Source organism: Capra hircus, chromosome 1, assembly GCF_001704415.2.
Source record: "Capra hircus breed San Clemente chromosome 1, ASM170441v1, whole genome shotgun sequence".
Lineage (NCBI taxonomy): Eukaryota > Metazoa > Chordata > Mammalia > Artiodactyla > Bovidae > Capra > Capra hircus.
In genome coordinates, this window is record NC_030808.1 from 116825624 (window position 1) to 116897712 (window position 72089).

At 43.1% G+C, this 72089-nt stretch overlaps 1 protein-coding gene across 1 annotated transcript; it reads left to right on the plus strand.

The window, feature by feature from the left end:
* Positions 7218–35359, plus strand: FAM188B2 (family with sequence similarity 188 member B2). The gene is made up of 9 exons (XM_005675574.2): positions 7218–7310; positions 9435–9554; positions 10277–10368; positions 12839–13004; positions 14051–14116; positions 14808–14920; positions 22455–22527; positions 23110–23271; positions 35159–35359. The coding sequence occupies exons 1-9, from the start codon at positions 7218–7220 to the stop codon at positions 35357–35359; spliced, it is 1086 nt and encodes a 361-aa protein (XP_005675631.2).

The window sequence follows — 72089 nt, forward strand, 5'->3', positions numbered from 1 at the left end:
AACCCATAACTGTTCCTCAGACTCCCAGATGGGACATCATCACACACAGACTATAGCCCCCATGTTCTTCATCTTCACGCACATCCTCACAGGCTTCATGGAGCAACTCTCTCCACTGCCGGAATTGTGGTACAAACCTGCTGGGAGGCACGCATGCTCTTTCCCATCATCACAGACCTTTCTGCCTCAACCCGCCTTCCCCCTTATGCTCGAATGCCGGATGCCCCAGGCGGACAGGCTGGCAGGGCCCTCAGAGATGCGGTACTCGGCTCATTGGTGGCCCAGCCCCTGGATGGTGCTTTAACTTGTATCTCAGGCATCTAGCTCATCACTCTCCTTTTGAAAAATTAAGACAGGTAGTGTCATCCTGTTAGAGTCTCCAGCCTCCACGGTTATTCTGCCTACGATGTGCTTTAAGAACAGTAGTTAGGGCAACTGAAGTCATCCCTCAGTATCCTGGGGATGGGTTTCAGGCACCCCCAGAGGAAACCAACCTCCACCACACTCAAGTCCCCTATATAAAATTGCCTAGTACCATTGGTCCCCCAGTATCCTCAGAGACAGAGGGCTGAGTGTATCTGTATTTTACTGTACAAGGTCTTTAATGAACAGTCTTTGTTGTTGTTCAATCACTCAGTCATGTCCAACTCTGTGACCCCATGAACTGCAGCACGCCAGGCTTCCCTGTCCTTCACCTTCACCTTGCTCAAACTCATGTCCATTGAGTCAGTGATGCTATCCAATCATCTTGTTGTCTGTCATCCCCTTCTCCTCCTGCCTTCAATCTTTCCCAGCATCAAGGTCTTTTCCAATGAGGCAGTTCTTCACATCAGGTGGCCAAAGTATTGGAGCTTCTGCATTAGTCCTTCCAATGAATATTCAGGGTTGATTTCCTTTAGGACTGACTGATTTGATCTTGCTGTTCAAGGGACTCTCAAGAGTCTTCTCCAACATCACAGTTCAAAAGCATCAATTCTTTGGCGCTCAGCCTCCTTCTGTATGGATGGTCCAACTCTCACAAGGATACATGACTACTGGAAAAACCATAGCTTTGACTAGATGGACCTTTGTTAGCAAAGTAACATCTCTGCCTTTTTTTTTTTTTTTTCTGTCTAGGTTTGTCATAGCTTTTCTTCCAAGGAGCAAGCATCTTTTAATTTCAATCTTTAATAAACAAGTATTACTAGCCACCAATGAATTTCTATGGAGAAGGTCATTTTAGAATTTACACATATCAGGAAACAGGAAATAGACTACCTTTTATATGCAAAACAGAGAAAACTATGATTCTATACTAGTACTGTATTTGCCTGCAAATGCACACAGAATTTTCCAGAAGATTTCCTAAAATGTGACAGTAGTGGCGGGGGGAGGGGGGGAGGCGTGGCAGGGAGGGACAAAAGACTTAGGGCAGGGAGAAGTCTCAGCATAGCTTTTTGTGCTCTCTGGATTTTGAATCATGTGCATGGACAATCTATTTTTTAAAACACCATTATAGGACTTATCTGGAGGCCCAGTGGTAAGGACTCTGCGCTTCCAAGGTGGGGCATGTGTGTTCTATCCCTGGTCAGGGAACTGAGATCCCACATGCTGTATGGCACAGTACACTGTCCCTCCCACCCAAAAAACAAAAACTGCATTTTTAAAAATGCCTTTATGCATTTTAAAAACAGGAAGAAAAAAAAAAAAAAAGAGGCAGTCACCAATGTTTCCAAAGTCTTCTAGTTTCTCCCTATACTGTGGAGGCCAGTGAGCCTGGGTCTGAATTCTCCCACTTGTCTACAAACACAGACATGATGCAATTGGAGACCTCCTCAGTGACTTTTCCAAGATAATTCTCTCCCTTTGGAAGAGGCTTGGAGACAAAAGAATCAGACTAGATGGAGTGTTAAGGAAGTCCTAGAAGAAGAGAGAATTGATTTTTCTTCAAAAAAGCTGAATTTGCACGAATTCCAATTATCAGGACCAAATGATAGTGTGTCCTTTAAACAGCAGCAGCATTAATTAAACACACCCTGGGATTTCAAGATGATGAGCCTTGGGACTCTGAATATGCATGCCCAGGAGTCAGTGTAGAAGCTTGATCAGACCAGTTGTAAAGGACGTTTCGGCAGTGTAGCCGCCTGGCAAATTTTCAGAGTGATTGGATCCTCATTCTCACATGAGAGCGCCTTTTGTCAGCATCCTGCTACTCTCGCTGTCCCCTCCACTTCGAATTGGGATGCATGGGACTTCCTGACATTGGCACACGCTTTTTGCTGGGAATTTGCTGAGAAAGTAAGGAGTAGGCAATGCACACAAGGCCCCTTCGCTGTCTCTAATTCTCCTGTTTCTTGCTTTTTGCTGCCCTATATCCAGTTCCACAGCCTTCTCCCTTCCCCATCCTCACATCTTACAGTGTGTGTGGTGTAATGAATGGCTGGCCAGGCTGCCGACCCAGGTGCGATCCTCGGAGAAGGTGAGAGTCCTCCTCAGGGCTCATCCCCTCCCCCCATCTCAACCCTCCCTCCCTCCTCCCCCCTACTGCTGCTGATCTTCCCACCAGCAGCAGCTTCCATCCTCCTCCAGAGCCAATCCTTCTGCAGAACCCAGCCTGGAACACATTATTCTTGCCTCTTTTATCAGCAGCCAATAAACAAAACTAGGGGTTTGCCTAGTGGTTATTTGGAATGCCACCCAGCAGGATCATCTAAAAAATGTAATATGGGAGATCAAAATATTCTGGGGGAGACCCAGAAGAATGAAGCTCTAACAGAGGATAACAGGCAATGGGTTGGCTTTGGGTTACCAGAGCCTGGTGACTCCAGCATGTTTTTATTGTTCAGTCACCCAGTAATGTCAGACTCTTTGTGACCCCATGGATCGCAGTACACCAGGCCTCCCTGTTCCTCACTATCTCCCAAAGTTTGCCCAAGGTCACGTCCATTGCATTGGTGATGCCATCCAGCCATCTCATCCTCTGACGCCCTCTTCTTCTACCCTCAATCCTTTCCAGCATCAGGGACTTTTCCAATGCGTCTGTTCACATCAGATGACCAAAATACTGGAGCTTCAGCTTCAGCATCAATCCTTCCAATGAGTATTCAGGGCTGACTTCCCTTAAGATTGACTGGTTTGATCTCTTTTCTGTCCAGGTGACTTTCAAGAGTCTTCTCCAGCACCACAGTTCGAGGGCATCAATTCTTCATTGCTCTGCCTTCTTCATGGTCCAGCTCTCACAACTGTATGTGGCCACTGGAAAGACCATAGCCTTGACTATACGGACCTTTATCGACAGCGGTCTGGCTGACCTTTGTCAGCACAGGTCTAATAGATGGTCTAGAGTAGATGTTTACTTAATTAATTAATTCACTGCCTCTGGGCAATCTCCAAGAGAAGCATCTCAGTACAGGAGAGTGGATATCATCTGTGTGCCCTTCAGACACTTGTTCTAACCCCTTGCCACTCTGTTTACTGCCCTGGAGACTGAGCTGTACTCACTTCATCAATAGGGCTCCCTCCTCTGACTTCCTGTTGAGTTTGAACAATAGGAGCCCTGGAGGGAGGGATGGGAATGAAGTCATGTTGAGCAAGCTGGCAGAATCCCTCTCCTTTGGAGGCAGTGCTCCCTCGGGACTCTTCCTTCCCCACCTCCAGGTCTAGGAGACATACAACTTCTCATTCTTGGTAGCTCTGGCACTCTACATTAGCCCTTGTGGTTTCCCCACATGCAGCCATCATCTTTGTAAACAGTCCCTGAATTAAACTTTCCTCAAGTCGATTATCCTGACTTGAGTGCCATCTGTTTCCTGCTAGGACCCTGAGTGGTGCCAGCTGAAAGGTTTGCATTTGAGACCTGGCAGTACCATTTACTAGCTATGTGACCTTGGGCATGCCACTTCACTGTTCTGGGCCCCAAGTTCTTTAACTGTAAAATGAAAGGCCCAAATTAGATTTTTATTCAACAAATACTTCTTGCAAGCCTACTGTGTACCTGGTACTGCACCACATGTTGAGAAATGGACAGTGAACATGACCAGGTCTAGAGATTACCACTCTACTTGGGGGGCTGATTTAGAAATGTCTTAGGACTCACTAGTTCTACATTCCCTGATTCTACAATGGGCCAGCAATTTCTAAAGCAGGAAAGGATTCAGGGAAGGAGCTTCAGAGAGAATTATTCTACTTCAAGTTGTGAAGGATGGTGATGTGGCTGAGCAATGGATAGAGACAGGTGGTCACAGGGAAACTCTAAGCCCAGGGAGAAAGGACAAGGCAATCAGGGTAAGGAAATGAATCTGTTGGCAAGAATGATCTGTGGGTGTGTACATGTGTGTGTGTGTGTGTGAGAGAGAGAGAGAGAGAGAGAAAGAGAAATAATGATCATTATCCTTATTATCATCACAGCAATCAGGAAAGAGAGGTAAGTATTCCTGGAAAACTAACAAAGTAAAGAGAAAAACTACAAACCCCACTTGACTGTGTTAAACAGTAACACTCATTACAGTCATTTATTAGGACAATTTACCATTTGTGTCTAGTTACAAGGCAGCATAAAATATATGTATTGTTTACTGTGTGTCAGGTTAATCTTGTTATAAATTATATTGATATGAAAGTCAGTGTTGGGGGGATAAACTGGGAGAATGACATATACATACTACTATATATAAAATATATATAATATAAAGATACTCTGGGTCAGGAAGATCCCCTGGAGAAGGAAATGGTCTTTCCTTCTCCAGTATTTTTGGAGAAATATTTCCAGTATTTTTGCCTGGAGAATTCCACAGATAGAGGATCCTGGCAGTCCCCAGTCCATGGGGTTGAAAAGACTCGGACACAACTGAGCGACTATCACTCATATATAAAATAGATGTCTAATAAGGGTCTATTGTGGGTTGCCCTGGTAGCTCAAATGGTAAAACAATTTGTCTGCAATGCAAGAGACCCGGCTTCGATCCCTGGGTTGGGAGGATCCCCTGGAGAAGGGAATGGCAACCCCTTCCAGTATTCTTGCCTGGGAACTCCCAAGGACAGAGAAGCCTGGTGGGCTACAGTCCACAGTGTCGCAGAGAGTCAGACATGACTGAATGACTAACACACACACATAGACACACACACAGGGCCTATTGTATAGCACAGGGAACTCTTCTCAATACTCTGTAATGACATATGGAAAAAGAATCTAAAAAAAGAGTAGATATATGCATATGGATAACTGATTCACTTTCTTGTACACCCGAAACACAACATTGTAAATCAACTATGCCCCAATACAAAAAATTTTTAAAGTCAGTGTTACATAAGTAAGGTGGGTCATCTTCATTGCCATGCTGGCCAGTGGGGGCTGCCCTGAGGGGCCTGTAGCCCCTCTGCTCTAGGCCTCCCCAAGATGCATCTGGATGGCAATGCTCCCTAAGTTGGAAGGGGCAGCTGGCAACATAAACAGGAGTTGGATTTGGCTTACTGAATTTTTCAGTTGAATTTGAATTCTAAGCTTTCCTAGTTCTGACGGTCTCAGTCTGTCACATTACCCACGGTTTCTCCTCCCTTACTCCTGCCAGTCTCTGGTCTTTTTCCATCTGGGCTGAAACTTTCTTCCATGCAGCATAAGACGTTCCAGCATAGACAGACTGTGTTTTCACAGAGGTAATAACAGCACTTATGGTTCCCAGAGTCCTTTCCATACATCTTCTCTTGTAGTGGGATAGCTTTCCATTTTAGGGATAGAGGCTGAGCCAGGGGTTATCCCCATTTCAGAAGAAGCAAAGAAAGTCTTAGGTTTGGCAAGTCAGCAAGGAGCAGAGCAGGGGCTTCTCAATCCTGGAGTCAGGAGTGAGCCATTTTCCTTCTGTGCTATGCAGTCTTGATGTCAGAGAAACACTTTCCATCCATATGCAGTCCTCTGCCCAGGAGTTGGTGGCCCTTTTTGGTTAGAGTGCACACCAATTCTGTCTTCCAAGAGCAGTCTTTGTGTCTTCTGCTCCCTCCCCTTGACAGACATGGGAAACACATTTTCCCTCAAGGGCAGTTTTGGGCTCTTACTCACTCTGAAACGTATCTGCCTCTTTTTCTCTGTTGTCCAGTCACTAAGTCGTGTCTGATCCTTTGCGACACCATAGACTGCAGCATGCCAGGCTTCCTTATCTGTCACCATCTCCTGGAGTTTGCCCAAGTTCATGCCCATTTATTGGTGACGCCATCCAACCATCTCATTCTCTGTGGTCCCCTTCTTCTCCTGCCTTCAATCTTTCCCAGCATCAGGGTCTTTTCCAATGAGTTAGCTCTTCATATCAGGTGGCCAAAGTATTGGAGCTTCAGCTTCAGCATCAGTCCTTTAAATGAACATTCAGGGTTGATTTCCTTTAGGATTGACTGGTTTGATCTCCTTTCTGTCCAAGGGACTCTCTTGGTACATACAGCCTTTGATGGCCTTGCTGTACTCCTTTTTCTCTGTCGAGACAATCTTTACTTGCAAAGGTAGGAGCGGGGTGGCCAGGAAATAAACTCTAGTCACAGGTGGCACTAGTGGTAAAGAATCTGCCTGCCAATGCAGGAGATGCAAGAGACATGGGTTCGATCCTTGCATCTGGAAGATCCCCTGGAGAAGGAAATGGCAATCCACTCCAGTATTCCTGCCTGGAGAATCCCTTGGACAGAGGAATCTGGTGGGCTACAGTCCATGGGATCACAAAGAGTCGGACACAAATGAAGTGACTTAACATGCACGGACGCATGGAAGCAGACCCTGGTCGGACATTGAGAAGACTGTTCCAGATGCACGCTTCTCCTGCAGGTGTCCTTGGAAACCATCAGGGTTTGCTCTGCGCACTGCTGAGAAGAGGTACTCTGGCTCTGGATCAGTTGTGCTCCATGTTCCATTTGTCCACACTCTTCAGCTAGCTCCAAATGCCTGAGTGTGCTGCTCAAAACACTCCAGAATCAGATTCAAGGTACTTTCCAGTCTGAGCTTCCACTGACTTTCTGCCCCATGACCCTGGAACACACACACACACACACAATGTTCTAGTCTCACTGAACTGCTCGCTGTCCCCAGATGCCTTGGTACCAGGTATGTGCATTTGTAGGTCTTCCTCTCTGCCCCGCCTCCCCTCCTTTACAAGTGACAGGCCATTGTGTGGTCTGTTGCAGAGTGTGGGACGTGTCCCTGAGCTGGAGTATGGGGTGTTTGGGGCTGTGGCATTAAGTGACTTTGAATAACATGTGGTTGCGTCATGGAGATTCAGGCCCCTCTTCACTCTGGCAGGCCAGGGAGAAGACCAGTTAAGGGGCAGGACATGTTCATGTCTTCCTTTGTGGCTCAATCGGTAAAGAATCTACCTGCAGTGGAGGAGACTGGGTTTGACTCCTGGGTCAGGAAGTGGCAACACACTCCAGTATTCTTGCCTGGTAAATTCCATGGACAGAAGAGCCTGCTGGGCTATAGTCCATGAGGTCACAAGAGTCAGGCATGACTTAGCTATTAAACCACCACCACCATCTCCCTTTTTAATTAAAAAGACTGCAGGGTTCAGTCAGAGACTTCACAGAGAATGGTTTCTAGCATGATTCAATAAGATCATTTTATTTCTATTATATATTTATGTATTTACTTTAGGTCACTATTTTGTACAGGTTTTTAAATTTTTAATTGGATTATAATTGCTTTATAATGTTGTATTAGTTTCTGCTGTACAACAACATAAGTCAGCTATATGTGTATATATATCCCTCTTCCTTGAGCCTTCCTCCCAGCCTCCCCCCATCCTACTCCTCTAGGTCATCGTGGAACACTGGGCCGAGTTCCCTGTGCTATATAGCAGCTTCCCTTTAGCTATTTCACACATGGTAGTATACATATATGGAGAAGGAAATGGCAACCCACTCCAGTGTTCTTGCCTGGAGAATCCCAGGGACGGGGGAGCCTGGTGGGCTGTTGTCTCTGGGGTCGCGCAGAGTGGGACACGACTGAAGCGACTTAGCAGCAGCAGCAGCAGCAGCAGCACATATATGTCAGTGCCAGTCTCCCAATTCGTCCCTCCCTCTCCTTCCGCTACTGTGTTCCCAAGTCCATTTTCTATGTCTGCGCTTCTACCCTGCCCTGCAAATAGGTTCATCAGTACCATTTTTCTAGGTTTTGTATATATATGCATTAACATATGGTGTTTGCTTTTCTCTATTTTTTATTATGGCAAGTGACTTTGATTCCCCATTAAGGACATGGTGTAAAGGGTCCTTTTAAATATTTAAATAAACATTTTAAATGTTTTCTAAATTACCAGAGTGGCCCAAGCTAATGAGTGACATTAATTCAACAGTGATCAGTACCTAACAATCACAGCAGTCATAAGGAAGGCGCATACAGGATTGAAGCTGGGAGGCGGCTCAGTCCTATTAGACCGGGTGTGCATCCCAGCTCGGCGGCTTCTGGCTGGGTAATCTTCTGCAAATACCTTCCTGTAAAAGGAGGATAATTATAAAATGGTCATTTTATAATGGTCAATTTAAATGGTTAATTATAAAATGGGACCTTTCTCAAAGAATTAAATTAACATAATGAACGCAAAGCCCTTAGCCCAGTCCTGGCGCACAGAAAATGCTCAATAAATACTGGATGCCGTTTGCCAGCCTCGTTCAAATGCCACCTCTTCCACGAAGCTTTCACTGACTGCTTCAGTCAGAAGTCTTCTTCACTCCTGGCACTTTGTCTACTGGAATGTCACACATTCTTTATTGGACATGGTTGCAAAGTTAGACTCTTTACACATCTATACCCCACATAGGACCTAACACATACTAAAAGATTCTTGCATCTCTGGTTATAAAGGCATTCCCTTTTTGTCATGTGTTTGGTTTACAAAGGCTTGTATCAAGCTTTCTGGGATTTTCTAAAAGGCCCTCTCCAATCTCAACATGCTGCAGAGTACCCAGAAAAGAATATAAAGATTCTAGGGCAAGAACAAAGGCTGCTTGGTGAATACCATTTACACCACTATCACACTCAGGTTACAATCATAGAGGCCTGCCTATTCCCTTTTTCCGGAGCAAGAGAGAAAGACCCAAAGGCAGGAGAGGTAGAGGTTCCAGAGTCATGGCTGGAGGGACAAGAGGCATGAAAACAGAACAGCAGTCTTATCATGGATGGTAAGAGCGAACAGGGAAGATGGCTGGCAATGGAAGGTGAGACAGACACAGGGACAAAACTCAGATGGGGACAACAGGTGCAGAGTTGACACTCTGGGCCTTCAGGATAAAGTGTCCTAAGCGAACCTGATGCAAACCTTCTGCAAAGGGCTGGACAATCACGCTCAGAGGCACAGAGTAATATGCTAACCTGACTTTAGGAAAGGGACAGGCCCACCTCCGTGATTTCACCACCTGGCTTAGGGCTGTTTGCTAAAGGCTGTGTCTAGGAAGAATACCCTTTGAACCATTTGTTCCCCTTTTTTCAGAAACTGCGCCAGACTCTCTTTGGAAATACCATCCAGGTCTTCAGCCCTGACTGGACAAAGGCTTATTTCCAGTTTCATGAGCCTTTTTCTGACCTGGCTTTCACATTGCAAGTGGGAAAGGTAAGCACAGGTGATCTCTTTTTTAATCCTATGCTCTCTGTGTTTCCTTCCATCCTCTTCCATATAAAAGCATGTTTTCATTATAATCAAATGTAGAAACATGTTTATAATTTAAAATGTAAATTTAAATGATAACAGACTTGGTGTGTTGAAAATTCTAAGACGCTATCAAGGATGTACTAAAGTCTCAAACTCCTTCCTACCCTCTTGCAAATTCTGCTTTTCCTAGCTCTTCTTTCAAAGTCCTAAGCATCACTAAGGAATTAGAGGTAGAGAGAGATCTAGGAATTTCTGACTTGTTTTAAAACCTCAATAATTCATATCATTGATCGTTAGCCACACAGAATTTCAAGAGCTAGCTGACTAGTTCCTTACTTCCTGCAAATCTCAAAGCTGAATGTGAGACAGGAGCACAGTGAAGGTGGGACAGAGGAAGACAGACAGCCTGGGGTGCTGGCTATAATGCTCCACAGAGAAGCAAGTCACTGCAGGTTCTAGTCTGGCTACGGCACCCAGCCATACTCCATGGAGAGGTGTGGCATTGTAGAGTGCAATGTCCTTTTGCTAAGCCTAGGGATGCTGTGCATCAAGAGGGAAAAGGCTGCCAAGAAGAATAAATGATGACATCCGTTTCCAAGAGTTCATTTTTATAATGTGGTCCCTAAGTGTTCCAATACCACTGTAAAGCCCTGCTCCTCACTGTTCATCCACTCCCATTTCAGGGAGGTGTCCGAAGCATTCAGATGGCTGTACAAGGATCCATCATTAAATACCTGCTGTTTACAAGGAAGGGAAAAGACGGTAACTTCCTCAGGTAAGAGGCCTATAATAAGGACTCGAAAAGAATTAACCATTTTATGAAAAACTTTATGGGCTAAACAATCACCAGGGAAAATCCCCTAGGTTGCCTCAGGAAGGAGACTTGACTCAGAATGCAAAAAGTGGGGACTTACCTGGCAGTCCAGTGGTTAAGACTTTGCCTTCCAATGCAGGGGATACGGGTTTGATCCCTGGAGAGAGAGCTAAGATCCCACATGCCTCACAGTCAGAAAACCAGAACATAAAACAGAGGCAATATTGTAACAAATTCAATAAAGTCTTTTTAAAAACAGTCCATATTAAAAAGAATCTTAAAAAATAAGAAAGACAGAAATGGCCTTGGTTCTCCCAGAGGGGCTGGATTTCACAACTGGGGAGGGCTCTCCCAGAGTCCCCCTCAATGTTCAGCTGCAGGAATAATGCTGACAGTTTTTATGCTCCACCGCAGACCACCCTGACAGGTAAAATGAAGCACCAGGTCTCCAGGTGGGCTCAACTGACAACATTTGATGGGAAGCCCCAGCCTAACAATTCCAGAGAGAGAACAAAAGGGGCGATGAAAAGCCTCATAAATAGAGAATTCACCCTCCCATTTAATCAGGCTGACAATGCACAGTGTTTGGTGGCTGCCTATTTTTTTTAAAGTCAGTTCAAATTATTTTGTTCTTAGATGCTAACAAGCCCCTATCAGGTGCAAGGCTATATAACTGCTATTAGGAGAAACAGAAATAATTAAAAGGCACCTACCTACCCTCGAGCAGGATAAGTTATCACCCAAAACAGGAACTGAATATCTCATCTATCCTAAGAACATGAATTGCCAGGTTCCTTAGAAGTAGAGCCAAAGATGGAAATTCTTTATGCAGATGATTTATTAAGGGAATGAATGTCCTCAGAAGAAACCTGTAAGAGAGCAGAGTAAAACAGGCTCAGGAAGGAAGAGAAGTGGAGGAAGCAGGTGGTTGCCAGTGATGGCTAGGCTCCGCCTGAGCCATCAGAGCTCTCAGCGGTGGGGGTCAGAGTGGGGAACTGCTCCATCTTCAGATAAGGAAGTGGGGCCTTTTCACCTCTCACCCCCGCTTAGGCATCTACTATGTACCCTCCTATGGGAAGGTGGCACAACTCCTAGTCACTACCAGGGAAGATGGCTCCAGGTCTTCAGAAAGTTCAGAACTATAAGTCACTAGCAGGAATACCCAAAGCAATGGCAGGATGTATCCACCAACTGAGTAAGAGAGATCCCAAGCAGTCTAGATGAAACACATACATTTGCTATACGAATAGAAAGCATTTAGCACAGTAGCTGGTATTAAGTCAATGGTAATGGATAACTGCTAGTATCCACCATCTCCACGAAGCCTTCTTGAATGTTCCCAGGCACAAGTTCTCTCTCCTTCCTCTGTAGTTTCCCAGCACTCTGTTTTATTCTCATTCTACCTTGCACTGGGGTTTTGGAGTATGAGGCTCTTGTTACTCATTTCGGTATCATCATAGAGCTAGGTGGATTTTATAAATCATGGCTGAGTTCATTCACTAACCTCTATCATGTGTTTCTTCATTAGGACCACAGCTGTCAATGTTAAATATTTAGAAAATGAGCATAGCACAGGTCTCTGATGTAAAGATTGGCTCTCATTTCCAGGGAAATCGGACCCATTGGGATTATTTGACAGGGCTAATGGTTGAAGATAATCTAGTGGTTAAGTCAGGAGGCACACTGCCTGCATTCAAGTCACTGCCCTACTGCTGTAAAGGCCGAAGACTAGGGGCAGACTCCTCAACCTCCCTGTCTTCCCTTCCTCACCTCTAAGATAGGAGAAATAATAGTGTCCACCTCACAGCTTGTTGAAAGGATTGAATGAGGTGATATGCGTTAGGTGCTTAGGACAATGCTGGACCCAGTGAGTCGCCAGATGAGAGTAAATTACAAGTCACTAAGGGCAACCTGAAGGTGGCCTCAAATGACATGTAGGATGTGATCAGGCAGAAAGCACAGACAGGACATGCATTTTAAAGGCAGTGCATGAGAAAAAGCATAGCGGTGTAACACAGAAACAACATCCAGGGGACCGGTCCATCTGGGGCAGAGGGTTTGCAAAATGGAAGTCTGGGAGATAAACCTGGGAGGACTGTTCGGGGTTGCACTGTGGAAGGGCCTGTGTTATGAGGTTAGAGGGTCTGGATGGAGCCTGACTAGAGTTCAGGAGAGAGGACAGTGTGGGGATTCGGTGGGGACCGTAATGCACAGGGTGGAGAACCAAGAGGAATAGTGTGCTGGGATGAGGATGCCCGCTCCGTGGGGGCGGAGAAGAGGAGACCCCCCCTCAACATTCTCAGAGTGCAGGCTGATGAAGGAATCAGACAGAGCCATCCTGTACTCAGAAGCGTTCCTGAAAGTGGAGGCCCAGGCCCTCGGCTAGGTGGTGTTCTTTGCCACATGTTCCTCCCCTCCTTCTGCGTTGAAGCTTGTACAGGATAAGCAAGCTCGATCAGGACCACACGCTGGCGGCGGTACTCGCAGGCATCCTGTGGGCTGCAGGAGCAGCTCAGAAGGCCACCATCTGCCTCATTACTGAGGACACTTATGTTGCCCCAACTCCTGGCTACTCTGGGGACGGTTTCTCTGAACGGGTGAGTGTGCTCCTGCCCGTCCTGCCAGGTAAAGGTGATGGAGCCTAAGTGAGTACTAGACTTACTGTGGCAGTGGAGTTGGAAGCCCACTGCTGCTCTGGGGTGGACCTCTACAGTGTAAGCATCTGATGTGACCAAAGAGGCAAGGATCAAGGCCGTGAGGAACCCAAGCAGCCAAGACAGAGGTGCTTGCTGTGAATTTCTCCTTCCAAAATTTACCATGATCAAGAATATTCCAGGGTCCTCCCTGGTGGTCCGGTGGTTAAGACTTCACCTTCCAATGCAGGAGGTGTGGGTTCAATCCCTACTCCGGGAGCTAAGATTCCCACATGCCTCAAAGAACCAAAACATAATAGTATCACAACAAATTCAATAAAGACTTTAAAAACAGTCCACATCAAAAGAAACAAAAAAGTATATTCCATACCTAACAGAAAAGAAGCAGATTCACAGAACACAAAGAACAAAGCAGTGATTATCAGTGGAAAGGGAAGGACGGAGAGGCAACATAGGGTTTGGGAGTTAAGAGGTGAAGACTATTATGTATAAAATAAGCTACAGAATATATTATACAATATGAGGAATATAGTCAATATTTTATAATAACTATAAATGAAATATTGCCATTAGAAATTGTGAATTGCTAGACAGTACATTTGTAATTTATATAATACCATGTATTAACTATAACAAAAACATTTTTAAAAAGAAAATCTCATGCCTGAAATTATCATAAACTGCACTTTCATAACTAATCTTTTAAACTTGGCTAAATTCTACCTATTAGGGAAAAGATGTGTTTATGATTTTCCTTCTCAAGATACCATATTGGTTTAAAACTGAGGAATGCAAACTTGAGACCGGCGGCCACCCAATTTTACCATGTATGTTTTACATGACCTTGGATAAGATAACATGTCAGTTTTTAGCACTGTGATTTTGCAATGAAACAAAGAACTCCCTTGAGGTAATAACAGTGAGCTGACATCTTCTAGATGTGACTTTCATCTTCCTTTTCATTTTTATCTTCTATTTCTGACTTATAGCTCCAGCTGTTTGAACTTTCAGACAAAGAAGCCACTGAGAAATTCATCTATGATCATTTACAATGTGTAAGTGTTTAAGTATTGAGGTAATTCCTTTATGTTGAACTGATCTTACAGGAATTTTCTTCCTTTTATAAAGTATATTTCTAATGATGCTTGTTAAGAAAACCAGGTCATTTTGAGGACTAAGAAAGGGCGGAATGAGAGAAAGAGAAGCCTGTCTCTCCCTCCCCACAATCTAGAGAGAGGCCAGATCACACACAGGCCTGCTCACAAATGCCTCTTTCTCCTTGGCTAATCAAACCCAAAGAATAATACTACAGAGGGCATATACAGCAAGATGGCTTTTATGGGAAGAGAAAATTTTACAGGAGTCTTGCCTCCTCTGAGGGATAAAACATAAAAATGGTAGTCTAAATTGCCAAAATGACCATTCACATTGGCTCAGAAAAATGACTTTCCATCTGAAAAAAGTGCCCCCCCCCACCTCTTCTAGCAGCCCCTTCTACACAGTGCTCTCCCCTGCAATGAGTCTTCTCCACCCCCTGGGTAGGCATGACACAAAGTAGGAGACAGCGATGGCTGAAAATGGAAGGTGCTTTTGTAAGATTCCTCTGCGGAGAAAGAAAGGATAGTTGGTTTTCCAAAGAATCAGAACCTTACAATGTAGCAGGGTAACTATAAATCCATGTGTATGTGGCTTGTATGGAAAGGGGAAATGTGATTCATGAAACTCAGAGCTCCATGCCTTTCAAAGGTCACAGCGATGGAAAACTTGAGCATGAGTTCTCAAACACACACTAGCAATAGATTCTTGGGTAAACCAGTTACCCCAGACCTACCTCCTCCATCAGCTCTTGGGTCCATGCGGTAGGCAGAAGAACAGTCTCCTGAAAGATGTCTATACTCGACCACCTGGAACCCATGACTGCTTCATTACATGGTAAAGGGGAATTAAGGTTGCTAATCAGCTAACTTTAAAATAGGGAGATTATCCTGGATTGCATGGGTGGGTCCAGTGTAATCACAAGGGACCTTATATGTGGATGAGGAAGGCAGAAGAGAGGGGAAGAGTGGTGTCATATGAAAAGAGTATCACCCCTGTTGCTGCTTTGAAACTGGAGGCCATGAACCAAGGAATGTGGACAGGCTGCTGCAAGATGGAAAGGGCAAGGAAACAGATTCTCCTCTAGAGCCTCCAGAAGGAATGCAGGGCTGATGATGATTTTTTTTTTTTTTTTCCTTCGCTTGGGTACAGTTGTTTGGGGCTTCCCACGTGGTACAGTAGTAAAGTACCCTCCTGCCAATGCAGGAGATATGGGTGCTATCCTTGGGTCAGAAGATTCACCGGAGGAGGAAATGGCAACCCACTCCAGTATTCTTCTCTGGAAAATCCCATGGGCATGGGATCCTGCAGGCTACATGTCCGTGGGGTCACAAAGAGTCGGACATGACTGAGCACACACACGCACACACATAGTTGCTTTACACTGTTGTGTTAGTTTCTACTACAGCTGCTGCTATATCAATTTTAGACCAGTAAATCCCCTTCCAGACTTCTGACCTCCAGAACTATAAGATAATAAAATAAATCTGTGTTATTTAAGCTACAAATTTATGGTAATTTGTTCCAATAGCAATATGAAAGCAATCAAAGCTGTGTGATAGATTTTAAATTATCTGATGTGAAATGTTAGGCTAGAAGCCTACTTAGGGACTCTCTGTTGCAGAGGGAGATGTCTAAGGGGCCACACAGAGAGGAACAATGTAAGAAATTACTTTCCTAGCCAAGAGAGGGAAACCCTTCCCTCTCTACCTTCCACCTCCTCAACTCAGCCCTGGGAGAGTCTGATTCAATAAGAAGGACTTTCACATCTGCAATGGTTTCTTAAGTGTAGCCAGAGCTGACAATTAGAAAATCAGAGCTAGAGCTATATATAGGATTTCCCCTCAAAGGCTAAGGGTTGAGCTGGAATAAGTAATAAACAGAAGTGGAATCAGACTGCACAGCGCAGGTGGGTTGTGCACAAGACCTACCTGTGTCAAGCAGACTCAAGCTGATCATTACTGTAGCTATGCTGGGGAAGGGCCAGCGCGATTTCCTGAGTGAGGAGGGATCTTGCTGCATAGATACCCCTCTCAAGGGCACTCCCAGACCAGGGGCTGCCTGTGTGATCAGCCTCCATCCAGACCTTCATCCAATGTCATTACTATCAAAAAACAACAGTTCTGGAGGTGGGCCGAGGCGTGGGAGATTGGGACTGACGCGTATACACCACTGATACTATGTACAAAATGGACAATGAATGAGGACATACTGTATAGGCCAGGGAATTCTACTCAATGCTCTTTGGTGACCTGAATGGCAAGGAAATCCAAAAGGGAGGGGATATATGTATATATATGGCTGATTCCTCTTGCTGTACACTAGAAACTTAATACAACCTTGTAAAGCAACTATACACCAAATAAAAATTAATTTAAAAAAACATTAAAAAAATATCTCTGTGCCTATCTTGAGGCAGGGATCACAACTGAAGAACTGAGGGCTACATGTGCGAACAGGCCTACTATTATTATGGGTTGAGTTGCATCACCCCCCTAAAACAATGTGTGTGCCCCAGCAGATGCGAATGTATTCTTACTTGGCTAGAGGGTCTTTGGAGATGTCATCAAGTTACCATCAGGTCATGCTGGATGAGGGTGGGCCTCAATCCAATGCTTCTGTCTTTATAAGAAAAGAGAAATTTGGTCATAAACACTGACACATGCAGGGAAAACACCATGCAATAATGGAGACTAGAGTGATATATCTCCCAAACCAAGGATGCTGAGGACTGCCAGCAGCCACAAGAAGCTAGGAAGATACCAGGAAGGTTCCTTCTCTCGGGCCTTCAGAGAGAGCATGGCCCTCCTCTGACACCTTGATTTCAGACTTCTAGCTTCCAGACATGACAGAATTAACTTCGGTTGTTTCAAGCCTTTCAAAGAATAAACTTCTGTTGAATTTCTGGCCACTTGTAGGGCAGTTGAAGGAAACTCATACATCTACCACATAGGATGGGCAGTGTCAGTTCACCTGGTGTATTTTTAAAAATTTGAGTCAGTGAACTTCAAAAAGAATCAGAAAATTCCATATCAGAACCTAAAGGTTTAGCTCCTTCTGGCCAAATCAGAAAATCTGGCTGCGCTAGACCTATATTCTATCTAGTATGCCCTCCATTAGTTGATATGGGGAGCAGTGACTCCCATTAAACAAGTCGTGATAGACTCAATGATGTTACCTAACTGGTCAAAAGGAACTGCAGATGAGATAAAACTCATAGTCTCAGATGGAAGATTATTCTGAATTTCTCTGGTGGGTCTGATTAATCATAATGGTTTTAAAACAGAAAGAGGATGGCAGGAGAGTCAGAAAAAAAGGATGTAATGAGAGAAGCAGAAGAGAAGCTATGCAATGTGGGGTCACGAGCCAAGGAATTAAGACCACTACTAGAAGCTGGACAACACTAGGAGACACCATTTCCCATAAAGACTCCAGAAGGAACAGGGACTGACCAGCAGTTAGGATCAAGTCCAGAGATACCAAGGCTGGACAGCTAGCCTCTAGAACCCTGAGATGATGGATTCCCGTTATTTTAAGCCAAGGAGTCTGTGGTCATCTGCTAAGACAGCAACAGGAAACTGACCGAACAGTGCTCGCCTCTGCCTCAGGCTCCACCTCTCCCCTTTTCTCTCACGCCCTGCAGTACAGCCATTTGGGTTCCCATCTGGCTCTGGTGGCACTGAAATTTGTTCTCCTGCATGAGATTCCAGCCCTTGTTAGCACACGGATAGTGAAGCACAGATTAACTCACAAAAGGGAAAGCATATGCATTTTCACAGAAACCTTCTTGAAACTATGCCTTTAAAGAAAAGGCTTTAACCCTGGGCACTTTGAAAGCCAGCCAAGGAGCTTCTTCTCCTCAGCAGGTAGAGTACTGACACAAAGCCAAGATAAGGCCAACCAGTGTGAGGCCCTGAATGTGGGTGGATTATATCCTGGAGCTCACAGGGCACCTTCAGAAAGTTCAGAGCAGAAAAGTAACCTGGCCAAGAAAAGAGACAGGGAGAAGTCCCTTAGAGAGGGACAGAGCATAATTTTTCTGTGGTTCTATTAATAGCATGTTCTAAGAACCAAGGTGAGCAATGCCAAAAAAAAAAAAAATAGAGGGAAACAACAGAATGGGAAAGACTAGAGATCTCTTCAAGAAAATTAGAGATACCAAGGGAATATTTCATGCAAGGATGGGCACAACAAAGGACAGAAACGGTATGGAATTAACAGAAGCAGAAGATATTAAGAAGAGGTGGCAAGAATACACAGAACTGTACAACAAAGATCTTAATGACCCAGATAATCACGATGGTGTGACCACTCACTTAGAGTCGGATATCCTTGAGTGCAAAGTCAACTGGGCCTTAGGAAGCATCACTACAAACAAAGCTAGTGGTGACTGAATTCCAGCTGAGCTATTTCAAATCCTAAAAGATGATGCTGTGAAAGTGCTGCACTCAATATGCCAGCAAATTTGGCAAACTTGGCAGTGACCAAAGGATTGGGAAAGGTCAGTTTTCATTCTAATTCCAAAGAAGGACAATGACAAAGAATGTTCAAACTGCTGCACAATTGCACTCATCTCACACGCTAGCAAGGTAATGCTCAACATCCTCCAAGCTAGCCTTCAACAATACATGAACTGGGAACTTCCAGATGTTCAAGCTGGACTTAGAAAAGGCAGAGGAATCAGAGATCAAACTGCCAACATCTGTTGGATGATAGAAAAACCATGAGGACTCTAGAAAAACATCTACTTCTGCTTCATTGACTATGCTAAAGCCTTTGACTGTGTAGATTGCAACAAGCTGTGGAAAATTCTTAGGGAGATGGGAATACCAGGCCACCTTACCTGCCTCCTGAGAAATCTGTATGCAGGTCAAGAAAACAGTTAGAACTGGACATGGAACAGTGGACTTTCAAAACTGAGAAAGGAGTATGTCAAGGCTGTATATTGTCACCCTGCTAATTTAACTTATACACAGAGTACATCATGTGAAAAGCCAGGCTGGATGAAGCACAAGCTGGAATCAAGATTATTGGGAGAAATATCAATAACCTCAGATATGCAGATGACACTACCCTTATGGCAGAAAGCAACGAAGAACTAAAGAGACTCTTGATGAAGGTGAAAGAGGAGAGTTAAAAAGCTGGCTTTAAGCTCAAAATTCAAAACACAAATATCATGGCATCCAGTCCTATAACTTCATGGCAAATAGATGGGGAAACAATGGAAACAGTGAGAGGCTTTATTTTCCTGGGCTCCAAAATCACTGCAGGTGGTGACTGCAGCCATGAAATCAAAAGACACTTGCTCCGGGGAAGAAAAGCTATGATCTACCTAGACAGCATATTAAAAAGCAGAGACATTACTTTGTCAACAAAGGTCTGTCTAGTCAAGGCTACGGTTTTTCCTGTGGTCATGTATGGATGTGAGAGTTGGACAATAAAGAAGGCTGAGCACTGAAGAATTGATGCTTTTGAACTGTGGTGTTGGAGAAGACTCTTGAGAGTTCCTTGGAGTGCAAGGAGATCCAACCAGTCAATTGTAAAGGAAATCAGTCCTGAATATTCATTGGGAGGACTGATGCTGAAGGTGAAGCTCCAAAGTTTGGCTACCTGATGCGAAGAACTGATTCATTGGAAAAGACTCTAATGCTGGGCAAAACTGAAGGCAGGAGAAGGGGATGACAGAGGATGAGATGGTTAGATAGTATCACTGAGTCACTGGACATGAGTTTGAGCAAACTCCGGGAAATAGTGAAGGATAGGGAATCCTGGCATACTGCAGTCCATGGGGTCACAAAGAGCAGGACATGATTGAGTGACTAAACAATGACAAAAAACAAAAACAAAACAAAACCAAGGTAGACACTGTACATTATTTCCTTCAACTTTTGCAATAATCCTAAGGAAAAGGTATTTTTATCTGCAATTACAGATGAGACTGAAACTCAGAGAAGCAAGTTGGAGTTAGTATAATAGAACTGGTTTTGAATTCAGGTTTCTGTAACTCCAAAGCTATTTCTAGAAAACTTCTCTGCTCCCCCTGAGTTTAACAGGGTAATGAGGCGGAATGCAGTGACTGAGGGAGGCTAGATAAAGGCCATCCAGAGCAACTCCGAAGGGCTGGGCTAGGATGGATGCTGGAAAAACGGAGAGGGAAAATACACTAAGTCTTAGCCATGAGTCAAAGAGTCACATGGTGTAAGTGGAGGAAGGAAAGAAAGGTTGAAAACCAAGAGCGTGATGGTACCACTGGCAGGCCTGAAGCAAGGCAAGAGGATGCATTTGAGGGTGGAGATGACCTAGGGAGGCAGAGAGAGCGTCCACTGTCCTTCCGTCAGCTAGAAAAGATCCCTCAGGCTGTAAATCCTTGAATTCGTGCCCACAGGTACACAGAGATGCACTGCATTTAGACAAATGTGTTTTTCCTTTGTTTTCCAAATAGTTCAAAGGAGAAGGATGCCATGGTGTCATCTTATTTCTTTACAGTCTGATCTTCTCCAGAACATTTGAAAGGTAAATACTACAAATATTTGCACAGATATTTCCTATAGCTCTGGGGTCACATGAACTACGTTCTCCTGTGTTGGAAAGTATTTTCAGGCCTTATTGGAAACATGAGAACTATTTTTTTTTTTCTAATAGACACTCTTCTGTTGATGCATCCTTTTCTGTAGTTGGTTTGGCCATATTCATGGGAGAGTGGATGTCATCAGAAAAGCGTCAATCAACTTTTCTCGCACTGTGGGAGGTTCCTTCTTGTGGTTATAAATATTGGCAGATATCATTCAGGCTTATTTGTACAACTTTCATAAATGAAAACAATTCATGATTTCTATATACAATAAAATATATACCCACAAATATTTATTTTGTCCCCATGAAATGCAAAGCACTGTTCTTGGCACTGTGGGATATGCAAATAAAACAGGATATGGCCCTGATCGCCTCTCAGGTTCTAGTTTGGCAAAACCCAGGTATACACATCCAGAGACTGGGCAAGTCCCAGATGGTACTTGGTATGTCAGATGGTGTGCAAAGACAATGACTCTTAAGGGATGCCAGAGGAGGAAGGGCCCCCAACAGATAGGGTAGTCAAGGAAGGCTTCTTGGAAGAAGGAGACCTTCTTCTGGACCCTAAAAAAGGATAAGCTTTTGCAAGTCAGAGAGAGAGAGAAATACAAGACTTCCAGAGAGGAAAAATTTCAAACCTTGAAGCAGTGTTCCTGAAACTTATCATTTGCATATCATACTTTTATAATACATTATTATTTGCATAACAATTTCCTTAAATCAACACACATTTGGGATTTCCCTGGCAGTCCAGTGGTTAAGACTGTGATTCCACTACAGGGAGCAAGTTTTCTATCTCTGATGAGAGAACTAAGATCCCACATGCTCCACGGTGCAGCCAAAAAAGAAAAGAAGAAAAATTCAAAATCAGTACACATTTAAATATCCTCGTCTTAAATTTAATATCCTTCAAATATTAATATGTTAATATATATGATCTAAATCATTTATTTGCTGTGCTAAAGAAAAAAATGTATTAACACATAAATGTGGAACTTTTTAAATGCTCATATCTATATCAACTAACATCAAGCCATACTTTAGGAAACACTGCCCTGAATTATATCTGATGCTTCACCCATGTCTTTAGGTTTGATTCACAGAAGAGTCTGACCTTCCAACCCTGTGACTAGGTTCATCCAAGAACACATACAACTCACACTCTCAGCATCTCCCTCTGGGTTACAGCTGAAGCCACTTTCCACCTTAATATTACATTGCCCTGGGTAGAACCCTGATCCCTGGTGCCCGATGAAACAGTGGAAACTGCAACCAAGAAATGGGCTTAATGCCAAGCTGGTGTTTTCCCCTTAAACAGTCTGTTCGGCTCTGCCTTGGGCCAGCACTCTCTGGAGTGGTCACAAGTCACTACCCTAAGCCAAGCATCCCCTGGGATTCAGAGCAAACAGTTTCTCTGCTGAGTCCAGCATCTCCACAGAGCCCATACCGAAAGATTGTCACATGTGAGGTCTGTCACTTCTTCCTTCTCCCTCATCACTTCTCACTGGCTTCCCTCAATGGCATCAGAATTTCCCCAATCATCTCTATGGCCCCAGTCCTAGAAGCTTTCCAGGGGACAGATGGAAACACACCAGGCACGTGGGAAGGACAGTGACCAGACGAGCTCATGTTAGTGCTGCTCTGTGTTGTGGGGTGAAGGCAGAAAAGGCTGTGGGTCCCTGAAGCAGTCATGGTCTCTGAGTGCTGATGGTTCCTCCAATTCTGCAGGCTTCAGAAGGAGCTGGACGTCTCCACCACTCACCTACTACAACCAAATGCTGGAGGTTTCCTGTGCAGGCAGGTAGGTTGTAAGACTACCTTTTTATTGTAGAATCTGTTATTTATTTTATTTTAAAATAAGGCTTTTATTTTTTTTTCAGTTAAGTATATTCTCTCCTTAAGTGAAGGATGATCAAATTATCTTTGAAATACTAAGATGCCCCCCCTTTTTTTTTTCACTTTTCCACTTTCCATTACTGTTCTTTCTAGCTTACCTCTGAGAGTCTGCCATCCCTGAGAGTCTAGAAATGTTAGAAAATATCTTGACAAGAGCCTCTTCCCCACCAGGAACCCCTCATAACTGAAAGGAAAGCACTATAAAAATATCTTAGTTTCATGCATCTTAAATCACAATTATAGAAACCAAAGTTTAAGAAAATATTAAGGGCCCATGGGGAGTTATGGGGCATGGCTCAAGAAAAAAATTAACAAACTCCTATTTTGACTCTACCAAACATTTATAACATATGTTTTTCCAGAATTATATACTGTGGGATTTCATTCTTTTCACTAAAAATGGTAATCTTTGTGATTATGAAAATAAAAAAATTAAGTCCTTGTGTCAAGGTTATCTTTACACATATTTGTAAAATATGTCATCTAGGCAGTTTTGAACCTGATTTTAACCGGAAGAGCAAGTCCACACATTTTTAATGGCTGTCAGAAAGGAAAGTCTCAAGAAATATTACATGGGGTCCTGACCCGCAGCGACATCGGCTATTTGCAGTGGGGTAAAGACACTTTAGAGGATGACAGGCTTTCACAGGTAAGTGTGTTCCAATTCTCAACCACACAATAGTGTCTCTATTTGGGCATTTTGTTAAGTCTCTAGATTGCATGTGTCCGTACTCAGCTGTGTCCAATTCTTTGAAACCCCATGGGCTGTTACCCGTCAACCTCCTCTGTCCATGGGATTCTCCAGGCAAGAATACTGGAGTGGGTTGCCATTTTCTCCTCCAGGGGATCTTCCTGACCCAAGGATCAAACCCACGTCTCCTGCACCAGCAGGTGGACTCTTTACCACCAGCTCCATCTGGGAAGCCCTCATTCAAATCTGAGCTTACTTTTTCCTTTACTGCTTTACTGCATGCCTCTCACAAGCACATACAGACACACACAGATATTTTTCTGGGTCTAAATGGAAATACATGAGCCCCTTGCTTTATATTTTGCTTTATCAATTTTTATGTACATAGAGTACAGGTGATACAAGTAATATGCAAATCATTTTTTAAAACAATACTTGAAGAATACAAATAAAGTCCCCTAGCATCCCCACACATCAGAAATCGATGTCAGCTGACAATGAGTATCTTCCCAACCCTTTATTTAGGCAAATACAAATGCATGTATTGTATCTATTACTCAGAGCTTTAAAAATCACTGAAAAAAAAGGGAACCTCACTTATGAATGCCTCTCAAAACACTTTCCAGCCTGAGGATTTATAACCTCTGACAACCAGAATGTAGACTGTGCTGTTGAAAAGCACAACCAGAGAATTGAGTAAGATGTGATTCTGCAAAAACAACCAGTAAAGAGAGTGAGGAAGCAAGTACACCCACCCGAACCACAAATCAAAGATGCTTCTGTGATATTTTCACAAAAAGTTCATCCTAAAACCTAGGGAAGGCAAGGAGGTTCTGTGAGAAGCAATGCTTCTCTGGAGCAACCCTGAAACTAGCTGGGATGGAATTCAATATGATGGTGATAAATGCTCCCAGGTTCACGGTCTATCAGCGCCAAAGAGCACCACTGCTCAGAGCCTGTCCTGTCCTTCACTCTGCTGGTTCAGGCTCAAAGTCTCTTTCACATGTACGGGACTTTACACTTAAAAGGTCTTTTTACATCTATCGCTTCATCTGGCTTTCCTCCTACTGTTGGGTCCAGCTACAACGTGTTATTCATGAAATCAGCACATCACAACACACACAAATCATGTCTGATGGTGTTGGGAACGTGGCATCTGACTGTCACAGAATGACTGTATCTTTCGTACAAGTATGTCTTCAAAGTTTACTAAGTATTCCTTGAGTTCGAAATCTAGTCCATCATAGAAAAATGACAACAGAAACTAACATAACACTGTAAATCAATCACACTTCAGTTTGAGAAAAGAAAAAATGAGAAGTGACAGATGAACTAAAAGTAAAACAAATGAACCCAATCCATCACCCAGGGTCAGTTCTCTCAGAAATGCTTCCTTCTCTTTCTCATATAAATACGTCCTATTTTACATCTTCTGAACCCTGTCTTTCTCATGTAATACAAATGTCCTTATATGTCAATGAATATGTGTCCTTCATCATATTTAATGGATGCAAACATTCCACTATATGAAACTGAAAAACTGTACTTTGAATACATCCTAAACAGAGAATGGATCTGTTATTACTATAAAATTCCTAATTGCTTGTCCCTGATAATTTGGGAATTCATCTTAGAATTTGATGTATATAATAACAAGGAAAACTAAGCCAAAAATAGGGGACTTATAGATTTCATTATACACAGTTTTCTTTCAACTGCACAAGGTCACTTAATGTCCTTGGTTAAGCACTCTGTATCTATTAGAACCCAGGAGTAGGACAAGACTCAGTCTGGTAGGATACACTGGGAGCAAGTTTCAAGGAGTGAGGTACAAATTATTATAAAGTTCTTTCACAATATTATTTCACCATATCCTCACTACAAACGACAAAGATTTAAAAGTGTTTCTCATAGTTCTGTCATCTGAGTAGGTAATTCACAAGCTTTGTCATATCTTCACACCACCTCTGTTGTTATTTGCTTAATATTTTCCTTTAAATGAACTCACTTTTGAAATTTGAATCTAACCTTTGCTATAGTGTGCTTCCCTGGTAGCTCAGCTGGTAAAGAATCTTCCTGCAATGAGGGAGACCTGGGTTCGATTCCTGGGGTGGAAAGATCCCCTGGAGAAGGGAAAGGCTACCCACTCCAGTATTCTGGCCTGGAATCCATGGGGCTGCAAAGAGTGGGACACAACTGAGCAACTTTCACATACATATATACATTTTCTATAGCAGTAACATAAGCAATGGACTTGATACACTATTTCTTTCTAACACCTATTAAATAAATAGGTAACCAGTTTTAGGTCAGTTAAAGCAGTTGTTGGAGAAGACTCTTGAGAGTCCCTTAAACTGCAAGGAGATCCAACCAGTCCATCCTAAAGTAAATCAGTCCTGAATATGCATTGGAAGGACTGATGGTGAAGCTGAAGCTCCAATACTTTGACCACCTGATGGGAAGAGCTGACTCATTTGAAAAGACCCTGATGCTGGGAAAGACTGAGGTGGGAGGAGACGCCTGATTGAAGGGGACAACAGAGGATGAGATGGCTGGATGGCATCACCGATTCGATGGACGTGAGTTTGCGTGAACTCCAGGAGTTGGTGATGGACAGGGAGGCCTGGCGTGCTGCAGTCCATGGGGTCGCAAAAAGTTGGACACGACTGAGCGACTGAACTGAGATGAAAGCAGTTTTAGGTTTATAGCAAAATTCTGTGGAAAGCACAGAGGTTTTCACATATTCCCTGTCCTTACACACGCATGGCTTCCACATTATCCTCCACCCGAGTGGTACATTTGTTACAGTTGATGAACCCACACTGACATGAACTAAGTTCATATTTTATGCTATGGTTCACTCTTGGTGTTTACACTCTGTGGGTCTGGACAAATGTATAATGACATATATTCACCATTATAGCATCATACAGAGTAGTTTCACTGCCCTAAAAACCCTCTGTGCTCTGCCAAGTCAACCCTCCATCTCCCTCAATGATGGGTCTTTTTACCATCTCCATAGTTCTGCCTTTTCCAGAGTGTTATTAATACATAGTCGGAATCATAGTATGTAGCCTTTATGGATTGGCTTCTTTCACTTAATATTAATAATATGCCTTTATATTTTTCCATATATTTTCATAGCTTGATACCTCATCTCTTTACAGCACTGGATAATATTCCATTGGAATATTGTGAATAATATTTCTGTGAACAAATATTATTCCACTGATATATCATGGTTGATTTAGCCATTAACTTATAAAAGTACCTTGGTTGCTTCCCATTTTGGCAATCGTGAATAATGTTGCTATAAACATCCATGAGCAGGTTTCTGTGTGGACATAAGTTTTCAGCTCCTTTGGGTAAATATCAAGGGGGGGGGGCAATTGCTGGATCACATGGTAAGAGTATGTTTAGTTTTATAAGAAGCTGCCAAACTGCCTTCCAAGGTGGCTGTACCATTTGACGTTCCCACCAGCAGTGGATGAGGGTTCTGCAGCTTGCCAGCATTTAGTGTTGTCAGTGTTGTGGATTTCAGCCACTCTAGTAGGTATCACATTGTTTGCTTATTTGCATTGCCCTGATAATAAGCATATTCGTATTTGCCATCTGTCTATTGTCTTTGGTGAGATGTCTGTTACTCTTAGGTGCTCAGGTCATCCTCCAGAACAGTGTCAGCTATATGTGTGTAGGACCTGTGTGAACACACAGCCCCACACTTAAGGCTCTGCTGTCACTGCCTTAAAATTCTTAACATTTTTTGAGCAAAGGCCTCCAGTTTTTCATTTTGTACTAGACCCCACAAATTGTACAGCTGGTCCTATCCAATGACTCTGGTTTATCTGACCTGGAGACCATCTGGTAATCAAGGTTTTTTAACCCCTCAGGTGCATCCAGAGTTAGAAATCTCTGTTCTAGAGAAAGACTGCTTAACCTCAGCACTACTAATACTTTGGAATGGATAATTCTTTGTGGTGGGGGCTGGCTTGTGCATTATGGGATATTCAACAGCATCCTGGCTTTTACCCACTAAATCCCAGTAGTACTGCCCCACCCCATGTGACAACCAAAAATGTCTCCAGATATTGCCAAATGTCCCCCATTGGACAAAACTGTCCCAACTGAACCGCTGCTCTAAAAAAGGTGTGTGTGGGGAGAATCTCATTAGACTTAACTGATTAAATCCATGGTATACAGAATTAGAAAACTATCATTTCAAGTGAAATTACAACAAAGAGTATCTTCTTTCAATACTGATATTTCCTTCAAGTATGAGAAATGTTGACAGCTTTCCATTCCTTTTTACCAAGGTGTCAGGGGCAAGTTTCAAACCTTAAAATTAAACAGGCATTTGCTAAACAGTGACTAAGCTGCCCTGAGAAAAGGGACTATATCAAAGGCTATGCACCACAGCCCCAAAGAAAGTGAGACTGAGAGAAAAAGAGAGCTTCAGAGAATCAAGAATTCATAGCAGTCCAGTGCCACCATTTTCCCTGGATCGCATATCTTTCAATACAAGTTAGCTCTGACCAACAGTGCTGCTAAGTCATGCTCTAAAGAAAATTACCTGCAGAGCCTAAAATATCTTCCAGTAATATAATGGATGTTTGTTGGGACCTTAAATTCTGTCAAGAAGCCAAGGTCTAAGGTTTAAAAAAAAAAAGCAAAAGCTTTCTTGCTGGGAAGAGGGCAAAATGTAGCCAACCTCAGGACCACCATCCAAATGCCTGCTCACAAACTGGAAGTAGGGCAAAGGATGGTGAGACGCTGGGTTAGCTTTAAAATCTACATAAAAATCACATCTACAAAGCTTCCATCTTTTCAAAAAGTGACTAATGTGGCTTTTCATCTTTCCTTCTTAGAGTCAGTGTTCTCTCCCCAGGGAGATGCCTATGAATCCTGCCCTCAGTGAAAATTGCCTGAAATTGTACACTAATGGCTTAAAACCCAGAGGATGTTTATTATGTTGTCTCTGACGTGCACTTGAAGTTTGGTTTCAGAACAAATGTATTAAAGAGCAAATATAGGCTGGCAGGTAGTTTTACTTGAACTGCTGAGATATATGACTCTGTTAGGCATCTACATATGTACATATAAAGTTTATTTAACCTGAAGGTGCTTTTTTATTCTTTCTAAGGCAGCTCATTATATTCTGGGAAAAAAGCAATCTATAACTCACCAAATATTATCAAAATAATTTCTGTATATAATGATTTTATATCTATAAGAATTTTATATTTTCCCATCACTCCCAAAGCTGGCAATTAAAGTATTTTTTAAAGCTCAATCACTCCTGAAGACGGTATCTTTTAAAGCTCATTTAGTCATTATAGTCTAACAGCCACTTGTGCAGAGCACATACTGTGTGCTGGGCTCTCTCCAAGTCATTGGTAATGATATCTTCTTTCATTTAACCCTCATTTCCACTCAGAGTTACAATCGGTGTTAGTTCAAGTACAGGGGCTGTTGCGTGATCATTCACTTTTTTTCTTTTTATTGGGAGTATAGCTGCTTTACAGCGTTGTACAATGAAGTGAAACAGCCATATGTGTACATATATCCCCTCCCCCTTGACCTTTCCTCCCCTCCCCACATCCAACCCCTCTAGGTCATCACAGAGCACCAAGCAGCTGTTTGTTTCAGAGATGAGAAATCCCAGACTGAGAAAGGTGTAAGAAGGCCACCAACTAAGGAGGTGTCAGGGCCAGGATTCTGAGCCCAGATCTATATATGCTCCAAGGCACTTTCGGCCCACTGCCTGTCATGATCATCTCTACTTGTTTCTGATAAATACAAAACGTTTGTTCTGGGTAGGATATCTTTCAGAGGTGCTCTGTAATCAATGTGCTGACATAAACATGTATGTTTGTATATAAGATCTATTACAGATCCTGCCCTCAATCTCCTCAGCATCAGGGTCTTTTCCAATGAGTCAGCTCTCTGCATCAGGTGGCCAAAGTAAAGACCAGGGACAGGAGAAGAAGGGGGCGACAGAGGATGAGATGGTTGGATGGTATCATTGACTTAATGGACATGAGTCTGAGAAAACTCTGGGAGATAGTGAAGGACAGGGAAGTCTGGCATGCTGCAGTCACGACTAAGTGACTGAACAATAAATTACAGATTCTCTGATGCTGGACTACAAATGGTTAGATAGTGGCAAAATCATGGCTCGGTCTTAGAATGCATGATGGTTGTACTCAATATCTAAAACTTTATCCACTGACTACTAGGTTAAAGCAGTGGTGAGTTTGAGTTGATTGTGAACTGCAGGTACTGGTGGCACACACCCTTTCAAGTATCTGTCACCCTTCACCTGTGGTTTGGCAGACTGTGTCTGTCACTATGTGCTAGGAGGACAAGCTCAGTGGTGCTCAGAGATGCGCTAACCAGAAGACTCATCTGATGGTAGTGCATACAGATATCTAATATTTCATAAACTTCTATCATAAAATTTCTTGCAGCACAGGTGTTTCCTCAAAAAAGAACCAGATGTGGTTCGAGGGCAGTGCTTTAAGCATCATTGGATTGAGGACCTCACAATTACTCCCTGCCCTTTCTGCTCTGAGGCATGGTGACTCTGAACAAGGATACGCCAAATGCATATAGGTATTGGAGCTAAGTGGAAAGAACCTGCCTGCTAATACAGGAGACATAAGGGATGCAGGTTCAATCCCTGGGTCAGGAAGATCCTCTGAAGAAAGGCATGGCAACCCACTCCAGTATTCTTGTCTGGAGAATCCCATGGACACAGAAGCATGGTGGGCTAAAGTCCACATGGTCAGAAAGAGTCGGATATGACTGAAGCGACTTAGCTCGCACATAAGCAGTTTTTGGGTATTTAGGGACTCCTGCCTCGGGTAGGCCGGAGAAGGCAGTGGCACCCCACTCCAGCACTCTTGCCTGGAAAATCCTATGGATGGAGGAGCCTGGTAAGCTGCAGTCCATGGGGTCGCTAAGAGTCAGACACGATTGAGCAACTTCACTTTCACTTTTCACTTTCATGCATTGGAGAAGGAAATGGCAACCCACTCCAGTGTTCTTGCCTGGAGAATCCCAGGGATGGGGGAGCCTGGTGGGCTGCCGTCTATGGGGTCGCACAGAGTCGGACACGACTGAAGTGACTTAGCAGAAGCATCAGCAGCCTCGGGTGGGCATTCTAAATCGGAAGATTATATGTAAGCAGTGGTAAGAGAAGCCTAGTATAAGAAGTTTTCTGAGTTCAAAAGAAAATCAATGTGCTGCTTGGCAGAACCTGCTGTCGCCATGAAACCCCCTCATCCGCCACTGCATCTGTCTTCCCTAAGTGAATCTCTTCTAACTCGGTGATAAAATTGCAGAGATTGCAAAAACGCACGTCTTTCGGTCCCAATGTCACAGCCCAGTAGGTGAGATTGAAAAAAAAAAAAAAGGAGCTCTCATTAGATGACATGCAAGCCCCCCAGAACCCACCAGACTGACAGTTTGTGCAGCACACAGCCAGCTCCCCGCAAGAAGAGGCACTATTTTGAAGCCTCCCATCACTTTTCTATTTGAAGATACAGGTTTGAGTGTGCAGTTCCAATACCTAAGTGAGAACATAAAGTAGTTTGAGTCTAACACCATCTGGAAAACCTTAGGAGGTTCACATTATCTTTGCACCTGCCACCGAGAAGAAAAATCAACTCTGATTTTTAGAAGGAACGGAAGCCATTTAGGTCTTGCTGGAATTGTTCCCCCGACAGCCCTGGCAGAGCGCATCACCTCTGAGTCCTACCTTCTTCCCTCTTTACATTTTTCCCTTTAAAGAGACTGACAGGAAGAAATCCAACACTGAAAGTACCAGATGAAGCTCCACCCACTGTTCTCTACCCCCAAGTCGAAAGTACCAGATGAAGCTCCACCCACTGTTCTCTACCCCTGAGTCGCTGGGGTAGCGCCTGGAAAACACAACAGCCCTGCGAACTGGCTAAGAGAAGCTACATCAACTCGTGTTCCGGGTGGCAGAGATGAGAGCCAAACTGTGAAGAGCCACGCGTGTGAATCGTCACCAGGAATCGGTGAAGAAAGCACAACATTTCCACACCTTTCTCCCAATCAGATCACCGGAAGGGGGCCCTGGGACTTCACCACCAAGCTCCTTACGCAGAGGCGCGTTCCCAGAGCGATTGTTCTGGAGCCGGCCTGCGCCTGCGCTCAGTCACTGTCCTGTCCGACTCGTTTGCGACCCCACGGATTGTAGCTCACCAGGTTCCTGCGTGTATGGGATTTTCCAGGCAAGATACTGGAGTAGTCTGCCGTTTCCTCCTCTAGGGGAATCTTCCCTGACTCAAGGATCGAATCAGGTCTCCTGCATTGGCAGGCGGATTCTTTACCACTTAAGCCACCACATGGACAGATGGATCCTCACTCTCTGGTGCTTAAAATTTGTCCCTTCTTCCTATCTTTGTAACTTTACCTTCAATGACACCTGCTATGAAAGGTTTGATTGCCGCATGGAAGGCTGAACTGACTGGGCTTATTACACAATAAGTGAATTTAAGGAGAAAGGTGTTTTATTTATAGCACCACTCTATCACAATTTAATTTCCTTTTTACCATGGCAACTTGAGGCAACATGCACAAAGTCTGCATTGATGACATCTCACCAGTAAAACATACTTAGAATTCTCTTTCGTGGGGAGGTTAGCTGATAAATTGTGTCTATCCCAAAGCAATACAAATTCTTAACTGAAGATGCCAGTCAAACAGATTCCATGGTGCACTGAGGAAAGGGCTTTGATATTTGATTTGGTTCAGTTGGGAGGTGCTCAGTTTTGGTTCTGCAGGACTCCCTTTAAACCAAGCATGTTCTACGCTGTAACCTGAGGCTCACTTCTTGGAGTTAAAACCCAAAGTGCTGTGACAGACATATTTCTCTTGACCAGAATCTCTCAGGGCAAGTGGGACTCTGCCTGCTCAGTGTAGGGTCTCCAAATGGTCACTTTGAGTGCTGGAGATTGTTATATTTATGACTCCTTCGTTTTCCTCCTACTTTAGTAAGATCATGAGTGGCTTTGAGTTCAGGAGAGAAAACTGTTGCACTGTTGCATAAAATCACAACAGTGCAGTGGCCACACCTTACAGAGTATGAATCTGAGCTCCAGCTGAATTTTGCCAACGTCACAAAGATTTTGTGAAACAATATCATGTATGTCTACAGTCAATTACATCCACCCACACATCACTTACAGGAACTTTCGCTGATTTAAAATCAGCCAGAATATGCATCTGCAGTTAAAATGGAGTGGCATTTTATTACAAACAGCCCTCAGTTTCCTAATTAGCTTATCCATATTTTCAAACTTAATAATTCCAAGTCCTGCAGATCATATTTTGATTATACATAACCTTAGTACTATCGCAAGAAGGCCTAAGAAGGAGCTTATTTTATAACTAATGAATGGTGATGACGTTCTTTGGAACTTGGGGGGTGGATTCTGGGACGTAAATACATGGGGTTGCTTCAGTGGCACATCCTCTGTGTTTTATTTCCAATGTAGCCAGTGGGAGACTTGCCCCAAGTTTGGTGTATTATGCTCATGTTATACTCAGTCCAGGGAGGGCTGGTGTTGATGTGAGCAGGTGAGCATGCCCACTATGAGCATGTCCAGACTGGGGTGCTGGGCTTACACCCCTTTTTTTCAACTATAAACTAAAACAGAGGTCATTTCTTTTAAACACAGTAGTATAATTTTTCTCCAGTAGCTAAAGAGTAAAGTTTAAAGACAAAAGCACCTCTGATTCACCCACTCACCCACAACTGAAGAATTTCAACTCTAGAAGAAGGAAGGGATTTGAATAGAATGATTGAGAAATCAAAATGTCAAGTTACTAGCCTTTATTACTTGGGTTGACAAAACTCGCAGTCATTTTTTCAAAGCTGGATTTTCCAGGCAACAGACTTTGTTCCTGAACACACAGTACAACTCTGAGGACCGAGAAGAAAAGAAACAGAATAGAATTCTTTTGTTACGGGAAGATATGCCACAGCTGAGGGTCCAGAGCTCTCCCTGGCATCATGGGAAATGATGGGGGTTTCCATGTAGCTCACGTTAATCTCTTTATGTGTGTTTTTTTTAAAGTGTTTTCTAAAAAAATTAATGAGTTTCAATGGCATTAAAAAAATATGTGCTTCCCTGCCTCTTTAAACAAAATGGGAGATATCATCAAGCAAAACACTATAATCCTGATTCCCTCATGTGTTTGGACTGCAAAGAGATCAAACCAGTCAATCCCAAAGGAAACCAACCCTGAATATTCACTGGAAGAACTGATCCTGAAGCTCCAATACTTTGGCCATGCAAAGAGCTGACTCATTGGAAAAGACCCTGATGCTGGGAAAGACTGAGGGCAAGAGGAGAAGCTGGCGACAGAGCATGATATGTTTAGGTAGTATCACTGATTCAATGGACATGAGTTTGAGCAAACTGGGAGATAGTGAAGGACAGGGAAGTCTGGCATGCTGCAGTCCATGGGGTCACAAAGAATTGGACATAACTTAGTGACTGAATAGCAACAACGAACCTCAGGGGTTACTGGAGTATGCAGGATCCTTTACTAGTGAGCCTCCCAGAGTGGTGCTTTGGTGAATCTAATTCACTGGCCTGAGAATTCAAGGCTGAATTGACAGTTGCCTGGAAAAACCAGAAAAGAAGCTGATTAAAACACTGAACTTAGGCTTCCCTGGTGACTCAGTGGAAAGAATCCACCTGCCTATGCAGGAGATACAGGTTTGATCCTTGATCTAGAAAGATCCCACATGCCACAGAACAACTAAGTCCGTGCACCACCACTATTGAGCCTGTGCTCTAGAGTCCAGGGGCTGCAACTACTGAAGCTCATGTCCCTGAGAGCCTGTGCTCCATGAGAAGCCACCGCAAAGAGAAGCACATACACAACTAGAGAGAAGCCCCCACTTGCCACAACTGGAGAAAAGCCCACATAGCAACAAAAATCCAGCACAACCAAAAACAAATAATTTTTAAAAATAAGGAACTTAATATTATATGTAATATTGAACTAGTACACTCAGCTCTAAGTACATCTTCACAATTGATCTACATGTTAACATGCAGATATGTGTATATCTGTGAGAGTGTTTGTGCATGTTCCACTCATCTCCCAGAAGCTTTTTTCTGTATTCAAAATATCCTCTCTTTCCATATTCTAGGCTCTTTTTCCTATCTATGATCTAAATGGTTAGTGCTGCCAGAATGACCACCTGCTGAATGAAATACTGTCCTATCTTGGGAACAGAAATAAGTACACTAGTCAACAAAAAGACCAGTTCAAGTTCTCATATTCCATTCCCACACTTCTATTTCCGTCTATTTATTCTTCATCTCACTAACAAACCAAACTGAGATGGTTCCACCAGCTCCATAAACCCACCCTCAAAATGTTTTAAAATAAAATCCATGAAGAGAAAAACTGGAGCATCACCACCACACCATTCATAAATGCAAATTCATTCACGAGAAAGCCTTTGTTTGAAATCTGCCTGCATGCACAGTACCCTGCCCAGCTACAAGCACAATGCCAAGTCTCTGAGCTGCTTTAAAAAAAAATTTTTTTTAAGGCTTTATTGAATTTGTCACAATACTACTTCTGGTTTTTGTGTTTTTGTGTTTTGGCTATGAGGCATGTGGGATCTTAGCTCCCCCTTACCAGGGATCAAACCCACACTCCCTGCATTGGAAGGCAAAGTCTTAACCACTGGACACCAGAGAAGTCCCCAAGCTGCTTTTTGATCCTGGTGACATGTGTTCTCTCGTAGGCAGCCAAATCTAATGTTCATCTGCGTTCCTCTCTCCTCTTGCAGGTGGGCAGCATGCTGAAGACTCCCAAGTTACCTGTCTGGCTGTGCAACATCAACGGAAATTACAGTGTCCTGTTTAGCACAAACAGGCAGCTTTTATCAGACTGGAAAGTGGAGCGCCTCTTTGATCTTTATTTCTACAGTGGCCAGCCCGCACAGAAAAAGCCTGCGCACCTTACCATAGGTGAGCGCTCCAGACCCTAGTGCTTCAGCTTAATGTGCTCAGAGAGCCGAGGCTGTGCTGGTTTACAGCTCTGTGGATGCTTGGGCTAGCTCTGCAGGAGGATGTGGAGGCTTGATCTCTAAAATGAAACCTAGGCTTCAACGTCATGGGTCTAACCTAAGCATTGTAACCTTGGGGTTCCAACTGATGAATTCTAATCCCAAGATAAGAGTATCAGATGACTGATCATCCCAGAACACAGTAACTAAACTGAGAGTACATTTGTATTCAGATCAGTTAAAAAAGCATTTTTGAGGCCTACTAAGCACCAGGCATGTGCCAGACACTAGGAAAGCAAGAAGGTACAGTCTTGGCAGAGGTTCTACTGTGATCATACAAGCCATTTCATTCCAATTCCCACCATGTTTAAAAAAAAAAACAAAAACCACGAGAAAAGAGATTAACCTTAAGATGTCTTTAAACACTAGCCTTTTGGACAAGGGAATAAACATGATTAAACCAGGAGCCCATATATGCTGCCAAGGCACCATGCATGGAGCCTTGCTGATTTGGCGTCTGACTCTTTGCATTTAGTATCACAGGTCTGCCTTTAGCCAACTTTTCATTATTACGACTGCATTTAGAAGAGTATTTTAGTGACTGTTTTGTCTGCGTAGCTCCTCTTTTTCTTTAATTATGAGAAATTTATATTTGTGTGTATTTGTATACACATACATGTGCTTAGTCGCTCAGTCACGCACAATTCTTTGCGACCTCATAGACTGTAGTCTGCCAGGCTCCTCTGTCCATGGGATTTTCCAGGCAAGAATACTGGAGTGAGTTGCCATGCCCTCCTTCATGGGATCTTCCCAACCCAGGGATCAAACCCAGGTCTCCCTCATTGCAGGTAGATTCTTTACCATCTGAGCCACCAGACAAACCCGATACATACATACATACATACATATATATATATATATATATATATACACATACACAGGCACATGCGTGTGTGTATATATATATGTATATATGACCCCAGAAAAATGTATATTATATATATACACACCCCTTTCATTTAGTGGAACATTGCCAATACATTCCTTAAGATACATTATTGTTTCTACTTTTCTACTATTATTGCTTCTACTTTACTCTCTTCTTTGAGGAAAGCACTGGGATTTTTTTGTTTTGTTTTTGTTTTTTATTAGCTCATACGCACAGCAAGCATTGTGTTCCAGGCACTGTGTTGAAAGCCTTACATACATTATTCCATTAAATCCTCCCAACAGTCATCTAAAGTAGACACTATGATACTTATTTTACACAGAGGAAACTGAAGTGGCCAAAAAATGATTTCTAATGGATGAGGTTGAGAGATACTAAGTACCTTTCCAAAGGTCATTTGCGACAAACTTGGGCCTTGAACTCAGTTCTAGATCTCCTCACGAGAATACTTGCACTTCATCCCAAAATGCAAATGTACTCTTAGTATTGAGAAGCTCTCTCTTTTCTTATTTTTCCCTGACAACATTCGGTGATTTATTGATACACCTAACTCTATGTGTTCCATCATGGGGCGGGACCACACCATTACATGACATCAATACTGAGTTTTCAAAATCTACAACAACCCAGACTATCATGGACATGTCTTGTATGGGGCATATCTACACACCATCTACTGGAATCCCCATCAGCTCACTCACTTCTAGGAACACAGCTTGCTGAGCCCAACTCCTGCCCACTCATCCTATTTTCCTTCCTTCCTGGCTGCTTCTGAAATGGTATACATAGGCTGGGGTCTAAATGTTGACTATTGCTTCTCAGACACTCACTCCCATCACTGGGAAAGTGTCCAACACGAAGATGAACACAGACCAGGAAGACGGTTTTCCCCACTGGAGATGGTGATCAGAACCAAGTGGAGAGATGCCACCATCAACTGGAATGGATCTGTTCCCTTTTTCTAAAGAGGAAGCCAAGATGTACAATGAAGTCTGAAGCATCAGCACTATGGGGACACAAAAGCCTAAGGTGGGGAAGACCATTTTAAGTTTATGTTCCTTATTCAGAAGCCCCACCCAAAACATCCCCATAAGTTCTTTCTTTTGTCTCTATAAACTCTCTGCAGTTGCTATTGGTATTGTTGGAGACACACAGAACCCTTACTTCAGGGTTTGGAAGGTGTATCCTTTATGCTCATATAGACTGGTTCCTCATTTTTATTCAAAAGAAAAACTGAAGTCTCTTTCCTCCAAGTTATTTCCAAATTCCTCTCTCCTCAGTGTGATTCTCCCTGGGGATTACGGAAGGAGGGGGCTAGCTTTCATCTGGGGATGAAGTCATCAGTAATAAATCATTGGATTTTTAGTTATGGCAAGAACTCAAGCCTTCTCAAAGATTTCCTGGTATGAAGAGCATTCCTTTCCAAGGTTACATTTCAAAGTGCCCACATTAGCAAGTTCTTGTCATTAAAATAGTAAATGGGCTTGAAGAGGGGGCTATTCCTGGTAGGCTGGCTATTGTAGTTGGCTGTGGGTGCAAACCATCCTGTGAGCACACAGGAGACTTTCTTTCCATCAGTGCTATGTTTGCTTAATTTCTTTATAAGTTGAATGTAAATAATGGCTGTGTGCTCAGTCAGGTCCAACTCTTTGCGACCCCATGGACTGTAGGCGGCCAGGCTCCTCTATCCATGGATTTTCCAGGCAAGAATACTGGACTGGGTTGCCATTTCCTTCTCCAGAGAATCTTCCTGACCCAAGGATCAAACCCACGTCTCCTGCATTGGCAGGTGGAGTCTTTACACTGAATCATCTGGGAAGCCCCTGGATATAAATATACAGATGGACAAATATACACTGAGAAGCCTGATTCCTAACCAAAATAAAGTTATATACAAAAGTAAAATCTCTTCTTCTGTCAGTGTTCAAAGGGAAACCAGTTCTTTTTAGAACTTGATCCTTCCCTGTTCTCTTGAATGCCTATACTTTTTCTGAAGAAATACACAGAGCAAGATATATATTCTTTCTAAAAGAAGCCCATGGGAACCATTTAGACCTTTCTCCTACCCACCCCACTGGTCTACTGACTCACAGATGTAGGGTTTCTTATCCACAAGCCAAACTTTAGTTTGCAAAGAACAAATTTTCTGCACCCATTTCCAAATTAATTTGCTAAATGCATTTTCTTTTGGCCCCAAGAACAATGTTTTAACTTAGGAAGCATGTAGAAAATGAAACTTCAAGGTGAATCATAAATTATGTCAAAAGAGAAAGCCAATTTGGCTTCGATTGCTGATTTCAGTATCCTTATCACTGATGCTTCTATTTGGGATTTTAAATACATCAGACAAATGAGTGGATCCTAATAGATTCTCAGCATATTTCTTAGTCTTAGCAATATTGTGCTTTTCCTGAGGTGCAGGCCTGTTACGGTTTTATGAACACTGACTTATTTCTAATGAAATCTCCCTTTCGGTGTGGACTACTGGAAAACTTAGAGCCTAATGAAAACCATGGCGAGTATATCAGTCAGAAAGCTCCCAGCCACAAGTAAGAGAGCTCACTAAAAGTGTCTCACACAGTGAGGACATTCCTCTCTAACAGGAATGAGCCAGTTAGGGATCCATGTGGCTCTCCCAGGTCAACCGTGGTTCTCCTCCAGGCCTGAGCACAGAAGTCTCAGTGCCAGGACATAATCAGAGCTCTATAGAAGGAAAAGGAGCAGGATGCCTGTGGTGTAGACTGTGGTGTGGCAGTGTTGCCTGGCAGTGTATTAGTCCTTACAAAAGGTACTTTTTCGATTGGCCTCATATCTGAATCTACTTTCTATTTCTATTCTATTTTTCTTTGGATTTCTTAATTGATTTACGTGTGCACACTCAGTTTTATCCAACTCTTTAGGACTTCATGGGCTGTAGCCTGCCAGGCTCCTCTGTCCATGGGATTTTCAAGCAAGAATAGTCGAGTGGGTTGCCATTTCCTCCTCCAGGGTATTCTGACCTAAGGATAGAACTCATGTCTCCTGTGTCTCCTGTATTGGCGGCCAGATTCTTTACCACTGAGTCATTGGGAAATTGATTTATAATTTACGTATTTTGCTATATTTTATATGCTGTTCTAATGTCTTGTTATTCCTGGAACAAACTTATTAATAAGCAAACTAATAAAGATTAAGAACATGTTTTATATATAGCTGTATAATCATTTTGACACAGAAAGGTATTAATCACTTTGTATGTCAATGTTCTGTGAAATGAGTATTTATTTCATCTTATAAACAATATTTTTAGTTTTTTGGTAAGGTGGAAACATGTTTGTTTTTTTTTTAAGTAGCTAGAAATTTCCTAGGACCATCAGTTCACCTTTGAACTCTCTGTGTTTTGAGATAAATGACTTTAATTGTCTTGTCAGCTTCTAAAACATGAAGCAGGAAAACGCTATTCACTTGAAGACAGAGATGATAATTTTTCTGAATAGTTACTAAACTGAGTGTCTCCTTAGTGAGACCATGTCCCTGAGGAGATGGCAAATCCTTTCGGTTTGTCCCTCAAAATTATTGTTTCTTCTTGGCAAAGACGTACGTATCATTTTGTCACGTGTAACTTCACCAATATCACAAGACCAGGTGGGACCAAGCCAGGTCGCAGGCAGGCCTGAAATTCCCTGGTCATCTCCAGGTTATGTGCAACCTTTAGCTACACCTGAGCCTAATTTTATCTACGAGTGAGTAACACAAACCATCCGCTTCATTGATCACAGCTTTAACATGGCAAAGAGACTGTGTAACTCAATGAAGCTAGGAGCCATGCTTTGCAGGGCCACCCAGGCCGTACGGGTCATAGTGAAGAGTTCTGACAAACTGTGGTCCACTGGAGGGGGGAATGGCAACCCATCCAGTACTCTTACCTGGAGAACCTCATAGACAGTATGAAAAGGCAGAAAGATATGACGCTGGAAGACGAGTTCCCACAGGTCGGAAGTTGTCCAGTATGCTACTGGGAAAGAGTGGAGGGCAATGACTAACAGCTCCAGAAAGAATGAAGCGAGTGGGCCAAAGCAGGAATGATGCTCAGCTGTGGATGTGTCTGGTGGTGAAAGTAAAGTCTGATGCTGTAAAGAACAATATTGCCTAGGAACTTGGAATGTCAGGTCCATGAATCAAGGTAAATTGGACATAGTCAAGCAGGAGATGGCAAGATTGAAAATCAACGTGGAAGGATTGAAAAGGTGAGAAGCAGGAGAGGGGCAGAGGGACGAGCAGGTGCCAATCCCTGCCTCAAACGAGTTCAAGAATCAGAGAACCAGTGGGACTGCCATTGGCAGAACGCGAGGTGCAGCGTGGCTGAGAAGCAGCTGCAGGGGCAGGAAGGACACACCCTAGGCATTGTAGATGAGGAGGCATGGGCAGCCTTGGAAGGTTAAGTGGCCTGGGAAGATGTGCGTTCTGAGATGTCTCTGTGGAGAGTGGAGAGTGTAGAGAGCCCACAGTGGACATAGAGACTAGTTAGAAGACTACAGCGGGGATCTAGACAAGAGGTGACCAGAACAGAGCGGTGGCAGTTAAGGCAGACGCAGACCAGAATGGGCCACTCAAGAGAAACGACTTGTGGGTAAAGCAGAGAAGGCCGAGGCTGACGCTGGGGCTGGGTGGGGCAGGACATGAAGGAGAAGGAGGCATCAGGAATAGTTTCTTAGTTCCAGGCTTGAAAGTTGGATGGATGTTTGTGCCTTCATTGAATTTTAAGACACACTAAAAGAATAGCAGGTTAGGAGGGAAGAAATCCCAGGCTCAGTCTTGGATGAGAAACCATGATTCACGTGGAAAGGTAGAATAGCCAGTTAGAAATAAGGCTATGGATCTCACAGGAGAGGTTTGGACCACAAAAATACATTCGGGAGGCACTGAGGGTGAGGAACATGGTGGTAGGGAGGGAATCTGCCTGAGGAGAGTATTTAGAAAGATGGCCTGAATCTGAGCCCGGAGGAATCCCATTGTTAGTGGTCAAGTAAGTTCCAATGAGCCTGGAAAAGAAGCAGAGAGGCAATAGCTAGAGACACAGGAGGTGACCCTCAATTGATATCTAAATAAAAGGTCTTTTCAGTGACTCTTTATGTCAAAACTCAACCAGAAAGAAGGGGGTCAGGAAGATCCCTGGAGAAGGAAATGGCTGCTGCTGCTGCTGCTGCTGCTGCTGCTGCTGCTGCTAAGTCGCTTCAGTCGTGTCCGACTCTGTGCGACCCCATAGACGGCAGCCATGGCTACCACTCCAGGATTCTTACTTGGAGAATCCCATGGACAGAGGAGCCTGGCGGGCTATAGTCCATGGGGCCACAGAGAGTCAGACATGACTGAACTCTCACGTGAGGTTCAAGGCTGAAATTAATTCTGTTGAATGCATTCATATCTCATCCCTTTCCAAGAAGGACACGGGGTGGCTGATAACTAGGAAACTTTCAGGAGAATTTGGTATGTCCTTTTTTTTTTCAGTTATTAAACCCAATTTTAAAAACATCTCACCACTGTCCACAAGGTGGTGCTATGAGAGTGACTTTTTCAATCTCATCAAAAATAATTATCAAAGTAAACGTGGTCAATTCAGGTACCATGTTTAAAAAAAAAGCAAACAATTATAAACGGTGTAATGGGTATTAATCTTTGTGATACTTTGAAGTGCTGTCACTAAGCATGGTGGGTAGTACTGCTCTTGTCTTCCTTTCTCTTCCACTCCAACGGGGGCTGAGAGCGGGTGGGTAAGGCACAGCAAGAACTGTAAACGTTAGCTCTAAAATACCCCCATTTGCATCACCACCTTCTTGGTGCAGACACCACTAGACTATTAAATAGCTGCCCAGGTGTTACCCTCACCTTCTTTTTTGTCCCCTTCTATTAATAATTGTTTTTCAACACAACAGTCAGTTATCTTTTAAAATTTTGACTTTGATCATATGATAGAGCCATTTTTATTGACCTTAGACAAAAATGCCAAAAATCTTAACATGATCTCCAAGAGCCTGTGGGATTTAGCTTCTGATTCATCTCATGCCCGACTCCTGATCATCACCATGTTTTCACCCAAGCCAAGCTCACCCCTAGTTGAGGGGCTCTGCACATGCTTTCCCCTGTGCCAACAATGATCTTCACCCTGATCTCACTCTGCAGATGTCTACTTAAAACCCACTTTCTCAAACGGGCCTTCTCTGACAGTATTCCCATCTAATATCCCCCAATTTGCCTCTCTTAGCACCTTGTTCTACTTTTTATCACTCACTGTGGGGGGTTATAATTACACACTTATTTGTATGATTATGTGTTAAAATTCCTGACTACACCCTAGCACAGTGGTTCTCAAATTTTTTGGTCTCAGGACCCTTTTATGTTCTTAAAAATTATCAACAACCCTGTTTATCAGGGTTATTCTATTAATATTTATCCTATTAGAAATTAAAGCTGAACATTTGTTTAAAAATCTATTCACTCATTTTAAACAACAATAATAAAGCTATTATATGTTAACCTAAAATAATATCTTATGAAAGTGAAGTGAAAGTCGCTCAATAGTGTCCCACTCTTTGCAACCCCATGGACTATACAGTCCGTGGAGTTCTCCAGGCCAGAATACTGGAGTGGGTAGCCTTTCCCTTCTTCAGGGGATCTTCCCAACCCAGGGATCAAACCTAGGTCTTCCTCATTGCAGGCAGATTCTTTACCAGCTGAGCCACAAGGGAAGCCATCTTATGAAAAACAACTATATTTTCCAAAGGAAACAGGAGCATTACTTTACATTTCCATAAATCTAGTCAATGGCTAGTTTAATGTGAGATGGCTATATATTCTCATATCTACCTCTTACTTCAATCTGCTGTGATTTGCTTCTAGGCTGAAACACATGAAAAAAATCTGGTCTTATGTATTTAGCTGGAAAACAATGGAAAATGTAATAGCCTTGTGGTTATTCTTCTTTGATACTACACCAAAACTCTACAAGTAGTTATTTCTTTAAAAGTTAGTTGCAATGTGGAAAAGGAAACTGTATTAATGAGCTTTTCAAACTCTGTTATATTAGAACCTATTGGTGTATCTTACACTCCCAATCCATCTTTCCCATGCATTAGTCATTTGGAAAATACTGGCTTGTTGAATTATGAAGATCATGAAATGTGGTCATATTTTATAATGCCATATCAAAAACTCATATTAGTTACTAATGAACTATTGCTACATGAAATAACATGGATGGAGCTCATAAACATAATGTTGAAGGAAAGAAGCCAGACAGGAAATACGCTATATGGTTACACTTATATATAGTTCAAAAATTAGTCTGTGGTAATAAAGGTCAGGAGGGTGGTTACCTTTGGGAGCAGCAATCAGGAGGGGTACAGAGAGTTGTGGGGTGCTAGCTATATCATGAAGATTCAGACACGACTGAGTGACTTCACTTTCACTTTTCACTTTCATGCATTGGAGAAGGAAATGGCAACCCACTCCAGTGTTCTTGCCTGGAGAATCCCAGGGATGGCGGAGCCTGGTGGGCTGCCGTCTATGGGGTCGCACAGAGTCAGACACAACTGAAGCGACTTAGCAGCAGCAGCAATATTAAATTACCAAGTCTGGGTATTGGTTACACAACTGTGTTCACTTGCAAAAATTAATCAAAACTATACATTTAAACTTATGCTCTTTTCTATATATATATTGTAATTAATAAAAAATATTTTTTCTGGACTAGGACATTTGAGGATAGACAAATATATCAATGGAAAGGAATTATGAGTTCAGAAATAAACCCTGAATTTCATTGTCAATTGATTTTTGACAAAGAGGACAAAACCATTAAATGGAAGAAAGAATAGTCTTTTCAATAAATGATGGTGGGACAACTAGATATTCACATGGAATAGATGAAGTTGAACACCTGTTTCATATCTCACACAAAATTTAACTCCAAGCAGGTCACTGATTTAAATGCAAAAGCTAAAACTATAATTCTCTTAGAGGAAAACATAGGAATAAATCTGTGATTTCATACTAGGCAATGGTTCAGTTCAGTTCAGTTCAGTTGCTCAGTTGTGTTCAACTCTTTGCGACCCCATGAATCGCAGCACGCCAGGCCTCCCTGTCCATCACCAACTCCCGGAGTTCACTCAGACTCCCGTCCATCGAGTCAGTGATGCCATCCAGCCATCTCATCCTCTGTCGTCCCCTTCTCCTCCTGCCCCCAAACCCTCCCAGCATCAGAGTCTTTTCCAATGAGTCAACTCTTCGCATGAGGTGGCCAAAGTCAATGGTATCTCAGAAAAAAACTGGCTTAAAACTCAACATTCAAAAAACAAAGATCATGGCATCTGGTCCCATCACGTCATGGGAAATAGATGGCGAAACAATGCAAACAGTGACAGACTTTATTTTCTTGGGCTCAAAATCACTGCAGATGGCGACCGCAGCCATGAAATTAAAAGATACTTGCTCCTTGGAAGAAAAATTATGACCGACCTAGATAGCATGTTAAAAAGCAGAGACATTACTTTGCCAACAAAGGTCCATCTCATCAAAGCTATGGTTTTTCCAGTAGTCGTGTATGGATATGAGAGTTGAACCATAAAGAAGGCTGAGCACCGAAGAACTGATGCTTTGGAACTGTGGTGTTGGAGAAGACTCTTGAGAGTCCCTTGGACTGCAAGATCCAACCAGTCCATCCTAAAGGAAATCAGTCTTGAATATTCATTGAAAAAAGACTGATAAATTGGGCCTCTCAAAATTAAAAACATTTGTTCTTCAAAGAACACCATCAAGAAAAGTCAACCACAGACTGGGAGAAAATATTTGCAAATCATGCATCTAATAAGAGACCTGTACCCAGAATATATAAAGAACTTGTACTGTATAACTCAATAATAAGAAGACAATTCAATTTCAAATGTGAAGTGATTTGAATTGAGACTTATCCAAAAAAGATGTACAAATGGATAAATAAGCACACAAAAAAAGATCTTTAACATCATTATCCTTTAGGGAAATTCAAATCAACACCACAAGAGACACTACTTCACACCCACTAGAATGGATGCAATTAAGTGTTGGTGAGCATGTTGATTGCTTTATGCTGGTGGAAATGTAGAATGGTGCAGCCACTTTGGAAAGTAGTTTGCTAGTTCCTCAAAATGTTAAGCATGCAGTTACCGTGTGTTTGTGTGTATGTGTGTGTCTATGCTCAGTCGCGTCCAACTCTTTGAGACCCCATGGACTGCAGCCCACCAGGCACCTCTGATCATGGAGTTTTCCAGGCAAGAATACTAGTGTAGGTTGCCATTTCCTATTCCAGGGGATCTTCTCCACCCAGGGATTGAACTCACATCTCTTACATCTCCTACATTGCCAGGTGGATTCTTTACCACTGAGCCACCTGGGAAGATCCCACATTACAGTATTAGTTAGCAATTTCAAATTTCACCCCCTAGATATGTACCCCAGAAAAACAAAAGCCTATGTTCACACAAAATCTTGCACACAAATGTTTATATCAGCATTATTTATTCTAGTCAAAAAGGAGAAACAACTCAAAGGTCCATCAACTGAAAAACACATAAATGATACATTGTGTTGATAGATCATACCGTGGAGTCTTATTCAGCCATAAATAGGAATGGCATACATAGATAACCACATCACAGTTGACTATCACATAGATGAACGTCAAACAGTTACGCAAAGTGAAAGCTGTTAGTCACGGAAGACCACATACCGTATGATTCCATTCATATAAAATGGCCAGAATAGGCAAATCTATAGGGGCGGGAAGTAGCTTAGTGGTTTCCCAGGACTGGGAGGGGCTTCCTGGTGGCGCAGATGGTAAAGAATCAGCCTGCAATGAAGGAGACCCGGGTTTGATCCCTGGGTTGGGAAGATCCCCTGCAGAAGGGAATGGCAACCCACTCCAGTATTCTTGCCTGGAGAATCCCCATGGACAGAGGAGCCTGGCAGGCTACCATCCACGGGGTCGCAAAGAGTTGGACACGACTGAGCAACTAACACTACCACACACTAGGGCTGGGAGAAGGAGAAGGTAGGCTAGGATGGGGGGAGGGTGACTGCTAAAGGGTACAGGTTTCATTTCAGGATGATGAAAATGTTCTAAACTTAGGTCACAGGGTTGAATACATACTCTGAATATACACTGAAGAACAGCTAAACAGGTACACTTTAAGGAATGTACATTATATCTCAATAAAGCTGTTTGTAAAAAAAAAAAAAGAGCTATTTATAAAGGGTACTATTAATAACACCATTCATTTGAAAGGGACCATAGTAAAAGAATAAGGGTCTGACAGAGCTGCAAAGACAAAAAGCCTTACCTCTGACCAACACGTTTTGAGAGGCATGACTATGTCTAGGGAGGAAGAGGGTGAAAATTTCAACATCACTCCCTCCCCAATATAACCACACAGTTCCCTAAAAACAAACTGGCATTTGGTCTGTTTCACACCTGAAATCAGACCCTCCCCTACTTGATGAAGCTGCTTCACCTCTAATTAGCTTTTATTTTGCATAAAATTATAAACCCACGAGGAGGGGGGCAACCATGCAAATGGTCCCTTCCTCTCCCAGAGGACCCCAGCTTCACTGCACTCCTTTCCCTTCCTGCCCTGGGTGTTTGAATGGCTGACCACCATCCATGAGAGAAGTGCTGCAGGGAACACACAGGTTACCCCTCAGCCCAAGAAGCCACAGGGTGCAAGAACTAATCAGACTTGACCAGACAGAAAGACAGGGCCGCCTTGACGGGCAAAACGAAAAGTAGCAGGTGAGCAACCTGCTTGACTGCTGCTTAGAGGTAAGAGAGAGTCGCTAACTAAGCAACTTTAAATCACCAGGGAGGACAGAGATACGCAAACGAGCTGGCTTAAGTGAACTCAACTGTCACCATAGAAAGTATAATAGCCTCTGGCTATGGGCCGCCTCCCAGGACAGTCTCGGGGTGCACCCAGCACCAGGTCACTGGGGAGGTAGGGTGTGAGCAAGCGCACTATGAGTCACTTCTGAATGCTGAATGCAGCCAAGAGGAACATCAGAGATACTTCAGAGCCTGAATTCCCAGGGTAATAAAAAGGCAGAAAGTTGTTACGTGCCCATAGCTGTAATTACCACTTAAAGTCGTTAGCAGCTGCCCCGGCTACTGGTGTGTAAAATGAAAAGCCAATTTGGAGTCTTTTCCATAGAATGAGATTTCCTATTTCAAAAAGGGAACAGTGCACCACAGAAAATACATTGCTCCCTGTAATGATCTAGGTCACCTTGCCCTGTGTGCTCAGGTTGCGGCTGCCAGCATAATGGAGGAATGAAATCAGTATCCAAGAATTTAAGAGATTCAAGGATATAAGGTGTGATGGGCCTCCTTGCTCTGTCCCTCAGTGTGCTACCCCTTCCCAGGAACAATCAAAGAAATTTTTGCAAACAACTGCCAATCCGATTTACAGGCCATACCTGCCCTGTTTTTTTTTTTTCCACTTTGTATTAAAATATATATTATTTTTCTGATTTTTTTCTACTGTAGGTTATTACAAGACATTGAATATAGTTCCCTGTGCTATCCAGTATATCCTTGTTGCCTATCTCTTTTATATTTAGTGTGTATATGTTAATCCTGAACTCCTAATTTACCTTCCCCACTTCCCCTGCTATCCCCTCTGGTAACTGTAAGTTTGTTTTCTATTACTGTGAGTCAAGAGCCCTTAAAGCCATCTATCCCCTCCCATTCTTCTCTTTTCACACACTGCCTTATGAGTCATCTTTGCCCTAACAGACAGATACATTCAATCAGTCATTTGACGTTGATAGAAAGGCATCTTTCAGTGGTCTAATCAAGACAGTTCACTTTTTGGATGAAAAGAATAGGGAATAAAGCAGGGGTGCTGCTGATGGGGGTGTGTGTGTGAGAGACAGATAAACAGACAGAAAGAACCTTCGGGAGATCTCAAGACAGACTGGTAAGGGGCTAGCTGCCCAGAGAGCTAAACTGAGAAGAAAGAAAACAGCACAGCCAGGAAGTGCACGTGTGTCTTTTAGAAAAGACGCAAGAGATACCTGTTTAGTCAGAAAAGCTGACTTCTTGTAATTAGTCTGCCTTGATATTTTATACCAGAAGAAAATAGTATGCCCTCCTTGAGCTCCAGTTTTCTCATTTTTAAATAACTACAACCCACCTTCTATATCCAAAACCAACAGGATGACAGCAATTACAGTAACTACTTTACGCTCCTTCAGACAATAGTGAAACAACCACCAAAATGAAAGTCGCTCAGTCGTGTCCGACTCTTCGTGACCCCATGGACTATATAGACTGTGGAATTCTCCAGGCCAGAATACTGGAGTGGGTAGCCTTTCCCTTCTCCAGGGGATCTTTCCAACCCAGGGATCAAACCCAGGTCTGCAGGCGGATTTTTTACCAGCTGAGCCACAAGGGAGGCCCCCATGGAAAGAAAAAAAGAAAAGATTCACGCTTTAGTGGAAGTTTAATAGTTAAGAACTTGGCATACATTTTAAAACACAATGTGTCTGTACTTTAAACACAAGGTGTTAAAGAGCATAGTGCTTCCCTGGTGGTTCAGTGGTAAAGAACCCATCTGCCAATGCAGGATGGTGCTGGAGAAGACTATTGAGAGTCCCTTGGAAAGCAAGGAGATCAAACCAGTCATTCAGGAAATCAACACCTAACATTCATTGGAAGGACTGCTGCTGAAGCTGAAGCTCCAGTACTTTTTGGCCACCTGATTCGAAAAGCCAACTCATTGGAAAATACCCTGATGCTAGGAGAGATCGAGGGCAGGAGGAGAAGGGAGCAACAGAGCATGAGATAGTTGGATGGATTCACTGACTCAATGGACATGAATTTGCGTAAACTCCAAGAGATAATGAAGGACATGGAAGCCTAGCATGCAGCAGTCCATGGGGTTGCAAAGAGTTTGACACAACTCACTGACTGAACAGCAAACAAATGCAGGAGATGCAGGTTCAACCTCTGAGTCAGGAAGACTCCTTGGAGAAGGAAATGGCAACCCATTCCAGTGTTCTTGCCTGGAGAATTCCATGGACAGAGGAGCCTGGTGGACTACAGTCCACAGGGTCACAAAACAGTCGGTCACAACTCAGTAACTGAACAACAAATTATTAAAGACTATACATAATGTTTCCTAACACTGACTCAAGTCCACACTCTGCCAGTTGCGCTCTCTCTCCTCCCCACTCCTGCCTTGCCAGGTATAAAGAGTGTTTAACAAATTTTAAAAGTAAACATTTTATTCATGCAAATGCCTTGACATAATTTGGATGTTTTTAGAGCATCAATAAACACTCCGCACTGCCCATGAAATGATACTAGCATTGTGGTAATGGGAACATGATGATCCAAAATTAAGTTTGTTATGAAGTTACAACAAGGGCAATTTACAACTGGAGGAAAGGGCTTTTCCCTTAAACTCCACAGAATGGAATCTGATGCAAGACAGAAGAAAGGTTGAGACTTATAAAAAGGCCACTGTCCGCATGGACTGGATACTTCCTCCAACACTCCTGCACTTGAATCTTCTGCAAACACACCCCACCTCCACCAGAGTCCCACATGCTGGGAACACCTCCCTTCCTTTTAGCATCCAGGAACAAGGAAGTACCCGCTGCAACCTTCCTACTAGGTCAAATTCCAAGAGTCCGCTGCTAGAACTGGAGGTTCACACTCAATCAGAAGTCTCACACTCCCACTGGCTACTATATACATTTCTTTAATCTCTGCTTTAAATCCCCACTTGAAAAGAACTTCAGAATTTCATGTTGTATTGGAAATGCTGTTTACAGGGCAAGGGAATCACAAAGAAAGCACATGGTGAATTTCCAGACTAACTAATCTCGGCACTATATTTTTTAGTTCATAATCAAAATGATATCAAATGGATGACATTTAAATTGTGTTAGGTTTTCAAAATGCTTTCCCATGTATCAGCTATTGTAAGCTTCACAGTGATCTTGAAGTTAGATTTAATAATCTGTTTTCCAGTTGAGGAAGTAGATTTTGAGAAAGTAAGCAAGCTAACTGAAGCTTTAACATCTAAGGAATTGCAAGGCCAGGACTTAGAGTTTCCGGTTCCCTCCAGGACTCCCTCCTTTATCCCTCCCTCTGCCCTCTAATCTATGTGCTCCATTAGTTCAAGGTACATGATTCACAGGGTAAGGCATGGGGACGAGGGGCTAGCCCATCTTCTCTAAGGACCTTTAGATGAGGGTACCTGGCACTGCTCTCGAATCACTAAGTCTGAGTCTTGATGGCTGAGGGAAAAAGGGGGACTTCAAAGCTGAGTGCTGTTCTGCCAGCTCCCTGACCTCAAACAGTGCCCTCCAAGAGGACAGGATAAACAGCAGGATAACTGGCGTTTGGAACTCTTCTGAAAGATGCCAGGGCTCCTCTGATTCCTCCAGCAAAAAGTGAATGCTGCCCCAGCAGGCTATCGGTCCTTGTTTGCACAGGCCTCACTCACTCACTCATTGTCTGCCTCTCCTCACTAGGATGTTGATACCATGAGACAGGAATCTTGTCTGTTTTGTTCAGAGACAAATCTCAGCACTTACAATAGTGCCTGGAACTTCATAAACTCTTAATAAAAATATGTTGAATCAATACACAGATTATATAGTTATTTTGACTAAGTTACATCTTACCACCGTGTCTTTTCAAGGCCACGAGCAAAATCTCCAGAAGGAAAACGTGGTGGAGGGCGCTTCCCCAGAAGGGGGCGCTCTCTGTATAGGAACCCCACTAAGGGGGCGGGGGCGGGGAGGAGAGGAGAGGAAAGGAGGTGCTTCAAATGATGGGCAGACTTTTAATTAATTTCTTTTAATTGAAGAATAATCACAATATTGTGATGGCCTCTGCCATACATCAACATGAATCAGCCATAGGCTTACATCTAATAAATGAACACAAAATAATCAACCTCCTCTGAGATATTTGATAAGTACAAAAAAAAAGAAACAAAACCAAACCCCTGGATACCAAAAGCCTTATTTCAATAACATTTAGAGAATATATTCTTGCTATGATCTCAGTTTTAAAGTATATAATGTACTATACTTTAGATAGAGAAGGACAGGGAAGCCTGGTGTGCTGCAGTTCATGGGGTCGCAAAGAGTCCTACATGACTTATAACAACAACATACTTTAGTCACTTATCTACTTACTGACTTAGAAAATGCTTCCAGCAGCTCTCTGTAGGCAAAGATGAAAGGTGGCCTGAGCATCTTTCCTGGAGGATGTGGCGTCCCATAGCTGGCTAGACTCCCAGGGCAGAGTGTGCCAACTGTGTGTGTCAGCTCCCAATGCCAAGTCCAGTGGCGTCACCTGGATAGGTTGAAAATGGTAAGAATCCCATGGACAGAGCAGCCTGGTGGGCTGCTCCATGGGGTCGTAAAGAGTTGTACGTGACTGAAGCAACTGAGCATACACACACAAGCACACATAGAAGAAAATATACTCAGGTAGTAAGAATGAGTCTCAGGAGATGACGGTATCGCGGACGACTTTCTTTACTCTTTATTTTTTACAATTCTATAAGAAAAGTAAATCACAAATGCACGTGTTGCTGTTGTATCATAAACATTCAAGTTCCTCCTAATAGCAAGACAACACTCCCACACCAGAGGGTTGCCCTTTTAGGGCTAATAAGGGAACCACCTGGATTGGACCCTCCAGTTCAGGCCTTACCAGGATCTGCTCCACTGCAGGCAGAGGGGAGAACGGCAGTGTGTGGGTGGGTTGGGGGGCTCTGCTGTGGGCAGACTGTGGGCCTTGGGAAGGGATGAGCTGTCACCGGGCCTCAACAGGATAGAGAAGAGAAACAAAATCACAGCCAAGATCCACAGGCTCCTACATGCAGGCGGCACCATGAACGTCACCCACCCTATATGCCCCCTGACACTGCATTCAGAGGGTGGGACTATGGCTGATCTTTGATCGTCTACTTCAGTTTCTTTAATGTCAAGTTCTCACAATTAAACAAATAAAAGGCAAAATCAAGATTGGTCAACAAGTTAACCTTAATAGCATTTCCTCTGGGTATTAGGAGGAAATAGAGGCCAGGACAGAGGAAAGGACTCTAAGGAAAAGAATCTGAAAAAGAATAAATATATACATATATATATAACCAAATCACTTTGCTGCACACCTGAAATTCTAACAACACTGTAAGTCGACAATGCTTCAATTACAAAAAACAAAAATTAAAAAACTATTTTAAAAAGTAGGGAGATTTCTGTGGCAGTTCATTGGTTAAGACACTATGCTTCCATTGCAGGAGGAGCATGGGTTCAAGCTCTGGTGCCAGAACTAAGATCCCACAAGCCCTGGGGTGTGGCAAAAAAAAAAAAGGAACTCCACAGTCTAGATGAGACTCTTGCGCTTTTCTGAGTCTCTGCACGAGATTTTTTTGTGGGTATGGGGTCAGGAGGAGGGACTTTCATCCTCACATTAACTTGACTCTAGAGAAATGTCTCCTATTGCTGAAAGCCATGATGCTCCACCTCCCTGCCTGCTGGCTCCCAGCCCCATTGCTAGGCCGACAACAGCTCTTCTGTGAGAGACAGAGGCCAGGGCAGGAACCACTCAACCGCAGACTTTAATAACTTTCTCTCTCTCCATGCTAACATGGGATCAATGAGATCTAAATTGAAATGTGTGGTTGAATGGCGTTCTGAAAATGTCCCATGCCTCTAAGTCTTTGCAGAAGTTACAATCTCCTTTGGGGAAAGGAGGAAGGTGGCAGTGGGGAGGTGGGGAGGGGGGTACTCATGTGAATGGCAATTGTGCGCCTTTCACAGAGATAGCACAGAGGAGAGTGGATTTATGCTGTGGATGGAATGGCAAATGGGATTAGAGGAAACAAGGTATTCTCCAGAAAGCAGAGTCTGGCAGGCAAAGGCTTCTGAATTTCCCCTTTATCTAGGAGTGGCAACTCCATGGAACAGGAGTGAGGGACACGGGCTGGGGGTGGGGGGAAGGAGGAGGGACACACGAGGGTGTAACACATGGGGGGACACCAGATGCTTGCCCTCCTGCCACTCTTCTGAGAAGCTATTTACAGTGCACCTCAGGACAGTTCACCTGGGCGAGAAAAGGACAAAAATGTGTCCAGCAGCCCTCACCTCAGGTTAAAGGTCCACTCTGGTGGGGAGCATTATCTGCCCTTCTGGTTGTGTATGTGTGGGGGCTTCATAACCTCCCATGCCTCCTCGTCAGCAGGGAGGCAAGAAGTCTGAGGAGCAAGCATGAAGCTGTGGGTGGGAGGGGAAGGGTGGCATAGCTGGTCACCACGGCAGCTGCTGGACCTGCAGACATGGTTTGCTCATCACCTGGCTAACTCCTACAAGTGTCTCAAATATCAGGTCAGATGCTCCTCCTCCAGGAAACCATCCCCGACAGGCCACTCCTCCGTAGTTCCACTAAATTGATTCACTTAATAATACATACACTGACCAACGATTCCAACCAGAGAATCACTGAAGGTCTTAGAGTCCATATAGTCAAAGTTATGGTTTTTCTAGTAGTCATGTAGTGATGTGAGAGTTGGACAATAAAAAAGGCTGAGCACCGGAGAATTGATGCTTTTGAACTGTGGTGTTGGAGAAGATTCTGAGAATCCTTTGGACTGCAAGATCAAACCAGTCAATCCTAAAGGAAATCAGTCCTGAACATTCATTGGAAGGACTGATGCTTAAGTTAAAGCGCCAATACTTTAGCCACCTGATGCAAAAAATTTGACTCATTGGAAAAGACCCTGATGCTGAGAAAGACTGAGGGCAAAAGGAGAAGGGGTAACAAAGGATGAGACGGTTGGATGGCATCACTAATTAACTCTGGGAGATAATGATGAACAGGGAAGGCTGGTGTGCTGCAGTCCACAGGGTCACAAAGAGTTGGACACGACTTAGTGATTGTACAGCAAACAAGAGTCTGTATATTCAGTAAACTAAAAATTTGGTACTCCAAGTGTTGTTTCAACTTAACATGTTCATGATAGACTCTCCAGTGATTTTAAAATTCTTGTTCACTGTGACAGAAATGATAATTATCTCCAAATATTCATTTCCCTCTCTGTATAGTAGTACAGTTTTACCAATAGTTTTGTTTTGTTTTTTCAAATATTTACTTATTTGGCTCTACCAGGTCTCAAGTGTGGCATGTGGGACTTTTAGCTGCAGGATACGGGACAAAACTGGGCCCCCTGCATTGGGAACATGGGGTCTCAGCCACTGGACCACCAGGTAAGGCCCATGCTAATAGTTTTCATCCAGGCAGAGGACCTCCCAGAATATATTTCCCAGGTTCCCCTGCAGCAAGGTACAGCCACATCATTCAGTTCTGGCCAATGGTACTACTGCCCAGGTCAGTAGCACAAATACCAATTTGGGCCCTTGAAAGGAAAGAGTGAGGGCTCCCTTTATCCCCTTCTCCCTCCCCACTGGTTTGAACGCAGGTGAACATGGTGGAGACGGTCCATGTAGGCCACATGGATGAGAGCAGGAGGGTGGATCAAAAAGATACACAGAGACTGGGGCCCTTCACTCTGGTGCTGCTGCCCAGCCCTGGATCCTTATATCCAGACTGTTAGGTAAGGAAAAGGTATACATCACGGATTCATTGCCTAAAACAAAAAGCAAAACTGTCTTACTATATACTTAAGACTTTCTAAGTTCTGGGAATGCTGAGTAGGGCTATGGAGATAAAAGACGTTGTTCTTACCTAAAATAAGCTGTTAGCCTAGTGACAAGGAAGACTATAAAAATATCACACACAGGCACACTCACACACACACGTGTGACAAGTACATGACAGTTGAGCACAGGTGCCAGGAGAGTGTGTGTGAGAGGGCTTCCTGAAGGAGGTGATGCCCATATGATTTCTAAACAAGGAGAGGCAGCTATGAGGCATGAACAATGAATGCAACAGCATCAACAAAGAGGGGGACACAACAAGAGCGTGGAGCCTTCAGGTGAGAAGGTGCTGGAGCCCAGCAGTGATGGATGTGGGCTCAGTGGTCAGTTTGTTTGAGTTCCAACCCTGGTTTAGTACTAATGAGCTATGGGACCCTCAGTTCAGTTCAGTTTAGTCGCTCAGTCGTGTCTGACTCTTTGCGACTGCAGGGGGCGCTCTGCAGAAAGAGAGAGGCAGTGGAACTTCCCTCAGCAAAGTGAGGGGTCCCAAGGAGAAGTGAGCCTGCTGTCCGCCAACCCAGCCCCTCAGCGAGTGAGAGACAGACAGACGCAAATCACATTAAAGGTCAAGTCATCATGCGCTTCATTGTAACAGGAGTCTATGGTGATCACGCGCTGTCCACGTACAGGGAAATTAAGAGAGCCATTCAAAAGTTTTGACAAACAACTTACGCCACGCCCTCATCTCTTCCGCCGGGGGCCATCTTAGCTCTAAACCGCAAAGCTAACCCTTCTTTTTTAAGGTTTCCCATTTAGGGCCCCACAGCGACCCCATGAATCGCAGCACGCCAGGCCTCCCTGTCCATCACCAACTCCCGGAGTTCACTCAGACTCATGGCCACGGAGTCAGTGATGCCATCCAGCCATCTCATCCTGTCGTCCCCTTCTCCTCCTGCCTCCAATCCCTCCCAGCATCACAGTCTTTTCCAATGAGTGAAATCTTCAAATGAGGTGGCCAAAGTACTGGAGTTTCAGCTTTAGCATCATTCCTTCCAAAGAAATCCCAGGGTTGATCTCCTTCAGAATGGACTGGTTGCATCTCCTTGCAGTCAAAGGGACTCTCAAGAGTCTTCTCCAATACCACAGTTCAAAAGCATCAATTATTTGGCACTCAGCTTTCTTCACAATCCAACTCTCACATCCGTACATGACCACTGAAAAAAACAATAGCCTTGACTAGACGGACCTTTGTTGACAAAGTAATGTCTCTGCTTTTTAATATGCTGTCTAGGTTGGTCATAACTTTTCTTAGGAGTAAGCATCTTTTAATTTCATGGCTGCCATCATCTGCAGTGATTTTGGAGCCCCCCCCAAAATAGAGTCTGACACTGTTTCCACTGTTTGATGACCGGATGCCATGATCTTAGTTTCCTGAATGTTGAGCTTTAAACCAACTTTTTCACTCTCCTCTTTCACTTTCATCAAGAGGCTTTTTAGCTCCTCTTCACTTTCTGCCATAAGGGTGGTGTCATCTGCATATCTGAGGTTATTGATATTTCTCCCGGCAATCTTGATTCCAGCGTGTGCTTCTTCCAGCCCAGTGTTTCTCATGATGTACTCAGCATAGAAGTTAAATAAGCAGGGTGATAATATACAGCCTTGACGGACTCCTTTTCCTATTTGGAACCAGTCTGTTGTTCCATGTCCAGTTCTAACTGTTGCTTCCTGACCTGCATATAGGTTTCTCAGGAGGCAGGTCAGGTGGTCTGGTGTTCCCATCTCTTCCAGAATTTTCCACAGTTTATTGTGATCCACACAGTCAAAGGCTTTGGCATAGTCAATAAAGTAGAAATAGGTGTTTTTCTGAAATTCTCTTGCTTTTTCCATGATCCAGCGGATGTTGGCAATTTGATCTCTGGTTCCTCTGCCTTTTCTAAAACCAGCTTGAACATCTGAAAGTTCACGGTTCATGTATTGCTGAAGTCTGGCTTGGAGAATTTTGAGCATTACTTTACTAGCATGTGGGATGAGTGCAATTGTGCGGTAGTTTGAGCATTCTTTGGCATTGCCTTTCTTTAGGATTGGAATAAAAACTGACCTTTTCCAGTCCTGTGGCCACTGCTGAGTTTTCCAAATTTGCTGGCATATTGAGTGCAGCACTTTCACAGCCTCATCTTTCAGGATTTGAAATAGCTCAACTGGAATGCCATCTCCTCCACTAGCTTTGTTCATAGTGATGCTTCCTAAGGCCCACTTGACTTCACATTCCAGGATGTCTGGCTCTAGGTGAGTGATCACACCATCGTGATTATCTTGGTTGTGAAGATCTTTTTTGTACCGTTCTTCTGTGTATTCTTGCCACCTCTTCTTAATATCTTCTGCTTCTGTTAGGTCCATATCATTTCTGTCCTTTATTGAGCCCATCTTTGCATGAAACGTTCCCTTGGTATCTCTAATTTTCTTGAAGAGATTGCTAGTCTTTCCCATTCTATTGTTTTCCTCTATTTGCATTGATTGCTGAGGAAGGCTTTCTTATCTCTTCTTGCTATTCTTTGGAACTCTGCGTTCAGATGCTTTTATCTTTCCTTTTCTCCTTTGATTTTTGCGCCTCTTCTTTTCACAGCTATTTGTAAGGCCTCCCCAGACAGCCATTTTGCTTTTTAGCATTTCTTTTCCATGGGGATGGTCTTGATCCCTGTCTCCTGTACAATGTCACGAACCTCAGTCCATAGTTCATCAGGCACTCTATCTATCAGATCTAGTCCCTTAAGTCTATTTCTCACTTCCACTGTATACTCATAAGGGATTTGATTTAGGTCATACCTGAATGGTCTAGTGGTTTTCCTTACTTTCTTCAATTTATGGCTGAATTTGGCAATAAGGAGTTCATGATCTGAGCCACAGTCAGCTCCTGGTCTTGCTTTTGCTGACTGTATAGAGCTTCTCCATCTTCGGCTGCAAAGAATATAATCAATCTGATTTCGGTGTTGACCGTCTGGTGATGTCCATGTGTAGAGTCTTCTCTTGTGTTGTTGGAAGAGGGTGTTTGCTATGACCAGTGCATTCTCTTGGCAAAACTCTATTAGCCTTTGCCCTGCTTCATTCCATACTCCAAGGCCAAATTTGCCTGTTACTCCAGGTGTTTCTTGACTTCCTACTTTTGCATTCCAGTCCCCCATGACGAAAAGGACATCTTTTTTGGGTGTTAGTTCTAAAAGGTCTTGTAGGTCTTCATAGAACCATTCAACTTCAGCTTCTTCAGCATTACTGGTTGGGGCATAGACTTGGATTACTCTGATATTGAATGGTTTGCCTTGGAAACAAACAGAGATCATTCTGTCGCTTTTGAGATTGCATCCAAGTACTGCATTTCAGACTCTTTTGTTGACCATGATGGCTACTCCATTTCTTCTCAGGGATTCCTGCCTGCAGTAGTAGATACAATGGCCATCTGAATTAAATTCACCCATTCCAGTCCATTTTAGCTCGCTGATTCCTGGAATGTCGACGTTCACTCTTGCCATCTCTTGTTTGACCATTTCCAATTTGCCTTGATTCATGGGCCTGACATTCTAGGTTCCTATGCAATATTGCTCTTTACAGCATCGGACCTTGCTTCTATCACCAGTCACATCCACAACTGGATATTGTTTTTTCTTTGGCTCCATCCTTTCATTCTTTCTGGAGTTATTTCTCCACTGATCTCCAGTAGCATATTGGGCACGTACTGACCTGGGGAGTTCCTCTTTGAGTATCCTGTCATTTTGCCTTTTCATACTGTTCATGGGGTTCTCAAAGCAAGAATACTGAAGTGGTTTGCCATTCCCTTCTCCAGTGGACCACATTCTGTCAGACCTCTCAACCATGACCCGCCCGTCTTGGGTTGCCCCGTAGGCATGGCTTGGTTTCATTGAGTTAGACAAGGGACATTAGGTCACTGTGGTATCTGTGTGTCTGCCTCCTAGAGTTGTCATCAGGACTAAATGAGAAAACCCATGTAAAAATCCTTAGCACCATGTTAGACTGTGTAGTACAGAACAAGCTTAGTGAATGTTACCTTAAAAATAGAAAAAAGTAGTTAGGTATGACTGGCACCCAAACCGCGGAGTGAGAAGTAATCAGAGTAGAGGCTAGAGGGATAGTCTGTGACCAGATCACCAAAGAGGTTGTGTATCTTCCGGAAGCCTAAGGGATTTTAAGCAGGAAGTTAACAGGGTCAGAAAGATTTCTACCTTCCAAGAGCTCAATCTGACAGCAGAGTGACACAGGGAATACAAGGGGCCAGGCCTCCTTTCTCAATGAATCTCTGCTTTGCACAAAGAAAAGCATCACTCCACACATTGCATCCTTGGGCAAATGTGTGTGTGTGTGAATTGTAGATGGTGAAAATGCGTGGACCAGGCAGTACAACAGAGGACCAGTCTGGCAATGGCAATTCACCACACCTTCAGGCAGCCTCACTGCCTTGCCTCTGTCTGAAAGAAGTTTCAGTGCTTTGGCCACATTAGTAACAGCCTGAGTCCACTTCCTGTCTTGCTAAGAAAAATCTCCAGGGTCAGATGACCAAGAATATAATTTTCCACCTGAACAGGTTTAAGTCATTATAGGGGGCTCCCTAATAGGTGGGGGTAAATCACTAAAGCTCTTCTCAAGATAGAATCTGACTTGCTTTCTTAGTCTGATTTTTCCATGCAAGCATATCCAAAAAATACTCAGGGTTTGGCCCAGTTGTTTATATCCTTTAGACAACTGAATCGTATCTGAGCTCTCAACAGGGCTCTGGTCGCAGGGCGCTTTCTCTGAAATTTCTCCACCTGATACTGGATGGCCCAGCCTCTGCCATGTGATGACTTTTCTCCCTGCAAAAATTGAATGCTGACTTCCCTGGCTGTCCAGTGCTTAAGACTGTGCTTCCAATGCAGTGGGTGTGAGTTCGATCCCTGGTCTGGGAACTAAGATCCCACATGCTGTGTGGTGCAGCCAAAAAAAATTAATATTGAGAAATGGTGAATACCAACAAAATTGTGGTTCTTTTCCTGAAATGTGTGTGTTAGTCACTCAGTTGTGTCCGATTCTTTGCAACCCCATGGACTGTAGCCCATCAGGCTCCTCTGTTCATGGAATCCCCCAGGCAAGAATATTGGAATGGGTTGCCATTCCCTTCTCTGGGGGCTTTTCCTGACCCAAGGATTGAACCCAGGTCTCCTGCATTGCAGGCAGATTCTTTACCATCTGAGCCACCAGGGAAGCCCTTTCCTTAAACAAATAATGCCAAATAAGTTCTGCACAGCTTCTTATAAAATATCTGCATATCTGCACTAAGGGGGAATAACACATGCAACTCTTTGTTGGAAGGTGAGGGGAAGGCTCTCTTTCCCAAATAAAATAATCCTGAACCAAGATTTAATGGGATTTTCCCATGAGTAGTGAGTGTAAGCAAATTTACCAACATCTTATAAACTTCTCCAGAAAGACCATAAAAAGCACTAGAATATCACCTCCATTTTCTGGAAGGGTAGCCAGTTAGGTCCGCAGAGCCTCCACTACAAAGGCATAGGTGGCCCCTTGTCTCTGGGTCATATCTTTTATAAATAATGGGGATGAGGTGCAAAAGAAGAAGAAAATTACATGAAACACACCAGGAGACAGGCTAGGAACTCTTTGCCTCTGAAAAGGATACATTCACCCGTGATAGGCTCGCATCTGTTCTCCCAGTCCGCTCCTATCTGTGAGTCTCACTTTTCAGATGGGAATTCGCTGTTCAGTCTCTGAATTGCTTGAGACTGGGTCTTTTCTCCTCGTTGGCAGGGGCAGTCTCCCGCTGCGTCACATGCAAGGCTAGCATCCCATCATGGCTTCTTCATTAGTTACTCTTAATTATTCTAAATTAGCGTTTTCCCATGGCACACCAAGGAGGGAGAATCAAAGTCCCTTCTCACTCTTTGAATGTCACCTCCACTCCTCACCCTCAGAACATTCCGGAGACAGGTGACAGAGCTGCCCAGGACTTTAACTGCCTCTGACAAAACAGAGCCTTGGCAGAATCACCTTTCAGAGATGGGGAACGATGAAAAGGAGACGAATTCTGTTGATTTCAGCATCCCTTTGTCATGTGTTCACCAAACCTTTCCATGATTTCTACATTTGAAAAGCAAAAACTGTTCGTTCACAGGGGAGGAGAAGCTAGGATTATTGTTAGAGTTCCTCAGTGTCAGCCACTAGAACAGAAAAATGCCCAGAACATGAATATGTAGATTCATCCCATCCCCAAGTTATCTCTGAGGAATTCATGATTTATTATATGCTGCCACTATATTGAAGCTGATTACGTATATGTATTATTTCTTCTACTAGATTGGAAAGTCTAGGAGAGCAGAGATAATATCTATTACCTCTTTACTTTTGGAAACAATCTGAATAACATAGTCGTGCGTATATAAGTTCATACACACACATACGCATTGTGCACCCTACAGCCTCACAGAGTGCCTTTCCTAGTACATCCTTTAATTATTTTTTTTAATTGTTTAGGGACTTCCCTGGTGGTCTAGTGGTTAAGACTCCATTCACCCAATGCAGAGGGTCTGGGTTCAATCTCTGGTCAGGGAAATAGGTCCTGCATGCTGCAACTAAGGGTGGGCACAGCTAAAAAAATAAATGAAAAAGCAATATGTAAAACTGTTAATACAGGTAATTCCTAACATCGTCAAATAGACTCACATAGAGATCTACATGTGAAGAGTAGATAATTAGAAAACACCAAAATGTTAATACTCATTCTGCATGGTGCAGTTTTTTGTCTTATTCAGAAAATCTCCAATTTTTATGATGAACATGTATAATTCTCATAATCAGGAAAATGTTATTCTAAAGATATTTCTGTAGCAAGCATTGTATATCCAAGTTGTTAAAAGGATCTCTGTATAATTTTCAAGATGCTGAAATCATCTGAGTTTGCAATGAGGGCGTAAGAGTTTAAAGGAGAAAAGGGAGGATAAGATGAAGATAACTTTAGAGTCTGTGTTTCCCTGAGACTCCCAAGATTTGCTGTTCTCTGAATGCTACCGAGTGAATGATACAAGAAAGATCCCTACTTCTACAGTCAACACAAAGCCACTGAAACCTTTAAGTACAGATGATTCAGAATTCCTACCAGCAGATACCTAAAGAGCTGATACTGAGAAGGTGATGGAACTGGAATAAGGTCAGGGATGAACCCCCAGGGTCTGGGTCTCCATTAGCACAGATGTCACCTCTGTGCAAGACACAGAAAACTCCCCAGAGGATGAGTTACATGAAGGCCCTTCCTTGCCAGACTGCAGGTTTGGCAAGTATAGAGCTGGACTTCCTCCCTACTCTAGCACCTTTGTACAGGGCACAAACTGCCACCCTATGCCAAGACCTGCCAGAGAAGCAGAATGTCAGGGGATGCTGAGGACTCATGCCAAACTAAGATGAGCAGTCTTCACATGAGTGCATGGACCTTTGTGGATAAACAAAGACCTCTGCAGAGAAACTAGTACAGGGATTATTTTAAGGCACCTGATTTCTAGACCTTGTGCTTGCTTATGTACTCTGCTAAAACCCACCTACCTAGGAGAAGGGCTGCATCAAAATAGCCTTTTTCCCACACTAAGCCATCTACTCCAAATCTCATGGTTGTGTTGTTCCCCAGTGTATAAAAACCTTTGAAGATACAAAAAGAGTGTATTCTGTTTACAACAGCCAAGACATTGCAGCAACCTAAATGTCCTTGACAGAGAAATGGATAAAGAAGATAAGGTACATACGCACAATGGAATATTACCTAGCCATTAAAAAGAGTGATTTGGAGGGACTGATGCTGAAGCTGAAACTCCAGGACTTTGGCCACCTCATGAGAAGAGTTGACTCATTGGAAAAGACTCTGATGATGGGAGGGATTGGGGGCAGGAGGAGAAGGGGACGACGGAGGATGAGATGGCTGGATGGCATCACTGACTCGATGGACACGAGTCTGGGTGAACTCCAGGAGTTGGTGATGGACAGGGAGGCCTGGTGTGCTGCGATTCATGGGGTCGCAAAGACTCAGACACGACTGAGCGACTGAACTGAAAAAGAGTGAAATAATGCCATTTGGGTGGATCTAGAGATTGTCCTACTGTGTGAAGTAAGTCAGACAGAGAAGTAGAATATCATGACATCCCTTGTATGTGGAATCTAAAAAAAAATGATACAAATTAACTTACAAAACAGAAAGAGACTTACAGACTTACAGAATGAACTTATGATTGTCAGGGGGATGGATGGGGGAGATAACTAGGGAGTTTGGGGTGGACATGTACACACTGCTCTATCTAGAATGGATAAGCAACCAACAAGGGGCTACTGTATCATACCTGGAATTCTGCTCAACGTTACGTGGCAGCATAGATGACAGGGGAGTTTGGGGGAGAATGGATACATATACATGTATGGCTGTGTCCCTTCCTGTTCATGTCAAACTATTACAATATTGTTAATCAGCTATACACTAATATAAAATAAAAAGCTTTTTTAAAAATAAATAAAATAATGTATTTGCTAATTAATCTGGAACCAATAATCCTTCTACTTCTCTGTCTTGTATACCTCTAAAGCTAAAAGCAAAGCTCAACCTTTAAACAGGCCAGCTGCTGTTGGGGTGCATGAGATTCAGAACAGTGAAAGCCAATGGATTAGGAATTCTGTTAAATAAAACTATCATTCTGAAATGCAATTGAGTATTTTGGCTTGTGTTGGGACATTGTGTATTAAAGTATATGATCAAGTAGAGGGTGGGAAAAATAAATTTTATTTAGCAACACTCTCTTTTCTTGAATTTGAAAATAGTTAACTTATTATGGAAATTTCCAAACATGCACAAAAATAGAATAGTGTGATAAGCCAAGTACCCATCATCCAGCTTCAACAATAATCAGCATTTTTCCACCCTTGTTTCATGTATTTCCCTACATACACACACAAAGACACACACACACATTTTATTATTAGTGGGGAAGGAATATTTTAAAGCAAACACTATACCTTACAGATCATATTACTGATAGCTATTTCTGTGCATATCTCAGCAGATACATCTTTTGGTATCTCTCCCAAAATATAACCACAATGTCATTATCACAGTTAACAAAAACGATCCTTTAATACCTATGCCATATTTGAAATTTTCCTAATTATCTTAAAAATGACTTTTTTTCCAGTTGATTTGTTGAAATTAGGATTCAAACAAAATTCATGCATCACATTAGACCACATCTAATCTATTTTAACCTATAACAGCTTCCATTTCTCCTTTTTTTATTCCTGATACTTATTGAAAGAAATGGGCTGTTTGTCCTGTAGAATTCCCTTCCTTTTTATCACTATCTAATATTCCATTGTGTGTCTACCATAGTTACTCAACTCTCCCTTTATTTGCTGGCTTTTTCATTCTTCCCATTTGCACTCAGAGTCTGGTGCTACAATGAGATGAGTCTTTGTATGTTTATCATTTTGTGTTTTTGCCAGTCAATCTTTAAAATGGTTTTCTGGGATCATAGGTAAGTGTATATATAATATTGCCAGATTTTGCATTTTACATTCCCCCCAGCAATATAAAGCAATTTCTTTTCCCATGGTTTTGTCAACAGAATTGTCAAAGTCTTAAAAATTTTTGGTCAATTTTGCATCTTGGCAGTTTGGTTTTCATTTTTATTTTTCTGTCCTGAGTTTTGTCTTCCGCCATCTCAAAATGTAGCTGCTTTCTCCCCCACATAGCTAACACCTAGCGGAGGTGTCCTCTTTACACATTGCTGCCACTTGAGGGCCAGTGTTCCTCCCTCTTCCCTGAATCTCCAACTCAGAATCTCATCCATCAGTCTCCATCACCTATGAACGCAACACTCCCAGGTCTCTGCTCCTCACATCTCCATGAGTTCTGTTTCTCTTGGTGCACTTTGCATTTCTCTTATACCTAAATATTTTTCCTTATGAATAGCAGCAATTTGCCATTCTTCTGTGAAATGTTAGTTTATATCGCTTGTCCATTTTTTTCAGCCCATTTTCAAAGGATGAATCATCCAAGGGAGATTTTCATGACAGCAAAGAGAGCATCAATCAGCAATCCTTAGTACTAAAAAATAACTTCTTTTCATTTATTTAAACACAAGCAAATATTTCCTGCTGTTCTCAATACTCATGCCTAAAACTTGTCATTAGTCGGAAAGAAAAGCAACTTTGAACCGCCAAAACAATAAAGATTAGTGATGCTGATTCTTTTAAATGTAATAAGAATATTTTTCAGATTTGCTGGTAGCTCAGCTGGTAAAGAATCTGCCTACAATGCGGGAGACCTGGGTTCAATCCTGGGGTTGGGAAGATCCCCTGGAGAAGGGAATGGCTACCCACTCCAGTATTCTGGCTTGGAGAATTCCATGAACTAGTCCATGGGGTTGAAAAGAGTCAGACACGACTGAGTGACTTTCACTTTCAAGATGCAATGGAATGAACATATAGGTAACATTTTCTGAGATTCAGTGTGTATTGTTAACAGTCTACTTAAAACATATATTATTACATATAATGAAATATTTATTTTACAGTAAAATCTCATTTATTTCATTTTATTAAATGTTTACTATTATAAATCTCTTATTTAAAAAAATAAAAATACTGGCTGTTGGACCAATTAGTATTTAGTGTTATTTACTTTCTTCTTTTACAAAATAAATTGAAAAAGTTTGATTAGGGTGTCAAAAAATTAAGTTTTTTCAGATTCTTATGCTAACTTCCACTATAATTATTCTCCAAGACAGAACACCAGGGTTTCTCTGTGCTCCCACACTCAGGAGAAATACTCTGCCTTATCAAACTACATACTGGCTTCAACAATAAAATAACTTACAATGTGAGCCACAAATTGCATTGCCTTATTGCAAATTTTTAAAAATGGCATATTGATTTTAATTCATTCTTATAACCTACTACATCAATCAGGGTTCTATCAAAGAAACAGAACCACTAAAATGGGGTTTGTTACAGGACTTGGACCCCATGCAATTTGGGAGCTGGTTAAGTAGTCTCTATAAATGTATTTGAAGTCTCCAAAGAAACAGAACTAATAGGATAGATGCAGGCATATTATAGATAAGAGGAGATTTATTGTAAGAATTGGCTCGTGCAGTTCTGGAGCCTGCCAAACCACCCATAACTTCCATTTGCAAACTGGAGAAACAGGAAGTCTGCTGGCGGTATCTAGCCTGAGTCCAGAGACCTGGGTATCAAGGGCTGCGGCTGCTGCTGCTCCCAAATTGCTTCACTGGAGTGGGTGAAGCCTTCTCCATCGAGGGCTAATTGTATGAATCCTAACCTAAATCCGAAAACCTGAGAACCAGGAGCACCAAATTCCCAGGGCAGAGGAAGGTGAACGGTTCAGCTCTGAGTAAAGAGAGTGAATTCGCCCTCCTGCCACTTTTGTGTTTTATTCAGGCCCTCAGCGGATTAGATGACACCAGTCCCCAGAGGGGAGAGCCAGCTGCTTTCCTCAGTTCACTAACTCTAATCTCTTCCAGAAACCACAGACTCCCCACCCCCAACCCCCACTTCAGGGAAATCTTAATTTCCCAGCTACCTGGGCATTACTTAGCTGAACTAAACTGACTCAGAAAATTAACTGTCACAGTAAGGGTTCGTCTTACCGACTGATGCTGGACAGGAAATCAGGAAGGGAAGATGGATGCAGACCTGGGGAGACCAAGAACAAGCTGGGACCCACAAAGGCAGACCGAAACTGACACCAGCTCTTGTTGCCTCTCACAGTGGTGTTCTGCAGAAGCCAGGGCCTTTCTCCATGGAAGTGAACCCATCTCCCTGCCTGGGAGTCAGAAGAGCTAAAGCAGACCCAGCTGCAGCCTCTTGCCAATGAGGCAAACCAGCAGATAATGATAAACACTTGTATGAGCTGCAATATGGCAGCTGCTTCACCTTCACCCTCCAAGTCACCACCCCCCACCCCATCCCCTGCCAGGATTCCCCCGGGCAGTGCACCCTAACGAGGAAACGTATATACAAAAGGGGATTCTAGGTGATGTTTTTCAGCCTGGCCAAATTGGCATGCTTCAAAGCCATGCAATCTATGCCTCGTCAACTCTGCACCCACATGTGTGTCCTTAAACCAAATTCAATCTCTAAAGGCCAAAGCAAAGCCATGTGTTTGCCAAACATCATACAACTATCTCACACACACCAAAATCCCACTGGTCCTTTCTCTAAGAGAAGACACAAAGTCCTTTGTGGGTGATGTTCACTCTTCTAGCTGATTCACACACCCCTTTTAAAAGAAAGTGAAGTGAAGTCACTCAGTCGTGTCTGACTCTTTGTGACCCCATGGACTGTAGCCCACCAAGCTCCTCTCTCCATGGAATTTTCTAGGCAAGAGTACTGGAGTGGGTTGCCATTTCCTTCTCCAGGGGATCTTCCCAACCCAGGGATGGAACCCTGGTCTCCCGCATTTCAGGCAGACACTTTACCCTCTGAGCCACTAGGGAATCCAACTCACATACTGAGATGTAAATTTAATACTATTGACACATTTTAAAATGTGATAAAAGGATAATAAGGAAAGAAAAACAAAAATACTTGGTTGACACTTATCAAAATAAGAAAGAAATTCCCATGTTACATTTTTTCAACTGAGCATGAGTTTTTAGTTCTTTTCTTTTGCAGTTGCCCTCAGGAAACACTTCAGCTAACTGTGCTGCCTTGCCCAGGTGGGACGAACAAATCAGTTCTACCAGGTCCACCTGATCTAAACAACAGGGTCACTGCTTTTGTAATACACCATCCAAGTTAATTCTCAGGGGTTGTTATAATACCCCTTAAAATACACAGAGTTCAAAGAATTAAATGTCATTGCTGGAGCAAGAGTCTTTCCATTCCTAACTTTTTATATATGTGAATAAATGTTCTCATTCTTCGTTATCAATAAAAATAAAAATAGAAAGGTATTTGATGCTAAACCTTGTCTCATTCTAGAAATAAACAATATTCATCCAGATATATAAATTTTAAAAAATCATCTTATTAAGTTTCTAATACAAGCTTATTTTTTTTCTTTGGCACAGGTTTATCAAAATGTATCATACTTTATGTCATTCTGATCAACTCTTCACACACACAAAAATAACTGTGACGGTAACCAAAACTAAATATTTCTAACATTTGGAGCCTTAAGGTAACAGGAAATAAAATGAATTACAAAACTTTTATTTACATACATACATTTGTTGCAAAAACTCAACAGCCCAATGAGTAAGAAACTTTCAATATATTACATTAGAAGAAAATTTTATAGGGTAAGTGAAATGGAAATGCAAGTTCAAGAAGAAAAAGTAAAGAAATAAAATGTCCTACTCTATCACAGAAGACTTTTCACAGGAAAGAAAAGTTTGCTTGTGTGTTTTTAAAATCAGGAGAGCTGGCACCCAAGCATTGTATTTAGATTCCATTGTATATATTTAAAAGATTGATGTATCAGTTTTAATTTAAAATTGTAATAACTGCTACATGTCAGAAATTAAATCCTTTGCTATTATGTATGTCTGTAATGAAAAGTTTTAGATGTCAACTTTGAAGTGTTCAATAGGGTACATAATTTCTCAAAAAAGTTTGCTTGGGTGTATCTAGGCAAGAAATAAGGATATCAGCTAACACCTTCTGAGCCGCTAGTATTTTCCAGGCAATATACTAGGTTTGAGCTTCCCTGGTCGCTCAGGTGGTAAAGAAATCTGCCTGCAATGCAGGAGACCGCCCACAACACAGGAGATGGGGGTTTGATCCCTGGGTCAGGAAGATCCCCTGGAGAAGGAAATGGCTACCCACTCCAGTATTCTTGCCTGGAAAACCCCAGGGACACAGGAACCTGGAGGGGTACAGTCCATGGGGCTGCAAGAGTTGGACACAGCTGAATGACTAAACCACATACTAAGCTTTCTCTTAATTTATTGGTCTGGTGACAACCGTGTGAGGTAGGTGTCATTACCCTCATTTTACAGAAGAGGAAGCCAGTGTGTGAGAGGTCTCATGTCATCTGTAGCTTGCTTTAAAATATTTCAACATAAACAGTGTGCTATAAATATGTGTATTAGTTCGTTTGGCCTACACCCTTATGACAGTCATGCCCTAATCAGGAGTATACACTCCAGGGGTGGTTTGCTGGCATTTAATCAGAAGGCTCCACTCCAGAGCGAGCTGCTATAAGCTCCTCAGCTGTTTTTATCTCTCACCAGCACTTGAAGCTTTTTCATTATCCTAATGGATATTAAACATGAGTTTCCATTGGTCAAATTAATAGCTGGTTCAACCCACATAGATGAAAAACATAATTTCAAGAGCTACTGGCATCAGTGGTACATAAGAAACTTAACCCTTATCAATGACCCCAAGGCTGATCAGCATTTGTAAAAGGTCCTAAGTGTACCTGGTGATTCCAGGGTTTTGTTAGTTGCCTGACTCCAACAAAGCAGCTCACAGAATCCTGCCACTGAACTATAGCTGCACTGGCCTCAGAGGTGACTTCTATGCATGGGGTTCTATAGGGAATCAATAGCCGGGCTTCCACCAAGCTTACTGAACAGGGACGATGCATGTCCTGTACCTACTTGCTAATAGATGTCTATGTGTAGCAGGACTCAGCCTGAGACTTCTCTTTCTTGAAACTCAATAGTGGAGCTGCAAAAGTTCACGTAATGGGCCCCCACCATTGCAAATACTGAAGAATGCCAAAAATCTACCAAGAAAGATTGTGTTTGCTTATCTGGGTTAGGGATGTGTGTGCATGTTCAGTCATGTCCGACTCTTTGCAACCCCATGGACTGCAACCCACCCTCCAGGTTTCTCTATCCATGGAATTTTCCAGGCGAGAATACTGGAGTTGGTTGCCATTTCCTTCTCCAGGAGATCATCCCGACCCAGGGATTGAAAGATCCACTGGAGAAAGAAATGGAAACCTACTCTGGGTTAGGTATGTTGGCATAAAAGATTCAGAAACTCGGTCAAAGTCACATACCTGGTAGTGATAAACTAGGATGAGAACCTGTGGTCACTAGCCCTCCTAACCGCCCTGCTCCACTGCCTCCCATAGAGCACAGAGGTGCAGGAACAGAATATGAGGTCAGGGTGCTAGATGTTAACATATCATCTTTGGGTGCCTCTTTTCAGGCAAGTTCGAGGCTGAGCTGTGGTTCACTCCAGAAAAACAACCATTCAAGCAGTTTACTTGAGTACTGCTATGTTGAAACTCCTTTCCTCTAACTCAGCTTAAAACGGGCCTCCATACTATTCAACCACAAAGACTGTTATTGTTCAGTCCCTAAGTCATGTCCGACTCTTTGTGACCCCATGGACTGCAGCACGCCAGGCTTCCCTGTCATCACCATCTCTCGGAGTTTGCTCAAACTCATGTCCATCAGGTTGATGATGCCATCCAACTATCTAATCCTCTGTTGCCACCTCCTCCTGCCCTCAATTTTCTACACAGATAACCACACATAACTAAGACAAGTGTGGGCTCAGGGGGAAAATGTTCATTCTTGGGGTGTTGCAAGCAGCACTCAAGAAAAGATATCTGCTGTGTCTTTCCAAGAATCTTCATTCTCTCCTTGGACTCCCAGCCCTGATATGAAGAAATATCATGGGTTTATTGAAGAGCCTGCCCTGGCTAGTAACACAAACATGAAATAGCTGTAGTTTTTTTCTTTCATCACTGAACCCCACCTGTCAAACTGTTGACTCTTCTTTACCTCCTGGGTAGCACAACATCTTGGGCAGGCCTAGTTTTCTGGTTGTCAAAAGTTATTAAAAGCCCATGTAGTTTATACCTCCCCATCTTATGTTCGATGCAGTGTTTTCCAAATGACCAAGCTGTGACTGCAGGGGCCAACATGAGGAGAAGTGGTGGTCTGTCCTCTCTCCTGCTCCCACATAGATTTAGGAGACCTGGCTCTCAGCCTACTTCACCCAATCCCAGTCCTTCAGTTTCTGCAGCTGGTAATCCTGCCCAGAGTTCTTTTCACCGGGGGTCCCCTTCCCCAAGTGGGCTACTCTTTGGATGCCTGGGGAACTCTCATATCCTTATTAACCAGTCAGTGATGTCTACCCCATGGCCAACCCCCTCAGTTCCACATCCCTCTCCAATTCTCTTTTGCTCTAATCACATAGATGGAAGGCAGTTCAACAAGTCTAGTGCCCAAGTTGTTGTCCAATCAAAGAACCATGGTTGTGATTGGCTGAATACTGGCTTCCCAAGATGTGCATGTCGGTGGAACCAGTGAATATGTTACCTTACATGGTAAGTAGATCTCTTTGATTTTGCAGATGTAGTTCAGTGAAGGATCCTGAGATGGTGAGATTATCTTGGGTTATGCAGGTAGGTCCAAGGTAATCTCATGGGTCCTAATGAGAGGGAACAAGGTCAAAGTCAGGAGACAGCCATGTGATGATGGAACCAGAGTGAGGGGAGGAACATGCCAACACCTTGACTTTAGCTCACTGAGACTGATTTGACTTCCAAAGCTGTAAAATCATAAACTTGCATTGTTTGATGCAGGCAGATTCTTTGCCATCTGAGTCACCAGGAAAGCTCTTGAAGTTACTAAATTTGTAACAATGTGTTACAGCAGTAATAGAAGATACCACAATGACCAACCACACTTCCTGCAGGACCCTTGCCTTTACAAATGACCCCTTGAGACTCCTTCACTTGACTTTAAAGTTGCAGAAATAGCCACAACACCATCCCACCCCCATAAGCTGATGGATCACAACTCCAACACTTCACTTTCTCCACTGGCTCCGCACCCCTCATCCTCACTCCTACCTGCTGCCAATTGTCTTTGGCCTACAGATGGGGAGGAGCACGGGGGCAATGAATGGGGTTGGCCAGTGATTGGCCCCAATCTTCAGAGGCTCCTTGGTACCTTTCTCTGTGGAAACCTTCATTTTCAACTTTGGCCCTGGCCACCAATTCCCAGACCAAGAAAAATCCTGTTCTGTATCTCATCACCTCGGGGGGCCAGT

What these genes read in the sequence shown, in the direction of transcription:
- FAM188B2 (XM_005675574.2), top strand. Translation starts at nt 7,218, where the DNA reads ATGGAGATTCAGGCCCCTCTTCACTCTGGCAGGCCAGGGAGAAGACCA. An exon ending in CTTCCTTTGTGGCTCAATCG is followed by an intron (nt 7,311 to 9,434) that starts GTAAAGAATCTA and finishes CCCTTTTTTCAG; the next exon opens with AAACTGCGCCAGACTCTCTT. An exon ending in TCTATGATCATTTACAATGT is followed by an intron (nt 14,117 to 14,807) that starts GTAAGTGTTTAA and finishes TGCCTTTCAAAG; the next exon opens with GTCACAGCGATGGAAAACTT.